Below are 72,089 nucleotides of genomic sequence, written 5' to 3' on the forward strand. Positions count from 1 at the left end.
TCGCAAAGAACTTAATAACGCAAACACTTAGCAAAACGTAAATCCGTACACTTCATCCCAGTGAAACTGTCGACCGGCGGTAGAGAACACGGACCAATATCTGCCATACTTAGCGAGAAACCCGCTATGGGCCCATGACCCGCAGTGGGCTCGCTGCCCCATGTTACCCTACGATATGATGTTTACAGGAAATACGGAATGGTGTTAGTTTTTTTAATTCCATACGCATTTGAGAAAAATTACTCAATATTTGATTCTTAATAAACTTTTTATCTTTTTAAGCTAACCATTTTTGGTGGTGTAATCAACTCAAAACATTAATCCTATTTGTAATCTAATTCAAAAGCCATCTGCAGTTGAAATGTTTAAAGTCATAACAAATCTATAGAAAGTGTCTCTATTACAGTACGAAGCGAACATAATAATGCTTAAAGTCATGACAAATTTATAGAAAATACTTTTATTACAGTACGAAGCGAACATAATAAGAAGATATGTAAACATAGTTGCATGATAATGATAATCAGAATGACACGTCGAATGATAACATTCACGTGGCGGGGACACGTGGCTCACAAGAGCTACGGGACTCCCGCTCACGATAAGCACGTGACACGTTCACACGCTACAATCAGCGTGCATTCACCCGCCATTCACATGCCATTTACGCCATATTGACACTGTGTGCCATTCACGCCATATTGACACTGCGTGCCATTTACGCCATATTGACACTGTGTGCCATTCACGCCATATTGACACCGCGTGCCATTTACGCCGCACTGACACCGCGTGCCATTTACGCCATATTGACACTGTGTGCCATTTACGCCATATTGACACCCCGTGCCATTTACGCCATATTGACACTGCATGCCATTCACGCCATATTGACACCGCGTGCCATTCACGCCAGATTTACACGTTACAAATAGCGTGAATTCACGTCACATTCAGACGTTACAATTAGCGTGAATTCACGTCACATTCACACACACATTCACAAACAGTGGGCATTCACACGTAACAATCAACCTGCCTCTACGTCGTCATCTACGATGCCATTCACAGCGCTATTCACACGCCTTTCTCTCAAATTTTTTCATGTTAATAATAATATTTTCGCCTCCCTTGCAATATACTTCGCATGACTACAACACACTCAGCAAATTATTCATAATCACCGAAATCATTCATTGCAAACATATATTTGCCCAAATATGGCTAACTGTTTTGAATGGTTTATACAGAAATTACACAATTTAGTAGTTCATATATGCATTATATCTAATGCTGCGTAAATTAATTAAATTATCTAAAGGTTTATGCATGAACTAAATTATTTAATGGTTCACATAGCAATTACATAATAAAATGGCGTTACGCAACATAGTTACGCAACATAGGCTGGGGAGTGCAGCGCTGGGATTCTGGTAGCGCAGGTTCGTTATCAGCGGTAGTGGGAATACCGACTACTGCGTATTGAGTAATTATGTTGTTCTGTGAAGTTTTGTGCAATTCTGTTTAATTTTATGTAATGCTGTGTTATTCAGGGTAATTCTGTGCAATTCTGTGTATTTAAGTGTTATTGTGTGTAATTTTTTGTAATTCTGTGTTATTGTGTGTAATTCTGTGCAATTCTGCGTAAATCTGTGCAATTTTGAGTATTTTTTCAATTCATGGTAATTTTGGGTAATTGTGAGTAATTCTGTGTAATCCTCTGTGTAATTCTCCGTAATTCCGTGTAGTTCTGTATAATAAAGTAATTCCGCGTAATTCTGTGTGATTATTTTCAATTCTGTGTAATTATGCGTAATTCCGTGTAGAATAAAATAATTCTGCGTAATTCTGTGTAATTTTTTGTGATTATTTGTAATTCTGTGTAATATTGTGTAATTTTGTGTGATTATTTGTAATTATGCGTAATTTTGTGTAGATTTGTGTAATTTTGTGTAATTATGTATAAATTTGTGTAATTTTGTGTAATTTTATGTAATTTGTGAAATTTTGTGTAATTGCGCGTAACTGTGTGTAATTGCGTGCAATTTTGTGTAATTTTGTGTAATTTTGAGTAATTTTGTGTACATGTGTGTAATTTTGTATAATTTTGAGTGATTCCGTGTAATTCTGTGTACATTTGTGTAATTCTGATTAATTCTGTTTAATTCTGTGTAATTCTACGTACTGCATACAACCAGACTGCAGTAATTCTGCGTGCTTCATTGCACTAATATACTTCGAATTATTCAATATTTAATACATTTAATTCTTGTCTCCATGTGTTATATGGACTCCCTCATGAATTTTAGGTGTAGAAGTTCTCGCTCACACTAATGATGTCTCATCTTCTTTAATACATTAAATAATTATAATTTTTGTGTACTGTTCATGCAAATTATTTATCATTATTCATCATTTTAAATAGTTACACGTCAAAATAATTCATATTCTTGAAATGCATTGCTAGAAGATATTTGAAAAAATAAAATTTTCCACTTTAAAGTTATATATAACCTTGAAAATTGTGTCAAACAAGCTTGAACTTCTCCATTGTTTATCTCGCTTTCAGTTATTTATCATTAAATCATTATAGTTATCCTTGTAAAGTAATTAAGCTTATCTTTCTAGAACTTCTAACATTATCGCTCTTATCTTAAGTTGTTATTCTCCGAATGTCGCACTTTCCGCTAGTCACGCATTGAAAATTTCCGACTTTTGCGCCTTAAATACTGCACTCAAACAAATCAATGAGTGTTTTTGTCAAAAAAAGTGCATGTGTCAATAGTAGGACAATACGACACGTTAAATTTTTTGAGTGTGTGTTTCCCACCACACAATATACAGACTATACAAAACTCTGAATTGTATTTTTTATTGTATTGTAACTTAATAGATGGTATCATGTATGGTTTCATGTAAGTTATCATGTATAGGTATTGACGTATTGTGTATGGCATTATGAAGATTATTATGTATGGGATCATGTATGTTGTTATGTAGGACATTATGAATATTATTATGAATGGCATTATGTATGGTATTATAAATATTATTATTTATGTAATTATGCATGTTATTGTGGATGGTGCGGAATCATGAATGATATTAAGAATGGCATTTCCCGCGTAGATAACAAGCCTCAACCTTCAGCTCAGTTACAGATACCAGCGTTTCGTTTATACCAGCGATACCATTACCCTACGCTGCTACTTGTGCTACCAGCGATACCATTACCATACGCTGCTACTTGTGATACCAGCGATACCATGCGCTGCTACTTGTGTAAATGAATTTGTTTAATTGTTACTTAATAAATTTCTAGAGTGAATTCCGCATCTCCGCTGCACATTCTTTCGATTATTTTTAATTCTGGTGTGAATTTTTGCTAAAGTTAAAATTCAATTTCATTCATATATGTTAATTTCTAATTAACGTATGTTAATTAGAAATTATTAAACACGAATAAAATTATATACTCGGGTTTTATTGAGAATTTCTATTGAAGTTGTTACTGCTAGAGTTACAATAATTGTTTAATTGAACGATGAATTATATGGGAAATTTGAGTCAAGCTTACATTGTAGCGAAGTTCTGCCTTGAGTGGCGCAAAATTGAGTCGTAAAACTTTTACCATAAAATTAGCGGTTACATACAACACACACAGAAATAATACACGGTCACACAAGTCAATATTACACAAGAGTCAATCAAACAGAGCGAGACAATACAGCTATAGGGCCATACAGCGGTCAATGGTCTAGCACAGAGAATATTCTGGGTGCGAAGGTGTGTAGTTTGTTTTACTGTAATAGTTTGTGTAGTTTGGGATGTATGTAGTTTGTATTATTGTAATTGTGTGCCTAGTTTTGCGTAGTTTGAATATTCCTGGAATCACCCTGCACCGGCGGCGCAGATAACACGGCGGTGATAAGATATTGCAATGCAACCGCGTCATGGCTATTTTGGGTGCCTTCAGGTCTACATGTAAAGGGTGTGCATGTGTAGAGTGTATATGTGTAGATTCATGTGTAGATTCATGTGTAGAGTGTATATGTATAGAGTGTATATGTGTAGAGTGTACATGTGTATAGTGTACATGTTTAGAGTGTACATGTGTAGATTCATGTGTAGATTAATGTGTAGAGTGTATATGTATAGAGTGTACATATGTAGATTAATGTGTAGAGTGTATATGTGTAGAGTGTACATGTGTAGAGTGTACATGTGTAGAGTGTACTGCAGGTGCACAGCGAGTGTGATTATATAGCCATTTTAATTATTATATAGTCATTACAATGATTATATAGCCATTATAATGATCATATAGTAATTATAATGATTATATATCCATCATAATGAGTATATACCAATTATAATGATTATATAGCCATTTTAATTATTATATAGTCATTACAATGATTATATAGCCATTATAATGATCATATAGTAATTATAATGATTAGATATCCATCATAATGAGTATATACCAATTATAATGATTATGAAGCCTAATAATGATTGTCATCTTAGTGAGTGCAAACTTTCATAAGCCTTGTATTGTAAACTGAGAATATGAATGCATACTCACTTCAATGAGTAGATCAAATAAAAAATCAATTTGTCCAAATAAAGACACACTCTTTACTACACAGGCATGACCACAAAACGGAGGATGGACGCAGCAATACAATATACAATATAAAAATATAATATAATATAAAAACAAATAATACAATAATACAATATAATACAATAATAATGCAATAATACAATATAAAAATAATACAATACCATATAAAAATAAATCCTGACCCATTTTTTCGCCGGGAAAAATGGTTCAGAATGACCCGCTTAGAGCAAAAAAAGCATCACTTTTCGATGCCTGTCTCACTGATTTCTCTGAGTGTATTTCATGTTCCTTACCTTCACGCTATACAATGTCTCATTCATTCATACCCTCCACAGGCCTACCCTCCCCAGGCCGAACCTCGACTGAAAGTGCAACACACCGCGCCTGTAACACTTTCCAGCGCACGCTCTGATCAAGGCAAAATTATTTCAGTTCGATAGCATATTAATAAAACGATTGTGTTTACGTATATTGTAATTTAAAGATACTTTTTATCTCATTTAACTGACATGCGCTCTGCAGATGCCAGCATCTACTCGCCCTAAAGTTAAATGTTCCTACTTAAAATGGCTTGAGTTTATTAAGAAGGCAGAGAAAAATCCTCTCTACAGCACCTGGTGCAGCAAATGGTTTTAGGAAGAGAGAAAGATAATTTACGTAGCTCCAAGTACGAATTCAGCGTAAGTCCTGCAAGACTCCTGCTCATTGATTATCCATTGAGATTCCCAGACAAAAATCCTGCACCGGAAACTGTCGCCCATAGCATACAATCCAGAAGTTTTGGCGGGAGTGAGTGCGTGCATGTGTACGTTAGGATGCTTCTCCCACTCTTTTCCCCTCTCGTAGTAAGAGGGTGTGCTGGGGGAGTGCACCAGACACACACACTCCAGGCCTCCCATTGGCTCAGGGCTCAACCTAAACAGCCAATGTCTGAGCTGATTGCCGTCCTCAAAGTTGCCACTCATTCAGCATGGAATTCCATATGTTTTGTTGCTTAAACAACCGTTATTAAAATTATACTGAAGTTTACTCAATTTTCCTGAAATTATTAATTATTTGAATCAGCATTGACAAAAAGTTGAATCTTGCACTTTCACCGTTCGCTGGTCAAATTCAAAACAATGTGGATGTTGGCAGCCCTAGTTGAATGTATTGAATTCTTGTCGCAGGCGACATATATACAGACCGACGTCATGGACCGCACCGCAGCTCAGAAAGGCCAGACTAAATATTGCGCGCATGAATCTAGATACATGTCGCTCACAGTTTTTCTCTCTTCTGTAGTGGGAATTCGTCTAAAATAATCCAGAAAATCTTTCTATAATGAAAATGGATTAAACGATTCGAATTAGACGTAATGCAAAACAAATAATGTCGTAAGAGAGTGTATGTGTTTGGATTCGTAGTGCGCATGAATCCAACGAGTGCGTTCGTAGATGTGGGCGCTCTACAGATCACGGGAAGTTCAGTTACGTCTTGCACTCGTGGTTGCATGGTACCGTGCTGCTCTGATCTGCAGGTCTATGGATTACAGTGCTGTTGACTTCATGTTCTGTGACTGAATACCAGAGTTGCTTCTTAAACTGAATTCAACAATTATTTAAAAGTGGCTGTGTGTGTGGAAAACTTCTCGATGGTGCAGAATATGGCTCCACAATCGAGCACTTTGCCTCCTGCACCAGAAGAAATGTTTCAAGCTCCTTCGCTTCAGAAAAGACCTCCTACCAAGGGGGCTACCTCAGCGCAAAAGCCTCCTTTTCCCAACAGGTCTCGAGGTTAGTGTTTTTCTTCTCATCCGAATGCATGCAAATTTTATCCACATTACTAGCTGTATGATTTTTGTTTTTATTTTTTCAAATAAGACAATTTTCACGGAAAACAAAAAAGTACAAATTTAACGTTTTCAGATATCTCTTTGAATATTTTCCACTTTGAGCAATTTATGTACTATAAAATTATAGCGTGACTAATGTGAGCTCGAATTAACTCACGCATTTTTCATGTGTATAACAATTTGAATTTGATCAATTTACTATATCACAACTTTCGCAGGTGAGTATTGAGTACTTACGTAACCGCGTGTCGCTCCGTTCATCAACATAATAATTTTTTTACTCTCCGTTCTATATTCGAATACAAAATGAACTTCCGTATAAATTTTCCACTGACGAACATTATTTATTCAATTTCGACGAACTCTTGGCTGGGGGATTTTCTTGACCTAGTTATGAGGTGATAACGTTTGCTAGCGCGCACGATATTATCGTTACGCCTGACGCTTTACACCATTCATACGCTACTACGATTACGAGCGCACTACATGAATGACTTCGTACATACAGAGGCAAACATTTTCTTCCAATAATGTGTTGGCATCAATTGAATAGTAAATTTTAGCAACAGCGATGTTGTAAACTATCAATAATGGTAAAATTATCATTATGTTGAAGCTGTACAATTAGAAATTATCTGCAAATTTTCTGAAAGCAATGCTGTTTTGTGGCGGAAATTAATATGCTATAGGTACAGTTGTAGAAATAATGATGCATACATTTTTGAAAATCGCAATGCTTCGAATTTGTGAAAATGTTGATGCTGTTAATTTGTGAAAATGACGATGCTATGAATTTGTGAAAATGATGCTGTTCATTTGTGATGATAACGCTGTGCAGTTGATGCCACTGCTTGTTGAGCGCAGCTTGGCGCGCTCACGACAAGGATGGACGTCTATCGATCTGTGTACATGGCGCCTCTCACTCGCCAGCTCTCCCTCCCTCTTGCTCACGTTAGGCTGCTCACATGCTCGTCTCAGCGATGCAATCACATAATTTGTACCCACAATACCTACGATAAAGGTAGACTACCCTCTGATGGTAAAATATCCTCCGAGGGTAAAGTAACCTCTTAGGTAAAATACCCTCTTAGGGTAATATGACCTTTTAGGGTAAAACACCCTCTAAGGGTAAAAGAGCCCTTAAAGTGAAGATCTTTCTAAAATTAGAGTACACTATGCAGACTATTTATCACATTTTCGGTAGTGAAAGTGTAAGTTTTTCAACTATGTCAATACGAGTACGTATCAATGATACTTTGCACTTGTGAAAAAGGCGACGTGAGAAATTGGATATTAAGTTGAAGAAATTTCTGAACCTGTTTAAGGCATAAGGATTATGTTTCATTATAAAATTTTAGAAATTCTAGAAGTAAAAGTCAAAGATAGAGAATAAATTAGTCGGTAACATGGTCAATATTCTGGATAAGAGCGTCATTTTACTTTTCTGAACTTCTGTTCAATACTTTAATTTCACGATTATTTTAATTTTATCAGTAATTGATTTATATTGTATAGGTGTACTTGAGCCATTTTTTCGCTGACGCTCGTACAATCTCAGCATTTGTTTGTGCATTTCTATAGATGATTTATTTCAAAAACTAATCGTAAAACGTGCCTTCTTATTAATATCGTTTCATAGTAAGATGTTATGAGTAGCATCTTAGATTACTTTTAAAAATGAAAGGCCTTATAAAATCCTTTTCAAATGACGTGTCAAAAGATCTGGCATTCGTCTGAGCCCAGGTGTGGTTATCTTCAGCCTAATTTCAACGACACTTGTGTCAAGCTCGTCCTTGTAAACTGGATAAGCTTTTCTACCTCGAGCTCTATTTATTTAGTCTTTAGTTCAGCAAGGAAATTTCACTTTTATGTTCAATTTTTTCACTATTTGGTCTCGAGTTCTCCCTCTTTCTCTCTTTTCTGGTTCTGAGGTAAGTCGTTAATTACTTATAGTTTTTTATTTTGTTTTGCGTCCCAGGATATCTACTGATCCTGAATTAAGATACGAGATCTTTTTTCTTTCCTATCCTTAATTTGGTCACGAGATTTCTCTCTTTTAGATCCCTCACGAAATCCTTTTTACTTTATATAGTTTAATTTGTTCCCTATTCTCTCTTCATTCCCGCTCTTGCTTCTTTCTCTCGCTTGTTTTGACTGAGATCATTTAAATTTTCAAACTAGTTCTCAATTACAATGCCCGCGCATACCTTGCATTCTGCACTAGTTAGGCTTGTGCTTGTCGTCTCGCTGGCGGTCTATGGCAACGTTCCCTTTAATACGGCAGCGGCGGCGAGACAGGGCGGAGGTGGGCCGTATATTCTCCTCCTGTGCGCTCTCTAACTCTCCCTAGCGCGCGCTCTTTTCACCCCCACTCGCTCTATCCCTCCCTCTCTCTTGCGCGCGAGTTCGCGCTCTTTTATCCCCGCTCCTCTCTCATAGCAGGATAATATTGGCGGGACTTGCTTGCAACGACCTGCAGCTCAGGTGAAAGATCAGCGGACGATGACTCCATGCTCTATGAGTGCATTGCTACACGTGGATAAATTCAAAATTTTATGATGATGTCTGTATTACAATTTCGACCTCTGACATCTCTTGACTTCTGGCATTTTTGTATTCTAACTTGTGTTTATGAGACAGGTTTAGTTACTTCACCGAATTTTTACTTGACTCATGACTCAAACTGTTGATGAGATCGAGCGTTGAACTCGTGTTCGAATAAATTATTTATTAGTTATTTGTTAGCAGCGAATTCATTTGTAAAATATCCTAGCATTTATTATGATCATGCTGATCGATTTATAAAATGTGCGATATCTTCTTTAAGAATGACGACATAAAACTAACACAATCAAACCTCATGCCGGAACCGACATTCAAATTTCTCTCGCGTGATGCCTTCAGGCGAGATTAGTAATTTTTCTCGTTTATTCAAGCATGGTGGGAGTGGGAGAAGTTTACTGCCATGAATAATGGTGGCAATTGATGAGGTTGTGGTTGAGAGGGTGCGGTGGGCGTCTCAGGCTGGGCGTTCTCGCGTCATCAATTTACGTTAGGTCGCTGGACGGAGGACGTGGGCGTTGCGATCTCTGACGTCGCCGTGCACTCAGAAAAATTAGTGCGTCATAGCGTCGAAATAAGCGTCACACTTTCTACACGTAGCTGTGATACGCCCTTCTGCCGAGCTAAACTCGGTCAGGGTAAGGGCAATACGTGTATCGTTATTAATACAATGTCTCACTCATTACTCTGAGTGCGCTGCAGCAGGCTAACTAATATTATTGTTGTTTTCAGTCGCTCGCTCAACCCTTAAATTGTTTAAATAATTATATCTATGAATGGAAGTATTAGCTTGACCCTAAGATTCCTTCCCGTCAATTAGTCGTTCCTGTAGAAGTAAAAGTGTTATTTAGTGAAATTCTTGCATCTCTGACCTGGTAATGAATATGATTTTAAAGTACGCACAACATTATTCCTTTCGTTGACCTTCGTTGAATATCATCACTCAAATCTCATCGTGTATAATCATGTGCGCATATGTGTGAGATGAAGAGTTGTTAATGAATGCCTTCTCTCATGGCTCTGAGCACTAGATGCATGAGAATGAAACGTATGCATGCTCGCGCACATGATACTAGAATTTCTATTCATTTTAGTATTCATATTATCATCGAGATTATTTATGTAGATCTCGTGCCTTGCGACCTTTGGGTTTATGGGTACGAACACGTGCACAGCATGCGTAAGCCTGCTGTGGCCGTGAGAAGTACGTTATATACACACGTGCTCTCGTCACAAGTGTATCAAGGCTGTCATCTGCATCAAAACGCTTCAAACTTTGTTGTGGGAGCTCGTACAGTCAATTACAACACGTCTGTGCTTCAGAGTCAAGCCTTTGTCATAACACAGCACTGAAAACTTCCGCATTCTATTTATATTCTCCATGTGTAATATACATTCCCTCATACAATTTATTGTTAACGAATAAAAATTAGTGTTTAGTTTTACCTTGTTAAGTTGAGATTGAAAGTCCTCATGCTGTGCGACTGTGCGACCTCGACGTGTATTGTTGACATGAATAAATAAATATTATGCTGCTCCTCGAAGTAGCTTCTGAGTACAAACTGGTGTCCCGAGATGGCCTTATTTGTCAACATTTCCGAGGGCGTTTTCTGTACCCAAAACACTCCATGAAAGGCGAGCTCCGTTTTGGGTGTAGCCGAGCACGTCTTAGCAAGTGGGCGTGGATGTCTCTTTTTATGGTAGCTTTTGCTTCAGCCTTCAAGGGAGCTGCCTATTTCTAAGACAGACTTCGGAAACGTCATAGTAGAAAAGATTATTCACTCTGAACTGATCTAGAATGAATAATTTTTGCTTCTTAACTGGAGGTTGAGCTGGATGCTGAAATCGACCTGAAGTTGTCTTGTCAAAGCAATGCAGTAATCAGTGCAGTTAAACCGCTAGGAACCTGTCACCCTTATCAGCTCTCACTGTTACATAGTCTTTTCAGAATTTCATCACATATGTATGTCGGTCAAATAGGATTTTCGTGCCGTTTCAATTTGATACACTAAAGAAGGATCGAGCTCTGTTTTGTGAACTACGGACCTTTTTAGGAAGTTTGTTAGCGCGCAGGCGAACCAATTGGGCGAGAGGAAACCACACCACCGAAGAGAAAAAAATGTAGCGGCATTCTTAGGCGTTGATTTCAAGACATGGGTTTGTCGCTTTAGGTGCGACGGTGGTGGTTGTGGCTGTGGTGGTTCTAGAGCCTCGCCCTCAGCAGTCGTGATCTTGTCTGGGTAGCCAGACAAAGATTGTGCGGAAATGCACTTCATTCCGCGACCGAGGCGCATGAATTTCCTGGCACGTCGCACGGCGGTGCCCACGCGGCTTGTTTGGCCTCGGTTCATTGGGTGTGTTCGGGCGAGCACGATTGTCTGGTGATTTGGGGCCACGAAATGTGGAATATAGAATAAAAACTCATTTTAAATGATATTGATATCTGCTTTTTGAGCTTGTGACTATTTGTTTACAATGTAGAATGGCAACTTACGATAATCTTCAACGAATTGAAATAAAAAATAAATGTGACGTAATATTATTGGCAACTTACTCGCCTCATACATTACCCAATTACAAATTAAAATAGTAATGTCTGCAGTAAGACATATTTCAACAGTTCCATCCACGTACTCTGTCTCGAGTTCATGAGAGCTCGATGACCAAAAGCGACCTCGCATCCTCGCCAGATCGGAAAGTGCGTTACGCTCGTCTCTTGTCCATATAAAGTACCGCCGCGTTACCATTTAAGGTTCTACCAACTACCATTTATGGGCATAACCTGCGCAGCCAAGCCGCGCTCCACTCATGGTGCCCACGTACCCCGGGATGTGGTGAGTGGGAGGACTGAGGGGGCACAACGCGGTGAGTGGGAGGACTGAGGGGGCACAACGCGGTGAGTGGGAGGATTGAGAGACACCACCACTCCCACTCACAGCACTGCCACGCGCGCGCGCGCGCTCGCTCGCTCCGTTTACGGCGCGTCGTCATCGCTAATTGGGTCCTCGAAGCATAGGCTTTGGCAAAAATTTTGCACAATTCCTGCAATAACAAGTTTATTCAGCTATTTTTTCAAAAATGTGTACAACTCATCGAAATGATGTTGGACACGTTTACGTATATTTTAATGCTTATGCAATATTAGCGCTGAAAATCTTCTAAAATTATCTTCTTCAACATAATCACAATATTTTTGATTTGAGTAACGAGATCCACAAATGAAGTGCAGTGCGTTGGTGAAAATAGCGAAGAAATCTATCTATCGATTTCTTAGTGTTGACATTCACTTTGCCACCCACTCACTTTCATATGGCCCACTTCTCTCTTTGTCAACTCCACTCACGCTCTTTTTCTCCGACCACGCTAAATCGTAAAGTATTTATCGAATTCAAAGTTTTCTCCAAACCTCCGTTATTATCTCTATATTTAGCAATATCTTTCTGCTTTCTTGCTGCGCAATACATCGGCCTGCAAGTAGCACGCAAGCAATCTGCCTCTTTTATTGGGAAGGTTTGTGGTCGCGTGTGCATTGGTAGCTTGACTCTCTTTCTCTCTTTCCGTGAACCCATTCGCTCGATCGTCGCTGGAGAAATTTCGATGCCAAGTCGTAGTTATACTCTGTAGCACTCGCTCATTCGCTCTTTGCTCTGGCCCATTGACAAAAACCTGACTGAGTTGTTTACACAGATGAAAGAAACCGCTGCTAGTGGTTGAGACGTTTTACAGCGTTTGAAAAGTTTTGATGCAGTTTTTTTTATACCAAAACATCGATTTTTTTACATTTTTACAAAACAAGTAACACTGAAGACGCTCGTAAATTCAGGTGTCCCGCGGGCATGTGATATTTCTTCTATTTGTGTACTTGTAAACGATAAAGTGACGTTTTGTCAGCGTAATTGCACCTGGCTATTTGAGGCTGTGATGACATGATGCTCCAGTCATGCGGACATGCCATGTGGGAGGCTATGGTGACATGATGCCCCAGTCATGCGGACATGCCATGTGGGAGGCTATGATGACATGATACCCGTCATGCGGGCATTCCATGTGGGAGGCTATGATGACATGATGCCCCAGCCATGCGGGCATGCCATGTGGGAGGCTATGATGACATCATGCCCCAGTCGTGTCTACATGCCATTTACGCAGCGTGCCCTTGTGCTGCACGCTCGTCGCAAGCCTCGCATGGTAACATGCCTAGCATGAACGATGCGTCATCCTTCGTAATGCCCGCGCCACTAGCAAGTTTAGACGCTCTCTTCATATTCCTTATACGTATTCGTGTTATTCCTTGATGTAATTTCAGGAAAATTAAGATAGTATATATTAAATGAAAATATTTTCATCAAATTCTGCATACATAATCTGCTATTTATACATTTTTCAATACTTTTTTCGGGCTCATTTGTGTTGGTCATTAATCGGGATTCCCCTAACCTCGACCTCGCAGCCTTGTAATCAACGTTATGGCTCTCCATTAGGAAAATTATCTGGAGAGAAACGTGTCATTGAAGTGCTCTAAAATGCGCAACATTGCTCTAGAATGCGCTGCGCTGCCTTGCTCGAGAATACGCAACGTTGCTCTAGAATGCGCAGCGTATACTGCGCAGTTTGGGCATCAAAGCTCCGTTGTGCGCATTCGCGCCTTTTTTGCTTGCGCGCCTCGCCGAGGTGTGTCAATGCCACGGCGCACGCGCGCGTGAAAGTTTGCTTTGGTCCTCAGCGTATTTTTTATTTATTCAGGGACTTACTAAGTCAACGATTTCCAGTTCAGGGATTTCATTAAATCTTGGATCTTAAATGATTTTCAAAGGTTCTCGTCCTTTTGGGGAATTCGTTTTTCCTTTGAAAGCATAAGGTTAGAACACATTTGTCGTCACATTTGGGCATTTGTTATAAATTTATCGTGTTACTTTCTTTTTACTGTGTTACTATTAGCATTGCTGTTACAAGCGATCCGCGGTATTCCATAGGTCAGTTATTTCCTCCCGAGTCTTGTGTTTCACTCTAAAGTCTATTTATCATCGCATAATTGTGTATTTCTGCAGTTGTACGCTTGAGTGGCAGTACACGCGAGTAAGTGAGGGGGACGCCGTAGCGTGCTCTTGTAACGCCTTTACGCCTAACTTCCCTCGCTTGTGTTGGTAATGTGAGGGCGCTCTTGTGACCCTCACACACACGGTGAGAGTTTGCACCAGCTTAGGCCTACGGGTGTAGGTTAGACCGCCAGCTGCACCTCATGCCCTCACAAACGATTCTTTTGTTTGGGTTTCGCGGCTAAATGAGAACATCGAAGTGAGTACAAGCGGGCTTTGGTCAGGAAGAAACTTCGAGCATTTCTCGAAGATTTATTCAGAGAAAACGACAATCGGAATCGCAACTACGGGTTAACTGTGCAAAATTCAGATGCTGTAAAGTCATTGGTTCAATAAGTTAGCTAAATTTTGTTAGTTGACGTGGAATTTGAGCTGCTTAATACTACAAGTCTCTCATTAAACGCTCATTTCCAAAGTGTTGTCAATCTTATTAACGAGCTCACAATTACCTATGCTTACATTGACACTCCGATGTCCCATTGCTTCTATGAACTCATGCTAGTTTATATTTCCACATTAGCCTAAGCCCTAAAGCATTCATGCCGGGTGTTCACACTTCCTGCCTCATATAATTGTTGCTGACGTGGTTGTCACAGTAATTAATTTGTGCCTCTCACGTACAAAAAAAAATAATAGTCAGCTGTCGATGATAGACATATCTGCTGTAGATCAGAGCATGCAATGTTAAATCTACTAATGAATTAATCATCCTCGTTCAAATGACTGACTCAACTGGGTCGAGTCTATAAATTTAGCAGACACATGCCGGTTAGAATTAAATCTCGGTAATGCGCTTATATCAGTTATCCTGAAGTGAGAGTGCGTTCCGCTGACTAACTTATTCGTATAAACGCTGGCTCTTGCTGAAGATAATTCAAGTTTCGAATGATTCACATGCCTGTCTCGGCAGCTTGCTAGCTCAAAGTCGCTTGTCACTGCCACTAAGAACTCGTGATCAACTGTTCGCGCCATGAGTCATCAATGATCATGCAAGTCTGCTGCTCGCTATAGTTAGATCTCGGTTCTGCGGGTGCGGGCAGTTAAGTTCGTTGAGGTGTCGCAAGCCTTCCAACGACTTAACCTATTTATCGCACGCGCCTGCCCTGCCACCAGTTGCCCCAGTCTTGTGGTGAGACGTTCGTAAAAGCTGCAACTTAGCTGGCGATCTTTCTCAATATAGTGAGCTTGTTTTATTCCTTGCGACTGGTGTGACAGGTTTATTTAGAAAACGTTGTCAGGCTCATTATAGTCGTCACCATTGCACGCGTATGAGGAAGAAGAGATGGTATAGATTTCTACTTTGTAATAGTTACACTTGCTTTGACGATTTATTTGATAAACCTTTTCGGGAAATTCTGCTACCAGTTTGAAACTGATTTTTCCACGGCTTCCTTGCAAAGGTGGCTTGTAACCTTGGGGGCTAAAAATACGATGAAGCAATCATGCTAGCTGTGAACTGTGGACCACACCTTCTAGTCGGAAGAAGTTCCTTGCTGCAATATGTTTGCTCGCTGTAAAAAATGTCCTCGGTCCGAGCCAGCTTTGCTTGTGGCCTTAATTTCCATCTCTTCCGATGCAAGACTCCCGTTAGACGTCGATGTTGCCGTTATTATCTGCGAGTTTTATCCTCAAAAAAGATCAATGTTGTTTGATGCGCGGAAGTCGTAAATATTTTTTACGTATCGAATGTTATGGTCGTTTGAGATGTAGATGCTAGAGAATCATTTTGCATGTTTTTCTATTCAATTTTACTTCTGCACCTGTTTTATCAGAACAAGTGCAGCGTTTGACTGGGAATTTACATGATGGTGCAGTCAATTTAGTAGTGGTGATAGCATCTCTTGTGTTATCATTTACGACTTTTGCGACAACTACGGCTATCCTAATGGAGCAAGCCTGGATTTTTCTGTTAACTGTCGTGTTGCACATCGATATTTTGAGAACGACAACCTCTGGCCCTACCCGGAATGCCGAAGAATGCCCATATTCTGTGTTCGTACACTATACTTCGTATTTCCTCGTAGAAATTGATGGCTTCGTCAACAATTGGATGCAAATCTTTTATTTTATTACTATATAATAGTGTATATACAACACGCTGTAGCAAACGTATTTCTTGCGTTTCTGGCTGTAAAATCAGTAAGAATTTGTTATATCGTACTTATATGTCAACTCGCATCGCTCGCTATATATTAAGGTGGATTTTGCCCGCAAAGAAAAAAATTATAATCCTAAAAATTGTTGTATTTTGGTGTATGAACTCAGTTCCGCGTTAACATTAGAGCCTTACTTCTGAAGGAAGAGCATCATGCATCCATCATGTGATCGCTCCATTTGAATCAAGTTACTTTTGGACTTCCGTCTGGCCTCTTCGTCAAACGGCCTCCGCAGCACCTCACTTTCTCGAAGCGAGGCTGCTGCTGAATACAAACACACGTCTGGCTGCTTTTTTCGTGTCTAAACTCACTCTTATGCACCAGGGCCCTGAGATCGCTGCCATGTAGGCCTGATCTTGAGATAAATTCTACTCGCAACTGATCAAACTTACCCACAGACTTGAGCTAAAACCAAATGGCTTTCTCTTGACCGTCGTTCTAGCTAGCTAGTTTATAAGCTTGAGGAAATGTTTGTAGGTACTGAAGTAGTATCATGCTTCGCTTATTTTGAATCGCGTATAAAGCTGTTCAGACACTATCCATCGAATTGTACTTTTTAAGCAAATTATAGCGAATTGTTTACAGAGTTAAGTGTTTTTTGTGTGCCATGTAGGTATTACTTTTCATAGTTTTAATTCTTCACGTGCCCTTAGTAGAGCAGAATGAGAGAATGATGCTTGCGCTCGCAGCATCAAACGCAAATTGCGCATCTCAATCGTGTACTTGGACTTTGGCCCGGTGATAAGCAAGCCTGCGCTCTGCGTACTTTCTGTCTAGGACGTCGAAGTGCGCATTGCGTAAATGCCAGCCGCGTTAATTAGTGTCTACTGCGCTCAAGGGATGCCTCTGTTGAGGCTGCGTGCGACATCGTCGCTCTTAGTAGCTGTGGTTCGAGCAGCGATCTCCAACACATTGTTTGTGATGCTTGCGGTTCTGTTGCGGTCGAGCACGTCGGTTGCTGACAAGCTTTTCTCAACACAGTCCTGTATTATTCTCAGGATAAATGATCAAAAAGCTGGTTATGAACTAAATTTTATTTTTTATTTATCCGCACGCTTGACATTTATACTGGGGTTGACACGTTAATGCGTTTTAATTATTTCATGCGTGGCTGAGCAGACCAATATTGGTTGAGATTCCTGCATTTATCATTGTTCCGTATATTGGCTGTTGCATCAATCCTGGCATTTGCGACTAAATTTTATAGATTACCTCTCCTGTTTATATAATTTTTATCTACTATAACATTTTCATAACTGTAAATTTGATTAGCCTGTCTTGTGAATCAATTATAATGATATAAATCAATAATCTTGGGATGAGATTCTGCAGAAGGAAGAAATAACAAGCTCCAAGATCTCAGTTTACTTGCGCAATGCTTCTGCTTTGACCGTTTGTTTTGTCCCGATTTTTTTTTTCATGTAGCAAGATCGTACAATATGGTCAGCTACAGACAGCATGAACACGTGGAGTGGTTCTAGGGCAAAGCCCTTCCATTGAAGTGAAATAAAAATGAACCAGAGCAGTTGAGCAAAAAACGTTGTTTCCGAGAAGCTCATAGACGAAGAAGCGGCAGCAGGTAAAGAAACACAGCAGCTGAATGGGCACTTTTCTGCCCATGCCCATGGTCGGGCTGTCCATTGAAGGGAACAGTTGTGCCCAGCTGTCTTTGAGGTGTTCCATTTGCTGGTGCATGCAGCGGTGCTCGTCGGTATTTCCGTTACAAGAAACTGCCTTCAAAGTCTCCGCTTTCAAGAAACAACGCACATGGGACCTCGACGAGTCTTTGGTGCGCTGGGCTTCCCTTGAGCTTATCCGCGCTCTCTGCTCCTTATTAGGAGGCGCATCATTTTAGGCCTGTCTCATGTGTTAAACTGATAATTACGCAAGTAATATCTGGCTTATGAAAATGCATCTTGTAAAAATTGTATTTATATTTATGTAGGTTTAGCTCATGCTTATGCATTTGGTGGAACGGTAATATATAAGTTTTGCTGATCCACATGAATGTTAGGAAACTATACCTAGACGTCTTGCTGATTGAGCTTGATCAACTAATTTTTCTTGCGTTCATGCTAACATCTGAAAAAGATTTTTCTAGTGCCTCACCAGTGTTTATGCAAATTACGTTAATGTCAACATTACACTTAATCTAGCTTCGATTCATTTTCATTTAAAATTCAATTTTACTCGGGAAATTCTGCTGTTTTTCCGTTCAACGTAACAATGGCTAGAGCAATCACTGCAGATTGTTATTTATCTCGTGTCGGGATTCCCGTGTGCTGACGCTGGTAACCGCGCTCTGCCATGAACAACTCGCTTCATGCGAACTTGCTTACTTTCTGTTACGTTCTAATTGAAATGTGACAGCTAATGTTATTTCATTGTAAACATTTTGCGTAAAAAGGCACCGATTTTTATTTCCTAAATACTGTAGATATAATTCCGATTGATAATTTTATGATTTTTGATTTACATTTTAATGTTGATATGAATTTCGGACACCTTATGAAATTGGACACTGATTATATTTAATTATGTGTAATAGACATATATAATTACGAATAGAAATTCGCTCATTATTTCTGAATATAACGTTTAATTCACCTCAAAGTTTCACGTATTTTTATTCAATTGGTCTTATGCGCCTTGGAACGCGCTCGGCCTCTGAAGTAGATCAGGGTTCGTGGGAAAGGCCATCTTATTTCGCTCTCATCGTCAGCGTAAAGATTCGGTTTTCTTTTGGTTGTGCCGCGTCGGCGTCGTTTGTGTGGGTCTTTTGTGGCTCGAATTTTCGCTGTTTACCTCGGGCAAATGACTCAATGAGTGAGTGAGTGAATGGAAGAGTGAGTGTTTAATGATGCCTGCTCAATCTTAGGGCTGCTCATGACGTGCTCACCATGCGGGCGCTCTCTCACTCGATCTGCCCCACTTCAAAAGAATGAATTTGCTGCGCTTTGATTCAGTTTGAGAATATATATTATATAAGGATTTTTGTACCACTTGTAAAAATTTGAAGTTTGAGCTATTTTGATTTTAGTTATAATGCTGGTGCAGTTCACCACACGCTTTAGTTATGAAGACCTGAGGCCTTTTCCATTATGATTGAGTAAAGGAGTAAAGGCCGTATCTATTATTTCCACGTAAAGCTGAGAAAGCGCAACACGCGTAATATTTCCGCGTCATATAATTAATTACGTTCCAAAGTGATTTTCTTCTGGCCGTCCTCTTGAGAGGTAGCCAATATAGTTCTTGATTGCCTGTGATATGTGCTGCTGAATTAGCTATCGATGTGGTCACTGCTGGTCTCAATCCAATACTGGGTAATAGAAACCTTGTATTTTTCTATAAATATTTAGATTTGAGTATTGACAGATTTCCTATTAGTGTTTGGTTGTATTGACAAAAATATCACTCGTTGTACTTGAGTTTAATTAGATCATTTTCCTGTGATGACGGGCTCGGAGCTGTAAATTATGTTCAATGTTGTTGATATTTGCCTGGACTTTTTTCGATTTTTATTTTACTTTACCTAATTGATTTTCTACGTTAATTTAACTACTTAACTAATTTTTCTACTTTACTTGATTGTGACAATTAATTGACATATTGTGCTTTTGAAGTTGAGGATTGTATGTAACGACGCAGAAAACGGCTAGAAATCCCTACACTCGGACTGTATATGGAGTCATGGCTTGAATCAGATCTGGTTTTCACTCTTTCGCTCTCTCCACGATTCTCTCCTCTTGCGTTTATCTCTGTCCCTCACTTCCTCTGTCCCTCTCTCTTTCCCTCCCCCCTTCTGTCTCTCTCCCTCCTATCCATTATCTTTCTCTCTCCTATTCTCTCTCTCTCACACTCCTCTCCTCTGTCTCTCTCTCTCTCTCTCTCCCTTTCCTCCTCTAATTTTCTCTCCTTTTCCTCTTGCCTCTCTCTCTCTCTTCCCTCCCTTCCTTTATCTCCCCTCTCTCTCCCTCATCTCCTCCTCCCTCTCCCGCTATTCCCCTGCCATCCCCCCTCCCCCGCCAGGATGCGTTAGGCCTAAAGGCTTCCCGCGTGGCGGTAGAAGGCTCCTATTCCCGCCTATTTTGCGCCACGGCGCACGTGATGCAACGCTGCTGAGGCACAAACTCGGATCTTGCGCCTGGCTCCAAGCATTGCTAATGCCTAGATTATATTAAAAACTACTGTGTAAATGTAAATAACTAAGTTTGTGTAAATAATGCAGCGGAAATTGTAATGGTCTTGTGTACCCAACAGTAATTGTTGATTTTCTCATCAGAGGTTGGTAAATGTTTTATACCCAACATGCAAAGAAAATTAATTTTTGAATCAACACAAACATGGTAGAAAATAAATGTTCACTACCTTAATGACGACATTCTTAAGTGATATAGATAAAGCGACGGCATAAGGACAGTGAGAGTAATCTCGCGAAAAGAATGATCACGATTATTGTACGACGTCTATGGTAAAGAAATAAAGAATCCTACCAACATTGGTGAAAAACAATCTGGAAATTATCAATTGGCTGTGCATTAGATTCGCAATATTTTTTTTTTTTCATCGAAATTCTGTCTGGAAGCTTCATCAATTGTTCGATTTTTTTTTAGAAAAATCCCTTCCATGAATTTTCTGATTGATACCTACTTTGAGTTGACATGAATTGAATTATGATACTTTTGACACGTGGCGGATGAAAGAAATGTTTCTTTCTTTTGGCCGGATGAGTTTAAAATTCAAGACATGCGGCGGCTGTATTTAAGCCTCAGATAAAGTATCACGGACCATTAAGATCAAGTTAGATTCTTTATTGGTTTCCAGTCAATGTTACGAGCCCATAGCGAAGCTATTGCGTCATCATACATAAAGCTGGTCCTCAGTTGCGTCACCCCACATCCCATTCCGAGATCAACTAATCTCCAATTTAAAGCTCACAGTGAAATTCCACTGTCGGTTTAGGCCTATGGTCTCGGTTAGGCCGTGTGACTTGTTTGCCTAAGCATCGCTTCCTATGTAAGTCCACGAACGAACCGCCTGCATAGTGACAGCCATTCCGTGCTCTCTAATTACACAGCCTACTTACAGGCAGTTGGTCACAATGCTTAGGCCTAAGCTGTTACTAGGCCTCCTTACAATTCCGATACAAACTTGCTGATATAGCGCCTCCTTCTTGAGAGATTTTTTTCCTCTTTCGACCGCATTCACTGTAAAACTCGAAGATATTTGGCGTTCTTCTGTGAACGAAAGCACACGCGTAAAGTGTTTCCCTTTGCTGTTGGTGTTGTGGTTGTATAATTCATTTTCGTATAATTTATAAGCGCTTTATTTATCATCTTAGTGAATTATGTGTTTATATGCAGCAGTGTGAACTCAGATCTAAGAGTCACGTCTCCTCTCACAGTTCACATGAGCATAATAGGCTGTGAGTCGTGCAAGTTCATGCAAATGAGCGGCGCCTCTCAACCTCCAGACATAGTGTTGCTCCGGACCATGACTGCTTTGCTGTGAATTCGTGAAATAAGTATCTATTCACTAAGTCAAAAGTGAATGTTTGTTAGAATTTCGTGAACAACTTTATTAAGTTTTATCAAGTATTAGAACATTTTTCCTATAAGTCATTAGAAAGTGAGTTTATTATTATTAATATTGTTATTGTGTTAGTGCTTAAATTAATGCAATGATGAAGTATAACAATGATCATATAAGTATATTTAATATCATTCATAACAGATCATTTTACCCCCTGAAAATACGTCCCTCCGAGATTATTACTCTATAATAGATAGTTTGACTCATGTTCTTGCTATAACAAAATAGAAAAAAGTTGAGGTGGCAAGTATTATATGTTCGTCGCAAGCACAGCGTGGCCTTGACTTGGTTTAGTAAAATATTGGCAGAGAAAAATAATGAATGCATTTGTCCCATGTTTTTCATTCATGTAGTTTACCTTAGCCCTAACCGCCCTTGATCCATATACGATTCTACTCTCTTTCTGCCAGTGTTTAGTGACTACGCGTTAGAGAACGTGGTAGGACGTAGATTAGTAGTGCTCCTGGTTATCTAGTACGAATTGGAAATAAGTAATTATTTCCTGTTAGTTACTCCTTCAAAGAACATAATTCCGAAATGTATCGTGTATTATGCAGTCCAAAGAAGGCTCCTGAATTTGTCAGTCATTGTGCTGCTGCCATGGTAACCATTAATGATGGAACTACCAGTAAGCTTCCTGACTCCATGAACGTAACTGCGCAGAAGAAACCTTCCATTCGCAGTTGTTGTGATCTTACAAAAATCGTCCCATGCTTGAGCAGCTTTTCCGATTCTTTAGAAAGTCTGATACCACTCGACTCGATGTCTGAAACTTCTAATTATCTCGACCAACATCAAGATTCGTTGCGCTCTACATCTCCTAGTCAGCAGTCAGTTGATTCGTTTTCTTCATTCATGACCGCGGAAAGTGAATTTGAACATGTTTCATCATATTCGGAAGCGCATCCGAAGATTGTTGGTTCTATTGTTCTAGACGACCGAATTGAAAAACTGCATGATCTTCCCCCAATAGTGTACGAGGATATTGTTCCTTGCCTTCCTAAATCTTTCGTTGCAGATTGCCGCTGTAAACCTTGGCATCTTCTTACCTGTTTCGATTCTTACAAAGTTCACATTGATCGCGACGTTTCTTTGCCAAGGGAAGATATCGATGAGAGACACTCGGCAATTGACGACGATGACTTGTATGATTATTGTGTAGGTAACATGAAGAGAAAGTATTTATCTATTTGTGAATCTGAGCTTCCTATGACTCCAGTTCAGGGGCCAGTCCTACATTTAAGTAAAAATAAGATGAAACGTATACAAAAGAACTTGAAAAGCAATGGATTTGGCGTCCAAGTGATAGAAGCCATTCACCGTGTCTGTAGAGATAGTACCACGGCAACTTACTTGTATTTTGCCGACATCGTCCGGACCGAAGGTGAGCTTTATTGTGGTCACTTGTGCTGTGTCCTGCATTTTTACTGCATTTCTCCAAACGTGCTCCTAAGATATGGTAAGTAACATCAGTAAGTTGGCCATCGTTCTGTTTACGTCATTTTAACATTTATTTGGTATATTAATTTATCTTAAGCAGTCAATTTAGCTCGTGTACTTGTTGTCTAATTGGTGTTACATTTTCTTTTCAGTGCCAATCCCGGGTATTCCTCGCGAAGAACAGTCCTACAAGGTGGGCGACGTTCTTGGCAAGGGAGGTTTTGGGACGGTCTACCGAGGCTGGCGCTTAGGCGACAACACGCCAGTCGCCGTCAAACAAATCGCCAAGAACCGCATCCACAGTTTCGATATTGTAAGTACTAAACAATTTGTTTTTAAACATCCATTTTAGGAGAATTTATTTTCGTTTATTTCATCGTTAAATAACTGACTGATTTGTTTTGCGTACTAACGAGTGTCAAGATGTAGGCACTAGATGGCTTGCATATCGACTCAGTGTTGCTGATAATTCCTCAAGACCATAAGTTATCACGTGTACAATGGAAAGCTTCGTGTCCAACTTTCATTAATGCGATGCTACCTAATGATGTCACGAAGCTCTTCTTTATTGGACGACTAAGCCAAGGCTCAAGCATCCACTCATTGCCCGCCTCGGCGCATCTGCGTAAAAGCAAGGATAGTTGCGAAGGCCATCTAGTTGGCATGTGCTCGCCTAACTCGCATTTACCTTGAAATTCTTCTATGTCTATCGATGAGGCTGGGAAAAAGTCCACGCAGTTGCAGAATTTGCTAGACAACTCAACCTTACTTTTATAAGCGGACTGTTTTTAGTTATTGGTCTGTCCTTGGTTTCATCTTCACTGTATATAAAATTGTGGCGACTATTTCAATACTTGCAAGGTTATTGCTCAACGATTAACTTGAAATTATGTTCCCACGCACAAATAGCGTAATCACCAGGATCTTATCATAATATTTGTGTGACTGTGCTGTATGTATTTAGCTCATTATCGTTTTGGAAGTCGTTGAGCCTGCTTTATCTCGTTTGCTCTTCTGCATGTCGTTGTGCGATTCAGGAATGCTGCAGTATCTAAGCCGCCTATCAGACTTGGCTTGCTTAGTCGTCCTTGCTGGCAGACAGCATTACATGAGCCACGCAGTTTATTGCACAGTCACGCGTCAACGACTGACGATCGATCGCTACGTTGCATTTCCTCCTAATCCGCTGTGCCTGAGCATTACGTAACCTCAACTGGAGCTTTAGAGTTTCTCAAGACTTTAGACGAACTTATATTTTGTATGCGCGTCAACAGTCTATAAACTAACCGACGACAACCCGTTGCCGCGACACAAGTTTTAGGCGAGAGGAGTGGAGGGAGCGGAGCCCTAGACCGGGTCACCTACCTATAGGAACTGCGTCACTAGAGTCGCCAGCTCTCTCTCTCTTCCTCAGTGCGTTGTCGGTTGCTGGTTCATCCTTGGCGTAGCAACAGCGGAGGTGGCGGCCTTGCCGAGCTTCTCCTCGCTCATGTTGTCTCCGTGCGGCGTGATCTGCTGCTATATGCTCTTATCAAGTGCGCTTTGCCAACGTCATGTCCTCGTTGTTTTGCTATTTTTCTTGTTGATTTTAAAGAATCGACGAAACTAAGACATCCGTGATCAATTGGATTCCTGGCATTGACAGCATCGTCACGTTGACGGATGAGATTAAATTCTTATTTGAGTTTACTATTCAAGAGTGCGCACATGGATTGGTTCGTAGAAGGAAGGTGCGCATGATATCTTGTCACGTACGTGACTTTTCTTAAAAATAACTCAACCCGGATTCGAGTATAATATATATATATATATAAAATATTATAGACTAGTCCCGCCAGTTGGTATAACATACTGATATAGAGTTAACAGTGTTGCAACATGTGTTCTGAAACATTCTAATTTCCTTTTTGTACTATTCATCATTCGATTTCTCTTTAATCATCCTTGGACTCAATTCAGCTTCAGGGCCTTTTCTCGAACGATGTATCGTAATCAATTTCCTAAATTTTTTGAAAGAAAAATTATTTCTGTGTATTCTGTATCAATGATTTACGGTGAAGTTGAGCTCAGAAACTGATAACATGTGTAGCTCAGGAAGTTGCGTTTTGCCAACGCTTATCGTCCGTACGTATGTAGGAGGGAATTTGTAGTGGATTTTCCTCGTTTGTGTCCATGGCTCAGACTGCCACGTCAGTCCAACTCTTCCACCCACGAGACGTGAGACTCCCTAGTAATTGCGACACCATAGTCGCCAGGCATTGACGTTGAAATAACGTTGATTACGCGTTGTTTCAACTAGTAAACGTTATTTGCCTGTAGGGAATAGCGCTCGTGATTTCGAATCCCTGTTCCACGTCAACAGCTCTGAACTTGACTATATTGGCCCAAACAGCAATTATTATTGCAGTATACGAGAATTATTGTACGTCAGCCGGCATTATGACAATTAATTGTGCATTTTTATGATACGTTTGAAAAATTAAATGTTTGAACGAACAAAATGTTATGCCAATGTTTGCCGTCTACTAACACTTTGCGCATGAATTATAATCAAGCATGCATAAGCCTGAATAATGTATATGCTCATCAGCTATTGTTCGCCTATCAATTTACTAGCCTTTAAATGCTAAACGTACCGTGAAAGGCACGCGACATATTATATTCACAATTTTAAACCAAGCAATTATTTTTATTTATTTGATATTTCAAATCAGTTGCTCGAAAGTTGTTCTGCTTGTGTCGTTTTCGCTGCTTTTATCGCGGCCTTCTTGCGTACGTGCTCCATGCAACCTTGCAAGGCCGTTTGCCTTCACTCTGCCTTCACTTTCGCAAGCCGCTGCTCTCGGAACCTTCACTTCCGTCTTGCTCGTTTAGCCAGCCCCTAGCAGCGATTTAGTTTCTCTTAACGACTATTGTTTCCTTAATAGCTAAACTTTTCCTTAATTACTATAGCAGCAAGAGTATATCAATAATTTCTTAACTCATGGTTTCTGTTGTTCTTGAGTGCTTCGCTCTCGCATTCGAGAGATTTTTTGCTTTAAAAAAATATTTTTTTTTTTGCTTTCCGCTGTAGGAATGGGCGAATTTTTAATAGCCGAGGAACGTATCACATCGGCTTTTTTTCAATCATCATGAAGTTATCTCTAAATTTAAATGAATTTAACTTGCCTCTCGCTAAATATTCGCCATTACGAGATCGTTTTTCATCGCTTAAAATTTTACCGACGATGATCAGCGTCAAAAATATCGGCAAGCGCTTCAAATGATCATTCAAGCCATTATAATCAATCAATTTATACTACTTCTAGTGACTTTCAAATCAAGTTTCTGTTAATCTCCCCGGCAGTATTATTTGCGAACTTAATCAACGACTTGATCGTATTATCCACTACAAAGAAACTATAGCAATATGTAATATGTATATATACACTACAGAGAAACTACAGCAATATGTAATATGTATATATCAATACAGAGAAGCCACAGTTATAGATAATATTGTATATATCCACTGAAGAAACTACAGAAATATAAGTTTATGCGCGACCTAAAATCAATTCACCTCGGAGACAGCAGCTGCGGCAGCTACAGGTCGCGTGGCTAAGGCTGCCGCAGCCACGTCATCACAACACGACGCCTGGATTGCGTCAGGCTAGCCAGCCTCCCTTCGTCTATTGCGTCGTTAGCGAGCGCTGCGCAATTGCGCCTTTCGCGGACGGCCTTGCCAACGTACCTAAATATATCCAGCGAGTTTGCGGCGCACATGACCAGTCTTGTTATAGTCTCAATGTAGCATTGATTCTTTTTTCGTAGTCTTGTTTCTTATTTTATTCCGCCAACCTGAAAGCATTTGACTCTAGCGTTAGTTTTGAATATCAGGTGAGCTTTACCATGATTATTTAGACTTCTAATATGAATGCCTGCTAGTGAACTGGATTATTCGAAGAAGGTCATGAAAAAAATAACAATTGTATTCATCTATCGGCCAGATTTAGGCCAGCTCTGCCAAAGAGAAGAACCAATAGGTAGGTCTCGTATTCATGCGGTTATTCCCACTTGAATTGTAAATGAACTCTACACGAAAGGGCCCGACTTGATCTAACTTGTGTTCTATGTACGGCTCATCGGTCTTCCTGCGTCTACCTCGGTCCACTCGTCTCTCCTCCCCGTATAAATAATGCGCTTTCGTTTGATACTAGCATGTCTAGTGGAGATAGTATTGCTTGTGCAGCTACGTTCATGACGCCTTTAGCAAACTCAATAGGAAGATAGATACCATTCATTTGTATTAAAGGAATAGTAAATTCTCTCTTAGTTATATTAGTGCTTCCCTGAAGTCGATTATTGAAATGCGCTGCGCTAATATTTTTTAAGAATGAAAATCTTCTTGATCTCTTCACTTATTCTTCATAATAAATACAATGATAAAACATTGATACGGACACGCGTGTTTCACTGTACTAATTTTCACTTCATTGTTGTGTTATTTTGCCTTCTGTTTTGCTCCCTTCCATTCACAACAGGCATAAATTTTGTATAATAATTATGTATTCTCATCTTAGGACCGCGCTACCATTAAAGTCTGTATTGACAGAATATCGACTATTTTAAGCAAGACTTGGCAAAATGACGCATAAGATTATAAGTGATCTATTTATAGGTGTCACACTTGCGGCAAAGTTCTATTTTAGACTCTGTCGTCCTGCCGACATCGTTCATTAATGAGGAGACTCGCAGCTTGCTTATGTCCTACAGCTGTTGTTGCAGCTGTTGGTGGACTGTCTATAGTGACATGATTCTTTCTATTCTATTCATCATTCTAGTTTATTTTTGTTTGGAGCTCTCAGGCTCTATCTATTTCGCCATTCTCTTTATCGGTTACAAAGACATTTATCGGTTACAAAGACATTTATCGGTTACAAAGAATATAAAATGCAAGTACATTTTGTATTCGAGTTAGTAGTCAATTTCTTTAAATCAAAGCAACGTAAGTCTTGACTTGCTCGTCCAAAAAAAGTTCTAATTTTAGCGCACGAATAGCTATTTACACAACACCTGAATAAATCTGTTATGAGAATAAAATTATCGCTAAAGAAGCTAAGAAAATACCATCGCTCATACTCACCAGATGACGAATGTGTTATTCTACTATATGGTTCGCACGCGTGTGAATGCCTGCCTGAACTTGATAGGGTGTGCACATGCATGTTCTGCATACCAGGATGTCAAACATGCTTCGTTGGGTCCATGGTCTCTCCTCATCTCCGCCGCATTGTTGTCGTTTCCGTCTGATCAGCGACCGTGCACCGCCGCTCAGTGTCGTGTTTATACCGTGCTGGCGTGCCAGACTTTTTCCTTCACCTTCCTATTTAAACGAATGAAAAGATTTTTACCTGTGATTTTTCATTATTTTTACCCTGGTTGTTAATTCGAAGCCTTAAATTAGTCAATTGTTAGTATCGAATTGGCCAATGTTCTGCTATTGTTATCTTACAAAAATACTAAAGATATATTTGGCATACTTACCGGTATACTTGTAACCAGGATTAACAGATAAATTTCTCTGGTATTCTCACCGATGCTGCACGCGTCATAGAAACCTAGGCCTGCTGTTGCGAGTCGTGGCTGATGCAGCTCGCTCATTGTGTGGCCGCATTCCTGTAGCTGCAGCTGCTGCTCATGCGGATTGAAGCGATCTTGGTGCTGGTGCAGCTCCTTCTGTTACTGGCCCCGTCTTTGATGTTCGTTAGGTTAAAGACTTAACATAAAAATGCAGCGTTGTTCACTTTTATCCTAGTCGAGGCTGAAGTCAATGCATTTAGCTTCTCACGTTGTAATAATCTAGCAGGGAGTTACTCGTGAGAGGCCGCGGTTCACCTGAACGCGCGATTCCTGCCATCTGGCAGACGTAACTGTTAGCCTCGTAACTCAGCTGTCATCTGATGATGGGTATGATGCGTCCTCTCAAAATACGGCTTCATTTCCCTTCTTGTCACGGATTCGGCAGTTTGCATTTACATTTAAAAGATGCTTGGGGAATTTTTGTCGACCAAGTTCTCATTGGCAGGATGTATTTGGTTTTGTGGTGGTAGCTATTAGTCCAATCATTACTTTCATTCGGCTCGTATTTTACTTCGAAAAATGTCCAGTTGTACGCCATTGCCATAAATTCGTTCTGTATTCGATGCACCTTATCGTCCTTCTTGTGTTACCTGAAGGAATGCACCGCAAGGACGCCCTTGACACTTGATTGTGGTCACGTGCACCTATAGATTACGTTCTCGAGTGATCTCGTGGTCTCCTTCACGTATGCAATAGTACATCACGTAGGCAATATTACATCACGTAAGCAATATAACACTATTAAGACCTGAGTACAGCTTGAGTGTTTTGTTCGTGTAAGAGAGGTCAGGAGAGATCACAGAACAGAGATCGAGTTCGATGATCAATTGTAAGTTTTTGCTGTGGCTTTGTTGTGCATAGAAAGCTGAGACGGTCGAACGTGATCACCCATCTCAGTGGCAGAATCGTGGTGCAATTCTACCCTTTGTGTCGTCGCGCTTGCCAGCAAACTTTCCTCCCCTTCTTTCCAGTCGCCTTCGTCTTCTTTTCCTTTTTCTTGCTTCTGGATACGCCGAGAGAACAGAACTGGTGGCTTTCTAACCAGCCATCTTTGAAGCACGTTTTCAATTACCTTCGGATTGCAATCGTGCAGTCCGATGACGTCGCAAACCATTGTCTCGTTGCTTTTACCATCTTCCTTGTGTTTTTTATTGTTTCTGCAATGATAAGCTATTGGCTACAAGGCTATCTAAGACTTTTCATATTCATTATGATAACAAGTTGAATCAATTTATTTTTCAAAGCTTACAATCCTGTTGCCTGCTCAATCGTTTTCAAGCAGGAAACCGAGACAACCCTTTCAATTCCCTGATGCCAAATTCTCACTCATCTTTGCTTTGCCCTTATTATTGCTGATGAAGTTTCACTTTTTATGTCAGCGAATATAACACTAAATTGCGATGCTGCGTCTGAAGTTTCTACGATTTTTCCGGGCGTGACGGGGGAAGTTCAGCTTTTAAATAAACGCACATACTTCGACGTAGTCGCTTCCTCCGTGCTTCATGACGACGTAGATTCTATGTCCGCGACGTGACGACTCATTTTTTGCAAGCTCAATTCGAGCTATATTCTCCATGAATTTATTGAAGTATTTTTTATGAAGGACAAAATTTCTGCCAGAATGTCCACAGTTTGCAGCGTCTCATGCGTTTTTCAACACTGAATTGGAATTTTTGTAACGAAATTCAGTGCCATATTATCCCGTAAATGTTAGCTATGGTCTCTCAGATCTAAATGACGGAAAATTCATTTATGATGGCTAGCCTACCGTGGAGATATGTAACACTAATGCATTAAATACTCCGTATTGTTGAGAGGCAATACCGCGTAAATCTGTAATGTACTATATTCATACGTTTTCAATGCGGCGTATGTCTATAATGCGCTGTATTCTTACGATGGCGGTGCAGTATAACTAGAATGTACTGTATTCTTACGATGACAGTGCAGTATAGCTGGAACGTACTGTATTCATACAGGAGCAGTGCAGCGTATCGGTAATGGGCGTAGCCCGTGTGTCGAGTGTATGGTTTCACCGCCACGCACGTTACTCGCAAACATTCTTGTGTTGTATGAGCATCTCGCCGCGCTCTACTATACCAAGCAAACGCATCCTGTCAACGACCGCATAGCAACTCTTCTTCTTTCTCTCTTCCCACTCGCTCATTCTCTCTTCCCCACTCTCTCCCTCTCGCCGCTCTCACCCTCTCTCTCTCATTTTCTCTCACGCGCTCCTTCTCTCGCGCGCCCGCGCACTTTAACCCCCCTCATCCCCCGCCGCAATATTTTGACCACGTCTGTGTTGAGACTCGTGATGCCGACGAAAAAAAAACGGAGGCCCTCATTCTGTCGAGTACACGCGCAAAAACCCGACGAAGCCCCGGCCTGAAATTGCATTCCTGCGTCTGGCTGCCGCCTCTCCTCTTGCCGCCCGCCGTCTGTTGCGAGGCCGTTTTCTGTTGATGATCCTCCTTGGTAACTGCACTCTATTTGATTTATGCTGAACTAAACATTTTATTAAGGTTTGAATCGGCGATGCTGTGCAAGTTGTCTGTCTGTCGTCCTAATCTGCATGCATTATATTCATAAAATGAATGTCAACGCTATCCCAAGATATTAGTTTTATTTTAATAATAACTGGTTGTGCGGCTTTTATTTGCGGTAGAATTCTTACAAATCTCATGCAGTTTGACAATTATTTGCCTTAATTGGCTCAAGCTTGAGGCTTTCTATCGCTGAGCGTGACTGATTGGTGTGCGTGTGATAATTCAACGGGAATGCAGTGTATGCATGCACTCTTGAGAGCTTCGTCACTGACATGAATCTAAATTACCCTGCCTAGTGCATACAATGCGACAAAACGCGACAATTTGCCTGTACCAGAGACGATTATTATCTACTCGGTATTTGAGTGCCCTCCTCTTAATTTGTCTTCTCACTTTGGTAAGCTTTGTACGTACAAAAAAAAGTGTTGCTTCAACCCTTGTTTCGATATTCAAAGAACGTCTATTCCTGGTGAACACTACTCCTCTAATAGCCATACACGGAACCTTCTCCAATGCTGTGAGATATAAGTATTCTTTAGAAGTGGAATGCGCGGCGCACAATACAGCGAGGTCATTGCTCTTCCCATGAGATCGCTGGCGCGAACGCGCGGCAGACGGTGCGTTCCTAACGAACGCTCGACGCGGTTCAAGATGAAAACTATTTTCTTGAGCGCCACCACCGTTTGGTTCGCATTTCTGTGAATGAATGAGCGTAGGTTAGTGACACGACTCTGTGCATATAAACAGCCCTTGCGTTGAGCTGTTGCTAGGCGACTCAAGAAGCCTCGACTCACTTCTCAGAATAGTGTGCGTTCAAAGTTTAGTTCATGTTGTTAATTCACTATGCTTCATCGGTGGCAGTTCACTAGCTACGTCAATATTTAAGGCACTATCTGTAAAGTTTCTTCCTGCCTTCAATAAGTTATCCTTTTAGTCTCTACATGGTGTGTTACTTTCCTGCAAAAAGTTGTTTTTTCAGGAACTTAACTTAACCATCTGATATGCATATGCTGCGCAATACGTTATCGGCAGCTAACTCTGCGAAGTTCCCCGTTAGTGTATAGGTACATCTATGTGGCCAACGTGTTGCTGACGATCTTGCTATCTTTAGTATCTTAATAGGTTTTGCCGGAAGTGACAGCGTGTGTAATGTGTATGTGTGGCGACAGTGCCGACGTGTATGTGTGGCGGCAGCACTATCGTGTGAGTGCCGGAAGTGACGACATGTGTGTGTGAGACGGTCGTGAGTTTGCATATGTGACGGTAGTTTGTTTTCATGTGTGCGGGCAGTGGCTGCGTGTGGTGGAGGCAGCGACAGCGTCAAGTGGCTTTGGAATGTGGCTCAGAGTCGCATGACGACTAATCATTGCCGTTGTGCCTCAACGGCACGCCAGTCCACTATTCTTGTGATATTAGATAGGCGACTTTGATTAACGAAGCCAAGAAAATGTGGCACCGAAACTAAAACCCCGCCGTTGTATTAAGGCAATCAATATGGCCAATTACTCTAGCTTTACAGTTTACAATACGAATATTCTTCGGGTACCCGATTATATTCGTAGACATAGTATTTATGCAGATGTTGTTCCTCATACCCAATGCACCTCGCTTCTTTCTGTGCTATAAAAGCCCGCACTTATGAGAAGAGAGAGTGCGAGCGTGCGTTCTCTCAGCTCTTTCAGCGCCAGCGATCAACCTGTTCAACATATGGCGTTTCAGTTACGTAAAATACGCGACATCAGTTATATCTGACCATAATATACGAAGTAAAACGTTACCAAATCATCGTGTTTGTGACTGAATTTGGTCCAACATCAAATATATGCCAATAATTTGAATTGAAGCGCACAGATGGGAAGGATTGTTCTGTAGCTGCGCATATCGCATCGACCTTGCGCAGGTGTGGCGGCGTGATATTTTCTCAGAAATAAAAGCCGTTTAAAAAAGTGTTCAAAGACAGTTTGATGTTAACAGGCTTCTTGTCTCTGGAAATTACTTTCAAAAATGATGGTTCCTTACTTTGTTTGAAATCGTGCTCGAGAAATAATTTTCAGAAATGAGTAAAAAAATAATCTTGCTGCTCTTAAACGAGTGGGCGCTTCTCTCGATGTTGAAGACATTTATACTTCAACATTCAAGTCGTTTTGACGAGATTCTCGGAGATTATCTCAAGCTAGATCACTAGAATAACAGCGTGTGGAATTGGTGATGAATAAAGATTCATTAAGACGGTTTTTTTATCCGACGCGAACATTTCTGTATGCTTTTCGAGAATGGTTTAAAATGATTCCAGTATGAGGAAATATTCCGCGCACTGCAAATAATTAGGAATCGGCACGTGCGGCCGATCAGTGCCACGTCTGCTAATTGCCGTCGGGAAAAGTTTCATCGCCGGCGACAACGGGAGGAGACTGGTGGGGAAGCGGAGGGTGGCGGTGTTAGGGAGAAAGCGGGTGTAAAGAGAGGAGGTGACGGTGAGTGATAGTAAAACGGTTGGGAGGTTCCGTGAGGGGGCGAGAGCCGCATTCCAACGCTGCGCACTCGGTAAGGCCATTGCTGGCGAACGCTGCTGCTGCTGCTGCTGCTGCTGCTGCTGCTGCTGCTGCTGCTGCTGCCACTACCATCACTGTTATGGCATCTGTTGCAGACTTGCAGCTGCTGCTTTATCTTCCTATGTTCCTGGCAGTGCTGCTGTTTCTGCTGCAATTATTTTCGAACAAGTTATTTTTTTGTTGCTATTTAACACGTTGACTACGATTGCTTCATCTTGTACTTTTGTTTCATTTTTCTAGTACTATTATAGACAAGGGTTGCCAGACTTTCATTTTTTACCGGACAAATTCCGCCATTTAGTTTTTTCAATTTCGTTGGTTAGCTAAAATTTATGATAGTAGTTTTAAGGGGCACTTCCTAATTAAATAAAAAAGTCGAATTTTTACACCGGAACCTACAAATATACTAGTACATATTGAGTTATAGGCCTTTTTGGCCTTTTTGTTCACGGACTTAATTGGCCTTTTTTAGGCCATCTGGCAACCCTGAATTATGTACCAGGAGAAATACATTTCGTGGTACGCATATGTACCACTTCGTAGTCAACGTGTTAAGCTTATGGTTGTGCTTTAACTTCCCTGCCGTACCTATCGCAATTATGTTTGGTCCATTTACACTTTGATCTCCTCTTCAATTCTCCGTACTTTAACATCCAATCCTCTTGATTAAGTCATTTGCTGCGAAACTCGCTTGAAACTTTTCCTCCTCATCGCTTATCATTGCTCCCGCCATCAATGTTGTGGTTGCTGCTCGAGAGACTCGACGCCTGCGCTGGTATTTGTCACTCGGCGACCACGAGTGATGGCAGTGTCTCAGGCCTCAAGGATGTGCTGCTGCCGTGGCTGCTGCTCGCTCGCGGCGGTGTCAACAGCCTCACGCAAGAATGTCGGAATGCAAACTATTCTTAGAAGCCCGAGTGGTCGGTTGAGTGACTAGCTGCTAGAGACTGTCTGTCGGTCGTTGCATGGGATCCTACGTGGCGCAGGCGGCAACGCAGTCCAGAGAAAGCACCGTAACGAACGATCGTTCAGCGCGCTCTCGTTCATGAGCCAATACTTGGTAACGGGGTCCATTGTTTAGTGGTCATAATGTTTCCAGCACTGGACCACTAACTGCCCGACACTTACTCTTAATGGTATCGTACATGATTGTTTTGATGCTTCTGCCGCTGCGTCGCATTCTTTCGTCCCTGTTGGAAATCGCGAGTATTTTTTACAGACAGACTTTTTGTCATTAATTCGAATTTGGTACAGGACAATGGAATTTGGTACATGTTTAATATTTGATTGTGAAGTACTGTTGAGTTTTCAATTAGCAAAATATAGAACTGGGATGAGCCTAGAACTTAGTTGTAGGTATTGGAATTATTCATATATTTACTAAAATTTAAAAGCTAACATTGTATGTTCTTCTTCCTCAGGTGAATGGTGTGACGGTGCCTCGAGAAATATCACTGCTTCTGCGTCTCACAAACGTCCCAAATGTGGTGCAACTGCTCGATTGGATTGATCGAGACGACTCGTACCTCCTCATCTTCGAGAGACCTGAGCCCTGCCAGGATTTTTTCGATTACATTTCAAAGAATATTTTCATACCCGAGAACCAAGCCAGGGTACTGTTTGCGCAGATTGTGCAGACCGTTAAGGAGTGTTTCGAAGCAGGAGTTGTTCACAGGGACATCAAGGATGAGAATATCCTCATAACCTACGACTCGGCTTCTGACAAATACGTCTTGAAATTGATAGATTTTGGATCAGGTGCAGTTGTGAATCCCGACAACAGACCGTACATCGATTTCGATGGCACGAGAGTGTATGCTCCGCCTGAATGGATCACCTCCGGTTCTTATTCCGCGATACCCGCGGCTGTATGGTCCTTGGGGGTACTGCTTTACGACATGGTCGTCGGATATATTCCCTTCGAGAATGACGAATCGATTCTTCAGAATAAACTCCAGTTCCGAAATGACTGTCCTCTATCGGCACCTGTCGTGAACCTCATCAAGGCTTGCCTTCATCCCGACCCCAACTCACGACCAGACCTCGACGCCATCCTCTCTCACCCGTGGATTAAGCATGACAGTATCGCTGATGCATTCACTTCGGTGCAAAGGAAGCACCAGAGTATGCGTCTGAATCACGCTCATGCTCAGAAAGCCTTGCAGCAGCAACAACATCAACTTTTAATACAACCCCAACTCCAGCAACAACAACAACAACTTCAGCAGCAACAAGCTCAACAACAACAGCCACCTCAAGAGTTTTCACCCCCGCAGCAGCAGCAGCAGTTACAGAACGTCAATCCTAACCGATGCACTCACTACCACAGGACAACTGCCATCAATATCCCGCAACTGAATTCCACTCGGCACCAATTCCCTGGCAGTGGAACCCCCGGCAGTGCTTCGAAGGCGTCGTCGGACCCCACAACCCCTTCCACGAGCAGCCCAAGCTCCTGCGTCAGTAACCTAGTGCGATCAGCATCCTCATCGCCACTAACCCTGCATACGCAGCCATCGTCTCTCTCTTCGTCGCAATCCTCTGATGAATCATCGTCTACACCAGCCAAATCTTTACCAGGAAATTTAAACCAGATTTCAGCCAGTGATGCCAACGTCTCGCACTCCTCATCTTCAACAGCTCTACAAACTCCTCCTCAATCTCCACCACATCTTCACGATCACTCTAATCTTCACCAGCATCATCAGTCAAGCATGTTATACGAGGAATATTCTCCACCTTCGCCTCAATCTTCTACATCCACTTCGGACTCCCAGACCTACAATAGCAGCAACAGCGTTAGACTCGCGCTTCCACACTATGACAGTGGCAACAATAACACAGCTCCTACTCATAATAATACATTCAATAACACAACCTCGCCGCATGCATCGCCAGTTAATGCTGATTCATCCAATTCTTCACCTTGCACCGCAATCCAGCGATGCAGCTCACGATCACTCAATACCAGAGCTCGTGATGCGCTATGATGCAAGAATATAGGATGAACTGTACATATAGCTACCTAAATATAGGGCGTATCGTCAATACCGTACAGAGGTAGACATTATTTAGCGCTGCTAGGCTTAATTACGTGCCGGGGTATTTCATGTTTAAGGTACTGTAGTGATTGGCAGCTGAATATTGCTTGTACAGCTAAACTTCTTCTAGGTAGATGGCTTTCCACTAAATACTGACCTGTAAAGGCCCTTCGTGTCTTACGGATGCAGTTTGCGGTTACAGGCTTAAGAATTTAATGTTACTGAGAAGTTCTGTCAACGTTTAACCTGCAGTCACAGTGATGATCTGACTAAATGGCGTTCTTTGCTACAGATTAATTTAAAAGAAATAAATTGCTATGTTATCCTCAACGTGGTAAGCTGCTGTATGCGCTCTCAGGCTGGTTTAATTTCTCTTTCATCGTGATGCATTTTTGCAGGATTTCTTTTTTACTGAGAAATTGATTTATACTTTGAACGGTCATAACACTTCCCAGAGGCTCCTGTGTCAACATTTTTTTCTGAAATTTAAAATTGAAATTAAAACGAATCCTTTATTGCTGATTCCGCAGGGCTGCGATTCCTTCTATCTTTCATTCGAGATTCATTATTTGGCCAAATCTGTGTAAAGCCAAGATTTAACAGTTGAAATAATGGCGCCATTTTTGTTTCAACCAATGCTCAAGTAGATTTAGGGAATGCGTGGAAAAGGTTTCTGGGAACTGATATAGTTGTTGGTATGGAAAATTTTTCATGTACATGATTACGTGCTACTGTGCAAATTTTCCAGAACATTTTTTGTTTATCGGAAACTTTGCAAGATTGTTTCCGACACAACAAATTAATTTGTATGGTTATAAAACCACCTATATCAAGATTTTGCACAGGAAACCGTTACTGTACAATATATACCGAATTAACAATGAACTTGGATCTTAGAATGGATGGGTTTATTTATGATGCCAAAGATTGCAATCAAGAATGCGAATTTGCTTTTCGTTTTAGGTAGGTATCGTTTTCGTTAAGATGCTGACAACCAAAAAATCCCCTACATTTATTCGGGTTCTTGGAATTTTTTTCACTGGAATCTAAGTTCTCTTTATTCGAACCATTTTAAGTCATAAATTCGAAATTGCACCCTTTTTTCGTCTTCTAACTGTTATTAGCCTGAAATTAGGCTAGATTTTTTCCTAATGGAGTACTGCTACATATGAAAACCATTTTTTAATCATTTTTGGGAACTTGAATGGGGGATGTAAGATGTAAATATACTGTATAAACTTGTACGTGCGTGGCTGAGTGTACATAACGGCGTAGATGTTTCTGATACGACAGGCTATTTGGTATTAAGTTGGCGCTGTAGATAATAAACTTGTTGTACGTATTACGTACTTTGTACAGAGTCTTCGTTGCTAGATTATTTATGGCTCGCATGGGCTTGAGTTAGAGTCGGAGCTTACTTTTGATGGTTGCATTCATCTGTTTCGAACTGAACACCTCGCCTTAGATGTAGTACTATTATTGTAATAATAATTATTATTTTAATGTGCTTGAACCATTGTAAGCTTTCTTAGGCTTTATTGTAGATTGCTACGCGCCTTCCAGTTTGAAAAATCAGCGGCTACATGATAGCATGGGGACGAATGCTTCAATTGACACTAAAAACATCGATTTCACGTCCTCCAAAATTATTTGTTCGAGCTGTCATTCTTTTTCGCTGAACAACCAACCTATCGTACAGTAAATCCTACAAATTTGCTCTCTTGGGCGCATGCAGCTCAAATATGTTCCCAAACGAATGTCCACAATTTTGTTCACTTCAAAGTTATGTTCCAAAATGACTTTCATTATTTCTTAGTTACGCTTTCATTATTTTATCCGCGTTTTTTTGGCAGTCGACTAGCATAGTTTGGCTGCGTTTAGACAGGGTATATGACTTGGCTCGGGAATAATACCTTATCTATTATTTTTGGTCCATTGACATACATTATTTACATGTTCTTCTCTACTAAGTTTATTTTATTTATAGCGGAAGTCTTTTTAGATCATGGTGAAGTTCCTGGCTTTTTTTGATGTAGAATAAATCTTTTTTAAGGTTTAGCAGTCTTCGGTAGGTACTGATTATTCTGTTATCAGGTACTCATTGTGTATGTTTTTAGAGCGTAACTTTCTGTCGAGTTCGATTAAATTAGATTAGCCTTGTCATTGTTTACACGAATACGTTAATGTTACCTTCACCTGACCTGCTGCGTTTTGTTCGTTCCATCAGTAACGCAGTGCGATTCCGGTTCCGCATTCTTCGTATTTTAAAATTATTAGTGAATGGCCTTTCATTTTTAGTTTACCGCTGATTAAGAAAAATATAGTTCAGGGATTCAAACAACTTCAATTTTTGAATGTACTCAGACCCCCCTTATTACATATTTGTTCTTGCTGTAGTTCGTTTTAAATCCGTTTTTATTGGCAATTTTTGACCCGCTACTGACTATAGTTTCTATTTTTGAGAGGAAGCGCGCCTTTATAGAAATTGTGTTTTCATTAGAAATATAAAATTTTTGAGATCGTTACATGTTAATTTTTTCTGTTTCGCGGTGCTCGAAATTGATGCTTCATTTCGCCACTCAATCTCAAAGTGTGTTAATGTTTGTTCACTGCAGTCACTGGTTGGTTGCGCTCACGGTTCCTATTTAAGGTGGCTAATTATTTTGCTTGTCATATCACCGGTGATGATTGCTTTGCACGTAGCATTCCTTGCGGTTTAAAGGGCATAACATACCTGGCTGCTAGTCTTGACATGTTTTGAGTGTATGTTGAAATCGCTGGCGATGTGCGTTACGATTAATGATCATGTTTTGATTACGATTACGATCATGTTTTGGTGGAGTAGAATGTTTCGTTTGAGTTACTCATGATAGCGCGACAAATCGACTATCACGTCAACTGTTAACTGTGCATTGCACTATATGAATGCACAGGAAATTCCTACCAGAAGCCTGTGAGAATTAAGTAAAGGCCAATGGTCACTTCAGAGATAAAATATTCTATGGAAAATCAGGCATTGTTTAGCTTATGGAAGGAACTGAGAAAATTAACCCTGCCTGCATTACTGTAACCTGTAAGCCTTGATGTTCGAATGTACTGGGTGTGTGCGCGTGAATTGAGATCAGTTTGTGTAATTTGTGTTGAAGCTAAAGTATTATTGATGTCACCGTTTACAAGTCACTGTTTTGCGTTTCGAAGATATGATCTACGTGTCTTTTATGTGTAATGCACGGACAAGAACGTGATACGTTTCGCTACATTCTTCGAACCCTTGATGGTGCGTGCAGTTGAAATAAATAATGAAATCCCTGTTGCATAGCTTACTGAAGAGTCATCTTGATTATGATTTGCTTAATTATAGTCCTGGCTTAGTCATAAACCCTATTGACCCGCACTGAAGTAGAAGAGCTTAGGCTCCTCTAAATTAGAATGTGTGCAGTAGTTGAGGGTTTGAATGTATATTTTAATGCGCTTTAAATCCAAATGTTGACGGGTTTAAATCCCCAGTTTTCAAGCCTTATAAAACGATAAATGAAAAAGCTAGTCTGATTATTTTACTTTGAATTGTTTCGGATTCTGATGCGTGTTTACGTAGCCTCATCAGCAGTTTCCAATAGGAAATCAGTGCTTGAATGTATTTTTATTTTCAGGAACAGCTGCTTGTATAATTTGTGCAGTAATCCACGTGTAATAAATAGAAAATGAAGACTGAAAACCGAAATCTTTGTTTTGCCAAATGATGTCGAAACTTACATTGGAAGCTTATTGGCTTGTAACTAAGTAATTGTTTTAAAGTGATGAATTGTAAACTGTAGTAATGTTACGCGTGTTTTATTCATTTTGGAGGCAATTAAGTGAGATTTTTACGGAAATGACAAAGACATTCACAACGCAAAATTATTTGCTTAGATGAAAATGTTCTGATATATGAAATAAAAATTTTATTCCGACTGCTTAAAGTTTGCAAGTGTGAGATGAGTAAATGTTTCAAATTACATTTTGTATTCACTAGGAAGTTCGTAGTTATCTTGAGTGAATCTATCGTGTGCTTGTCGACCTAAAATAAATTTTGTGTACACTTTTCGAAAACGTAACTGTGTGCTAAATTTGTACGTAGCTTGTCGCGTTGAGCCTGTGTACCATATTGTAATGGCTGCAGTATTTTTATAGGGAAATAAAGTCGAACCACTGCTAAGTTTTTATTGTTTCCCCTCCAAATTGGCAGTTATTTGATCATCTTGAGTAATCACGATGAAAATATAGAAAATAACAAGAAAGTTGAACGACGAAGCTGGAAGGAGCGCGGCATTTACTTGCACCGTGACCTGACCTCAGTTATAGTTAACATCCAAAGGAATTTAAACGGGATTAATTTCCTCATTCAAACTAATAAACTCTTGATACATCAGCCAATGAATTTTTGTCACGATCAAAAGCCAGTATGAACTGCAGTAAAAATTGAGAGGGCACACTTAGCTAGGAAGTAGGTTTTCTCGGGAATGTGTGAATAGTTCGCTTTCCGCTCGTGTGAAAAAGTATCTCATATAGAAACGTTCATATTCCTTGAATTTTCCTAGGAATCAAGCAGAAAATAATATGCAGGAGTTCGCATTGAACAAATTAAACAAAGAAAATATTTGGAGATGCTATCAATTACTGAATGAATAGGTACTAAACTTAATTGAAAGGTAAATGAACAAGCCCCATATTAAAAAGAAGGATAATTTGCCTAGTGTTGAACACATCATCATGAAGTTACTGTGTAGTCGTCATCCCTGCATGCACAATTCCATAGAAGAGGCTGCATGACAGCTGTTAGCTCCGTGTTGAATTTGACAAGAATAAGAACCTATGCAACTACCTTTGATGTGTAGCTATGGTCCAAAAAGTCAACAAGAAACTAAAATTAAAACTTAGCAATTTAGCGACCAGCTACCTTGCGAGTGCAAAATACCGCATTGCATTCATATTGCATTGCTGAAATTAATTTATTGAAAAAAAAACCTGACAGGTGACAGAAACCTCCACCTGGTCATAGCGCAGCCTGAAATTAAGTCCAATATATTTGTCTAATTGGGCCAATTAATGAGCTTCAAATGTAAAGAAAAATCGCCCTTATGAAAGGCGACAGATATGTACAGGCTACACGCTAACGGGTTAAGCTACATGATTAATATTAAACATAAATATGATGCAAGTTCTTGCAGTATGGCTTGCCTTAAAAGACACGTCTGATTACAGGACGATGTGAAACAATTGAAGGGAGAAGCTAAAAAATGCAACCTTATTTAATTGTTGAATATACAACCAAACGAATACTACTGAAAACTCTATTTATTCATTTTGGAGGCAATTAAGTGAGATTTTTACGGAAATGACAAAGACATTCACAACGCAAAATTATTTGCTTAGATGAAAATGTTCTGATATATGAAATAAAAATTTTATTCCGACTGCTTAAAGTTTGCAAGTGTGAGATGAGTAAATGTTTCAAATTACATTTTGTATTCACTAGGAAGTTCGTAGTTATCTTGAGTGAATCTATCGTGTGCTTGTCGACCTAAAATAAATTTTGTGTACACTTTTCGAAAACGTAACTGTGTGCTAAATTTGTACGTAGCTTGTCGCGTTGAGCCTGTGTACCATATTGTAATGGCTGCAGTATTTTTATAGGGAAATAAAGTCGAACCACTGCTAAGTTTTTATTGTTTCCCCTCCAAATTGTCAGTTATTTGATCATCTTAAGTTATCACGATGAAAATATAGAAAATAACAAGAAAGTTGAACGACGAAGGTGGAAGGAGCGCGGCATTTACTTGCACCATCACCTGACCTCAGTAATAGTTAACAACCAAAGGAATTTAAACGGGATTAATTTCCTCATTCAAACTGTAATAAACTCTTGACGCATCAGCCAATGAATTTTTGTCACGATCAAAAGCCAGTATGAACTGCAGTAAAAATTGAGAGGGCACACTTAGCTAGGAAGTAGGTTTTCTCGGGAATGTGTGAATAGTTCGCTTTCCGCTCGTGTGAAAAAGTATCTCATATAGAAACGTTCATATTCCTTAAATTTTCCTAGGAATCAAGCAGAAAATAATATGCAGGAGTTCGCATTGAACAAATTAAACAAAGAAAATATTTGGAAATGCTATCAATTACTGAATGAATAGGTACTAAACTTAATTGAAAGGTAAATGAACAAGCCCCATATTAAAAAGAAGGATAATTTGCCTAGTGTTGAACACATCATCATGAAGTTACTGTGTAGTCGTCATCCCTGCATGCAAAATTCCATAGAAGAGGCTGCATGACAGCTGTTAGCTCCGTGTTGAATTTGACAAGAATAAGAACCTATGCAACTACCTTTGATGTGTAGCTATGGTCCAAAAAGTCAACAAGAAACTAAAATTAAAACTTAGCAATTTAGCGACCAGCTACCTTGCGAGTGCAAAATACCGCATTGCATTCATATTGCATTGCTGAAATTAATTTATTGAAAAAAAAACCTGACAGGTGACAGAAACCTCCACCTGGTCATAGCGCAGCCTGAAATTAAGTCCAATATATTTGTCTAATTGGGCCAATTAATGAGCTTCAAATGTAAAGAAAAATCGCCCTTATGAAAGGCGACAGATATGTACAGGCTACACGCTAACGGGTTAAGCTACATGATTAATATTAAACATAAATATGATGCAAGTTCTTGCAGTATGGCTTGCCTTAAAAGACACGTCTGATTACAGGACGATGTGAAACAATTGAAGGGAGAAGCTAAAAAATGCAACCTTATTTAATTGTTGAATATACAACCAAACGAATACTACTGAAAACTCTTTGTCTACTGAACCAATGTATTAAAACTCTGCAGTGATAGATTAACTTCTGTCTTTAAGAAGCTTTTGTCCTCAGCGCCTGATCAGGAATTTCCGACGTTCAGCTTATGGATCTTGAGAGAAAGAACCTTCTTGAGTTTAGGAATCTGAGTCAATGAATGAGTCGTCACACTTCGCAGGCGAGTAAATAGACATAAATAACCTTCACTTGAATTTTGAGAGTTCTGCTCAGTAAATGGCAGACAGTGTAGAGAAAATATCTTCAATTTGTATTTTTCATTCTTATGTTTCATAACAAGAAAAAAATTTCTGACCCTGTAACCCCAAACAAAAAAAAAAAATTTGGAATATTGTTGATGAAAAATAGAACAACAGCCGCCAGTTGCGGCGAAAAAATGCCCCTTTTACATGACCTGTTCAGTTATGATTACACAAAAAAAAAATATTGTAGAAAATGTAAACTTGCCTTATTTTAATTAAGAAAAAGGCCCCTGGCCTAATTTTTAAAATGCTTATTTTAAATGACGACACTGTCCAAAAATGCCACAAAATTTTGTAGCGGGCTGGCGATCGATGCAGTCGAACGACGGAAAGCTCGCAGTTTTCGCAGACCAGCAATAATCTGATGCAGACGACACGATTTCAACGCACCAGTTCTTCTTTTTGATGTCTATAGTTGATATGTCAACAGAGATATCAACAGGGGTGGATTATACTGAGCAAGTAAATAGTGTCTGAGTCACTGGTTCAACAATTGGTTTTCAACAGTCGGTGCTCAGAATGAACGTTCAACGCACATTGATACTAAGTTATCAACACTCATTACATTATTAATTAGTGTCCGCCAAACATTGGTAAATAGTTATTAGGACACATTGTTGTTAGATGTTCAACACATATTGATTAAATAACATAACTGCAATTTAATATTATTATATTGAGTGGTTTTAAATCCTAAAGTAGAATTTCAATTTAGGTGCTTAGACACAACCAGTTTAATCAAGTACAACCACAAAACTTTAAAATATTCAAATAGAAATGTAATTTAAACACGATCGAGATAGGAGATAATTTTCCTTTATTGCTGCTGTCAATACATCAATTTTAAACAATTTCTTCAAACAATAGCCGCAATAATACATTTATAAAGAAAGAATAGGATACAGTGAAGGAACATTATTTTCTATTTGTCAAAATAAAGTGGTTAAGAAAATATATCTAAAAATTCTGTTGTGGATTCACACATTAGCAAATAATATGGATTCAAGCATTAGATGTTTATATTAGCTGAATTACGCTATTCTTCAATTATGAACGAAAAAAAATTCCATAAATATATAAACTAAATAATCAGAATTGCAGAACTTTCGTGTATTTTTCAGCCTCAATTATGGAATTGGAAACATGCAGGTGCAGGCGGTGGTCGCCTTACCTGCGCCGCTTGCAGACGTCGGGTCAGCGGTGCTGAACGCAAGCATCGCTCGAGCGGGACGCACGCAGTGGTGGGTGGTGGGGTGCGTGGTGGCGTGGGCGGTGGGGTGGGTGGTGAGGTGAGTGGTGACGTGCGTGGTGATGGATTGTAGAGAGGGGTTGAGGTATGGTGGTGAACGGTGTTTTCAGTATTTGATATTAATATATTTCCCTCTTAAAATGAAGCCGTTCAGATCTTTTCATACATTGATCCTATTTTTATTGTAATTCTATATGTACAAGTACGAGTATTAATGTCACTGGTTTGCTTGAAAATTCCAGAAAAGATCATCATAGCTTAGGAAATAATATTTCGGGGTCCAGCTCCATCGTCAGTTCGAAAATTCCTCTTATGTGAAATTTACTTTGCTTCTAAATTTCTTCATATCTCGTGTCATGACTGCTGATTTTATTATATATTAGAACACATCGCGGTAATTATTTCATGGTATTGTGATCATGTCCGAAAATCGCTCTCTAAAACAAAGAAACATGGCATCGGATTTTACAGACTCGAACATATTACAGACCTCCGCAGCCCGCCGGAATATCGAATTTAATGATCCCTGCGAAGCCGTCGTAACTCGGAAGGAAATAAACGCGAATTCGTAACCTGACATTCCATCAGGACAAAGATCGTGGATGTAAAATGTTTTTTCTTGCATAACACATCAAATAAATTTTATTCATCTATAATGCTGACTTACTTTAAAATTAGGTTTCATTTGAATCTGTAATATTAATGCCAGGTTCAACGGCGGCGCTCCAGAGTGGCCTGGGGCGGCTACGTCCGAACACTTACCAGCAATACCAACAATACCAAGATAATGCGTACACGAAGATTTAAACTTAGGTACCATAGTATTGGTAAATAACAAAGATCGTGGATGTAAAATGTTTTTTCTTGCATAATACATGAAATAAATTTTATTCATAAAATCTGCAGACTTACTTTGAAATTAGGTTTCATTGGAAATTGTAATATTAATGTCAGGTTCCACGTAGGCGCTCCAGAATGACCTGGGGCGGCTACGTCCGAAACACTTACCAGCAATACCAAGATAATGCGCACATGAAGATTTAAACTTAGGTACCATAGTATTGGTAAATGTAAATAAATCAAAGGTAAATAAATATCATAGGTAAATTCGTGCCAATTAATTGTGATAAATGTGGCAGTGTTTGAATTGTGATTATGAGTCACTAACAATCTTTAACAACGTATCAAAAACAATATTTAATAACTGTCCTTATCTGACTAATTATTGTGCCCGCACTTTGTTGTAGGATTACAAGGTTTTGAATTTAATTGAGTCACACCTTGCTGTTTCAAATATTGCTGATTTTTTTATTGTAGTGTCTTCTGCATTGTCAATGTTTCCACCCGGTCCGAGTTTCCACCTTGTCCGTGTTTCCACCTGGTCCGTGTTTCCACCTGGCCCGTGTTTCCACCTGGTCCGTGTTTCCACCTGGCCCGTGTTTCCACCTGGTCCGTGTTTCCTCCTGGCCCGTGTTTCCACCTGGCCCTTGTTTCCACCTGGCCCGTGTTTCCCCTCTGTATAATGGACAGATGGCGCGGTATGACTCATGCTATTGATTCATACTTGCAACGGCAGGTATACGTTGCAGAATGAGCATCCTCGCTGCTAGTGCGTGATTCTTTGACCGAACAGATGGTGAGAAATTTGGCAATCCCAGTAAAATGAACGAGTTATATTGCCCAAATAATGATACCCATAAAGTATCAGTAATCTAGAACGCTCATTTCAGGATTTAAAATATATTTTATTACGATGCACATTGAGTGATATTTATGTTAGTGAGCGTCTAATTGTGACACAAATGGTGCGAGTTAAGATAAATCCCAGCTGATATACGTACTGCACTGTTATGATGCAGATGGTGCGAGATTTGGTGCTTCACAGCACGTTGATTGTGATGCAGATGGTGAGAGTATCGATATTATTCAGCTACTATGAGGAGTGTTTAATAACATATAACTTCTTCCATCTCACTTTGTATTTGATGTTGGTGCATTTGGCACTCATCATTTAACCAACGTTCACCTCGTAAAAGTATTTAAAAATAAAAATAAAAAATTCAGCCGTCTCACCGAAGATTGTCATGCATGTGTTTTGTCTAAAGCCTGAAAAGCGAATAATCGCGTTCTTTTCAGTACATTTTTTGGGTAGATTGAAAATTCTCTTGACCATATGAAAATTATATAAAATTTTTAAATTTTTCTAATACAATTTTTTCTACTGAATCCTCATTTCGGTTATCATAATGTGAAAAGTTCATCATAAATAGCACTTTCTTCAATAATTCAACTTTCCCAGGGATACACGCATCTTCTTTCCATGCCATAAAATCACAGATTTATGCTTCATTAATGAAGCAGATCTTCACTCGATCTTGATCTCCGTTTGATCTTGATCTTTCTGAATCCCGAGAGAGGATCTACTTCATCTGTCAATCATCCTTAGTACGAGTTGATCGATGGCGTTCAGTTGCAGCCTTACCGTGGCACAGGCTATACACTCAGAAAGATGAATGGATCATACAGTCAAAATAGTGATGCGCTATCCGCACGTAGCAAGGATACGCCTTTTTTTTCTGGCTGAACTGTGCCAGGATAATTCAATCTAGCGCTAAAATGCGTCGCTTTTTGGACAATATCACACAATTATTTTTCTTGAGTGTAGAGATTGTTTTACCAACTTCGAGCGTTCTCTTCTTTGTTGTATTTAATGCAAGAAAATATTTGGAATTTTGAATTTATTTTAAAGTAAATTCAAATTGACAATTTTCCCATCTTTTGCTTCTGTTATTATTATTTTCTAGTAATGTTTAAAGTGCAATCGTTTTTCTGCTGTGCTAAAAACATTTCAGTGTTAAGTCCTTTTATTTTGCACTGTTCACCCAAATATACGCGACAGATTCTCAATGAATTAAGATCAATTATTAAATTTCTCTCGAAATTAATGCACAAACTCGAACATGAAGAATTACTTTACACTTTCCATAACAATGTATTGTTATCTTTACTTACACCTACAGATTGAATTATTTTTGTATTTACTATTTTCAGCTACAAGTTGGAAACGATGCTTATCACCATCCACATGTTAACCACGAGATTTTATTATTCAAAGCAAATAAATACCGAAGCGCTATTAAATATAAAAACGCTGATAAGCGAAATTATGATATTTGTTTAAAAAAATATATTTGAACAATTCTTTTGTTGATTGCTAGTTGCCTTCTCTAAAGCCACGCATTGACCTAAATACCATTTTATGAAGTTTGGAAACTCACACATTTACAGCTGGCACATGTTGAACACTTTTACAGCTGGCACATGTTGAACACATTTACAGCTGTCACATGTTGAACACTTTTACAGCTGTCACATGTTGAACACTTGTATAGCTGGCACATTTTGAACACATTTACAGCTGGCACATGTTGAACACTTATTCAGCTGTCACATGTTGAACACTTTTACAGCTGTCACACGTTGAACACTTTTACAGCTGTCACATGTTGAACACTTGTATAGCTGGCACATTTTGAACACATTACAGCTGGCACATGTTGAACACTTATTCAGCTGTCACATGTTGAACACTTTTACAGCTGTCACACGTTGAGCACTTTTACAGCTGGGACATGTTGAACACTTTTACAGCTGGCACATGTTGAACACTTTTACAGCTGTCACATGTTGAACACTTTTACAGCTGGCACATGTTGAACACATTTAAACACGTTTACAGCTGTCACATGTTGAACACTTTTACAGCTGGCACATGTTGAACACGTTTACAGCTGTCACATGTTGAACACTTTTACAGCTGGTGCTTGACGCGTAGACTGCGAGAGGTCAGATGGTTCGCACATAGCATCAACAGATGGTAAGTTCTGCCGGTCCAGTATTGAACGCTCGTAAGCTTAGCACCATCTGTAAATACTGTAATAGACCATCTGGTGAAGGTTACAGATCTTTGAACGCTCGATAATCATTATTTTGAAATTTCGATTATGAACTCTGCAGTTTTGTTTGTTAGTATTTTTAGTTCCTTTAAAACTCGCGTTAATTTTTAACTATAATTAATGCTATCTGCTACACTAATGCAAGACTGAGATTTTTCTTTGCTCACCACCTGCTCCGTTGAAAGAGTTTCTGGCTTGCTATTTTGCAGCCAAATTTTACAATTTTTAAATTGTTCACTTAAGCATCTGCTAACATAGCTTGTACACATCCCGGCAAGTGATGTTCCCTGGTTGATGAGTAAATTCAAAAAGTGGTCGGCGATAACTAATTTTGATAAAAATTTTGAAATTCCTCCTCCGAATAATTTCGAAATATTTCTCATCCAGGATATTGGTCAATTATGGACAGTGAGTCCACTCATACAAATGAGCGAGGCCTTGTCCAAATATCAGTGCACTTTTTGGCTTCGTGTAGGTCAACTTGACCCATTTTTTCCTGCAAATGAGCGCATCAATGATACATCTGCACACTTATCGCTCAGTACGTAGGTAAAAAAACTCTGACAACACACTCAGAATTATTAACGGGTCATTTATGCAAAACAGTGATATACTTTCTGTAGTGATAAGCCATTGTGCCGGCCCAAACTGGGTCAGGATGACCCACATAAGGGCAAAATTTCACTGATTTTCAATCAAAGACACATTCATTTATCTGAGTGTATTTGCACATATGAACTATGAAATTCATGACTGTAACATTTTATTTTCTGGTAATGCTCTACAAGTGCAGCATCCTGTATATTTACACTGCGTAGAAGTTCTGCGAATCCTTCGCTGTGAAGGACTTACCGCGTATCGTGATGCAATGTCAAGCTATCGCTTACGGAAACGAGTACATACTCTTGTGGTGCGCAGGAAACGTTAGCATATGTTTACATTTAAGGATCATTTAACGATTTTTTTCAATTTAATGTTTTTTCTCTGCGAATTTTGCTCTAGTGCCGTGCGGTTTGAGCTTTCGAATACTTTAAAAAATGAAGCCTGCGTATTACAGTTATGTTAATTTACATAAAAACTTTGAGCATATTCATGATCATAAACATGTGTTCATGGTTTCCTCTTGTATATGTACTCATCTTCATCAAAAACATAAACAATGTTGTCCGATAGCTCCTAATCGTTCAACCCTTAATGTTTATACGAGCATTCAAAATATAAAAATTAATTTGTCAGTAAGCAAGTAACTGGCAATAACTGCGCAGCGCTTAAACGAATCGTGCCGTGCGTAGTAAGCACAGCAACCATGGGTGAAAAAGTATTTAATGCGTTGGGTAGGAACAGTGAAATTTTCCAAACTTGATTCTTTTCCATCTTCTCCCGTCGTTCACTCTCTCCTTTCTCATAATCCTTGTCGAAAAAAAATCACGGTGTCGTTCTGACACTAAGCCAATTTTTTCAATAGATTTTTGTACTCTTACTATTCATCAGTCATTTTCTTCTTCATTGTTTCTTTTCCCTTCAGCTCTCTATTTTTATCAAACAGTTTCTCTATTTCGTTATTCATGGATCACACTGTCGTTCTTCAACAATTATTAAGCCTCTCATTTCTTAGGCCTTTATTCTTACCTTGTATCTCTGTACCATGCATACAGTGTGTGATTTTAAATGAAATTATTCTCACGCTTGAATGGCTGTCTAACATCTTATTAAAAGTTAAATGTCATAGATAACAGTTTAAAATATGTTATTGAAAGGTTTTACTCTCCCACGTTAAAACGATAGAGATTTGGAATTATTGATAACATGTCCGTGTATAAAAATATATTTTGATTCAATCTTTCATTATCGAGATTATTGTATTTTTCGATTATTTGTCTTCGATAAGAAATTTAAAAGCAAAGAAAATTCCACAAAAATTCATCATATCTATATAGAAAATTTCTTTCTTTACTTTAAAATTTCTAGTTAATTTGCGAGTCAAGGAAACATGTGATATCATTTTTTTATCTTCGATTATTAAGCAAAGCTGGGGTTGAAATGATTACTATGATAAATTTTTTTGGGGCGCAGCCGTTAAAAATGTTGAATTCATCAATGAACCGTGTTGAACTAGCACGTGAAAGTCATACCTGCAACGTCGCTCTACATTTATGGCTAAATAAGCAATTAATTAATTAAATTCTCCATCAGAAACATCACAAACCATTGACGTAGAATCAGTCTAGATTTCTAAGAACTTTTCAAATCCTTTTATGGGGTTCATTTGTAATTATGTGTTACTATGAAGTTAAAATACTAGAATAAAAACCTACTGTACAAAATAATTCCGACGTCTATAGAAAGTAGATATTACATTTCGACGTATATAGAAGTAAATATTACATTTCGACGTATATAGAAGTATATATTATATTTCGACGTCTAAAGAAGTGTATATTACTTATCGACGTTTTTAGAAGTATATTTTACATTCCGACGTATTTAAAAGTATATATCAAATTTCGACGTCTACTGTATAGAAGTATATATATATTACATTTCGACGTATATATTACAAAGAATCAAGAAGCAGTATTAATTAGTTTATCTTTCGAAATACTTATTCCATCGGTTTTCAGTATTCCGCTTTGAGTCACCGATGACGTCTAATGCAACAATACTCAGGTAGACGGACAAGTCTTTTGACGGTAAGCCGTTCTAGTCAACTTTTGAACACCTGTTGATTTGACACTTGCAGCGACAATGTGTCATTTATAATTGTATGCTCTAAAAATCTGTCGAACATATGCCAGTTATGCCGCTTCATTTTTCCGGCTCTACGTATGCGAAAATCACAGTAAAAATTGAACAGCCATGTTTGGATGACCCAGGTCAGCAAAATGGGTGACAGTTAAATAATTTAAGTAAGGGCCTTTCATTTGATACATTTTATAAGATGTGTCCTGCGGAAGTTACTAGTGAGAACATGTAAGTAATTTGCAAATTTCATCTAAAATTTCATTTTTAGATAATAAATGTAGTTTCCGCTGGGAAAAATGTAGTTTCCGCTGGGAAACAAGAAACATCAATTCGCGTTAAAAATTATTTTACATAATTTGTATTGAGAGCAATTGTGACTTTTGGACATAAATCAAGTTCGAAATTCAATTTAAGATGTTAAATTCAATTCAAGTGTGAAATCGTGTCACAAAAAGTTATTTATTCGTCTCAGAACTCATCTAGTGCAAGTGTCGCCTCTTCATTCCAAATAGTTTCATTTACACGATGTAGATTCTATGAGTGTTCCCAGCTAATAAAATGAAGAAAACTCTATTAGTTTTCACAGTTAATTATAAGGGTAAGGCTTTTATGAGTTTTGACAGACGCTGTCCAGTGTTGACGTAGTGTGGATGGGTTGAGATGGCTGGCGCCAGCGTAGGTGGTTGAGGTATCTCCCCACACACCTGTGCTCGGAAACTGCTCATTTGTGTCAATAGCAGCTTAACAATTCAGGTTTTGCTCCCCTGCATTCCGTAGATTTATCAAGATATGTCGTACGTCATTGTAAAAGTATGAGTGTTGATAAAGCATCATATATTTTTCGTTAAGATACAACGATATCGATCAAGTCGTACGTTATCGAAGACGTGAGAGTGTTGATAGAGCGTCATATATTTTTCGGTAAGATACAACGATATCGATCAATATTATAGTATAGTATACAGTATCTTCTCAATATGAGAATGGGCCTGGATAGGCTTTTGGCTGATTTATGTACGTTTCGTGACTTGCTCACAGATCTAAAAAAAAGAGTTCTTTTGATTAAATTTTTTCAACAGACGGTTCGAAATCGTTTCTAGACTTCGTTGTTCCGTATCAATGAACTTTTTTCAGGTGTTTATGCTGAGACTTCGATTAAATTTTTTTTTCTAAACTTGTCTGAGTTAATCAATAGAATACCCGACGACTGCTACTGCATATTTTACCAAGTAATTTTAATGTCAATTCATGACTTGATAATTAATATAATTTTCAGCTACATTAATTTACTTTTTTGTTCATGACTAAGTTAACTAATTGTAACTAATTGTACATTTTACGATGTTTGAAAAAAAATTGCTTGGCAACCTGAAACACTTAGATCGTTACTAACATTGATATGAATTAAGGGAGTTGAGTCATCTTCGTGCGAAAAAATAACGCTTGAAAAATAAAATAAAAATTACAAAAAAAAATAAAATTACCCTAAAACCTCCTTTTCGCGAATAAATTATATTCTCAAACTAGACGCATATTGTTTCTATGTCAATAATTATTTCTATGTCATTCAGAACGCATGACACAATAACCCAATACAACCAGAAAAATTTATTTTATCAATTATGAAAATTTTATTGAAACAGACCGGACAGAATTCTCGTATACGTGCAATATATTTTTATATTCCCTTCACCAGGCCATTTTAGTTAGGATTCCAACAACGCCTGCTATGCCCCATGTTAAAAGCTCATTTACCGACACTACTACTAAATTTTTATTTGAAATTAGTGACTTTATTGAAGTTATTCTCTTCTCCATAGGCTTGTAACTTGACGTCTCGGACAAAATTACGGCCGGACTTGCGGCCGGTCTCGCCGCCGGACTCGAGGCCGGTGTCCAAATTCAGTGAGTGGAATATATCAAAAAGTGATGAACTTAGCTCGATGAAACTTGGTACAAGTATTCATTAGGAGCTAACGGTGATGTTTAGCTCGTGAAAAATTTTTAAATTTCACCTTCATTCGTGAGTTATATGACGATACGTGCCGAAATTTGTAGTGAGCATGACATCTCTTCTAAACTACCACAGTACAGATTTGAACGAAACTTTGAATATAGAAACTTAACCTCCCAAAGTGATGTTTGGCTCGTGACAATTTTTTAGATTTTGCCTCCGTTAGAATTTTGGCACGTATCGTCATATAACTCACGAATTAAGGTGAAATTCCAAAAATGTTCACGAGCTAAACATCACCGTTAGGTCCCAATGAATACGTGTACAAGTTTCATCGAGCTGCGTTCATTACTTTTGGAGATATTCCTTGCTCACTGAATTTTGGGGAGACCGGCTGCGAGTCGTTGGTAGCAAAACAACGTCAGACATCTCTTTCTATGTCTAGGGTTAAAATATTTTGCAAAAAAAAATTTTATAACGCACTTAACACTCTACAAGGCATCATAATTGTACATAATTTTTCTCCCAGTAAACTTTTTCACCGCATCCTCCTACAAATAAAATCTAACGATTTGCTTGAATTAAACAGGACAAATCCTTCAAAAACTAATTTCGCCTTGGATACTGGAATCTCTTCTATTGTCCATTGTCACGCCGTTAGCATTTGCTGACTTAGACACAATGAAAGTGTAGTGTACACAATGCACCATAACAGGATGTGCTAGGCACGGTATTATATATGACTTTGAGCATGAATGCTGATACCCACAACACGGTTCCAACAACGACGGAACTTTTTAAGAAGACTTTGGTTGACACAGCAAAGCCAACATCAGAAGAGTTCGAGGAACATAGCTTCTATTGGTCAACACAAGCTACGTGTTTGAACAATCCAAGGTTTCTACGAATACCAAACAGGTTTTTTCTTCTTCCATGTACGTTTGAAGCTCTCCCACTTCCTAGAAACAGTTTTGAAATTTATTCTGCGTCCTTGTTTAGATCCTAGTAAGCATTTTCTGATAATCTCGTACAGAAGAACTATTTTTAAGTGACGTGGGTGGTCGCTATTTCCGCAATGGACTGCAATCAATTGCGCCGATCATGAAATCAATATAATTATGATTTCATGAGTAGTTAAGATGTATTCAATGTGTAAGAATATAATATATATTTAGCACGTGTGATATTTAAATAATTTCTCTACCCTATTGATGGTATTGGTTATGTATCGTTTGTACTCATATCGTATGCGTATCATACGTTAGGGATATATCTTATATACTTCTATGTAGTACTGAAGTACCTTAAGTACTTAAAGAGGGACTTATGAGTACTTGACTGCCCTCTAAATCTCAGCATCCATTCAGAAAATAATTGAATCAAATTGTACCAATAACGACACACTTTCTACACATAATACTAACACATCTTTCTACATATGGCACTGGGTCATGATGAATCTCACAAGGGCGAGAATTGCATCGTAATTTGGACAATTTCCATTCATTTTTCTGCGTGGCATCCCTCTCAAGCGCGTCTAGGAAGCGTCTCGAGAGTTCGATGCAATTCAGAACTAAAGAGGATCTTTCAAGCGCGATGACTTCAAGGAAATTCCTGGTTAAGCTCATTAAGAACTATCACATATATAAGGGTTCTCAGGTGCGCAATCACATGCAACTTATGACGAAAACTAAAAGCTCATTAACTAATGTTTCAATTTCCTATTTCCTAATTTTCAACTCCGAGGACAAAATTTGACAATTTGTGTTAAAATTGAGGACCATTATGTTATTTTAAAATTTATAATATTAAGATATATTATAAGAATTTAATTGCTATATATATTGTAATACTTCGAATATTATATGAATATATTGCAATGCCTTAAAATTCTTTATAATATAGCTTTCACATGAGATATATGCGAATTCGAGGCAAATTTATGGGAACCGATAGCCTGATTTATGGGAACTGATAATGAATTTGGAAAGAATATAACGTCCAAAATCGTTGATTATATTATTCGACATTGCATTTGCTACGTTCTGTCAAAGTTTTCTTTAATCATGAAAAGTTGCTTTTATTTCGATTTTTTTGTAGAATTGTCCAATGTTTGACCAACATAATAGAGAAGACCGGCTACATGTTGTAGGGGATGCTATGCCAAGTTCATGCAATACGAAATTTCAGTTATAGTTCGTTTACGCTAATCACTGATTTTTGAAATATTTCATCTCATAGATTTTGAATTTGAAAAGATATTGGATAAAAAACTTTTGAATAATTGCGAGATCGTCATTAATTTAGTTCACTTGTANTTGAAAAGATATTGGATAAAAAACTTTTGAATAATTGCGAGATCGTCATTAATTTAGTTCACTTGTAGAGGAAATTTATTCAGCATTAGCCGTGAATCAGTAAATGAGTTCAATGAATTATTATATACGAAAAGTATAGTCATTGAATGAAGAATATATATAGAAATAAATATAGCGTTTTGAATAATTGAAAATATGGCTGAGAGTTTAACTGCGATAAACGCAATATCTTTTAAGAAATTATGTTCACTTTATCAAACAAGTAATATTTTTCATCAGTAGTGATAGGCACTTTAATATCAACAAGAACAATATTTGGATAAATAATCATTCCTTCATATTTCTAGTTATATTCCTCATCATTAATGTAGAGCTGGAGATTCCGGAAAAATGCATCATTAAAGAAAAGGTTAGGATCTACTGTTGACCTACTATTATAATATTTACTAGTGTAGCACGCCTATATTTGCTGTATAGATACGAATCAACATATATTTGCTAAGTTATACGAAACGTTATTATGTGTCATGCACGTAAATGTCTTCTTTTAATGAAATTGATATAGATTTACCACTTAAAATAAACGAAAATCGATCATGAAAATTCTAATTCCATTCTAAGATGCAAAGGTTTCACAATTCCGACTACTGTTTAAAAGACTGGAATTATTTTTACGGTGATGAGCACGTTCTTGCAGGGCAGAAGTTCCTGGAAAACTCAAGCTCACAAACAACAAGAACAACCGTCTACGCTTCTCAAGGTCTAAATAACATCTTATATAAATGAATGGTTCTTATTGTGCGAAGAGTAACTAATTTTCTGGACCTAGTTCTAATACACCCTTTTACCGGGCCAAACTAGGTCAGGATGACCCATAAAAGAACAAAAGTTCATCAATATCTGGACAATGACTGACTCATTTCGTTGAGTGTAGGTAAACCCCTCTGAAGGCTGGGGAAATCCTGCTAGTAAAACTCAAGCACAAAGCAGGAACTACAATAAAGCTTCGACTATTGATTACCGTAAAAATTGTCCAGCATAAAGCTTTTAAGCTGTCGCATAAATTTATGGGACACCATGTTTTTGAGTAATCCATTTTTATGCTGAAAAGCTTCACAAATTGCTCCAACTTAATTCATAGAATTATATATTTGTTTCAATCTCAACTCACGGACGGCATCGTTACATGAAACTACTCAACCCGAAGTCCGTACTTAATATTTACATGTACCCATACTTTTGTGTAATTTTTAGAGGTTAATGAAACCTATTTCTCCGTTTTTATTTATTTATTTATTTATATGTATCTAATTATTATAACGTGAATGCACATGAATTTTCCCACAATGTAACAGTGATGGCATCCGGTGGGATGAAGATGACGGGTAATTATTAATGACGGAAATTCTTTTTTTTTTACTCGCTTCTTTTTCCTTTTTCTTTAATTCTGCAAGTCCAGCATAGAGACCGAGCGTGCATGCTCCCTCTATCCTATCAATTTGCGTAAGTGTTTCAATATTTATTGGGAGTTTTGCACCACAGTCGTGTACGCTATCGATCCCGCACATTTTTTCGAGTACTTTGATGTTGACGGAATCCAATTCATTAGCGTGCTTGACTGTTGCTGTTTTTTAGAAATGTTCTGCATCGAGGGAACGTCAAAGGGTTCAAACCGTATACCTTTTGCGCACGTGCCAGCAAATGAAGAGTAAACGAAGTTTTCCGTTACGAAATTCTTGTATAAAATATTTTTGATTAATTCCAGTATGTGATAGGTATATACCAAGGTTAAAATGAGCTGTTCATAGCAAAATTAGACTCTATTTTCAAGGTTATTGAGTGTCAAACATTTATTCCTTCACACCTCATGATACTGCGCAGTTATGAAGCTATTTTCTGAGCCAAAAACTGTCAATTCATCAAGCTTGGCTTACAGCTTGTGAACGCTGCTGCCTCCCATGTTTGTTTGACTGACTTTTGCTTCACTCCGCGTACATGTAGTGGTTGTCAAGACTTGACTGAGACTCTGCTGAGTACTTGCGACCTGTTGTGAGTTACTTAAAACGACATTATAAGGTATACTTAAAGGATCATGATATATGTAATATATCATGGGGGAATTTTATCGCAGTTTAGGTAAACAAACAAGATGAGACGGCATTCCGAACACAAATACGCACGTCTTCCTGATATTTTCGTGATATTTGTTCACTTATTCTCTAAGGCTATTACCCAGTTGTTACTGAATACCCTTATACGGAAATTATGTGTTTTTTTCCCATATACACTTGAAAAAANCTCATTCATTATCCTTTTAATGAAAAATCTTCTTCTCAATCCAATGTAAAAGCTTGATTAGTAAATTGTCTTTGAATTTTCGAAAATTTTCGGCGATTTGAACATTTTAATTTGTAGAAAACATTTCATCTTATAAAATTTAATCGTAGCTTTGGACTGTTTGCTGTGTCTTACCATCTGGTCCAATGTCGGCACGATCAAGATTTGTTACGATATCCTTCTTTTCATTTCACGAAGGCTTTTAAACTTTGCTGCATTCTGAAAATTTCCCGTTCTTTCAGCTGGCATATTTGATTCCAACTATTTCTTTGTTAAGCAAAACTACAGAGGCGCTCGCACTCCAACTTCTTCAAGAAGTCGATAAAAAAACCGGAAGCTCGATCGGTCCGCATTTTAAGGTCTAGACGATTTGAGGTGAGCCCGAGTTCCGGACTACAACAATGTTAATTACCAAGACTTAAGTTTGGAGTAACGCACCGCGCTGAACTTCTTTCATCCATTGGAAGTCTTATTTAGTTCGCCTAACTTGCTTAAATTTGTTATCCTTAAATACTCATTCAACCATTATAAAAATTCCCTACAGTATCCCTTAGCTAGCAACCATATATCTGATTAATTTTGATGCCTTTATAAATCAAAGCGCTCTAGCAATTACTATTGACAAAGATTTCCTTTTTGTTCAAGCCTCTCCTCCGTTAAATGACGAAAGAAGCATCCCCTGCCCAGAGACCTAATGTATACAATACGCAGATTTACAGATATCTCGGCAGCACAGAGACGTCTCTATGGCGCCGCAATGTAGATACAATAATAAATTAGGTAACAAGCTACGAGTGTTAGTATTGTAGATCAGTCTTGACTCATCAGGGCGGCGTCTGGTCTCTGGCTTATCATTAAACTCAGCGATGCTTAGAGCCCTTGTATATGTGGCCAGTATATTGTACAAGTGGCCAATATATTGTCCAAGAGGCCAGTATATTGTATAAGTGGCCAGTATATTGTATAAGTGGCCAGTATATTGTACAAGTGGCCAGTATATTGACAGTATATAGTACAAGAGGTCAGTATATTATACAAAAGGCCAGTATATTATGCAAGAGGTCAGTATATTGTACAAGAGGCCAGTATATTTTACAATAGGCCACTATATTGTGCAAGTGGCCAGTAGTGGCTGCCACCAAAACTGGCCATTACCATTAGACACTGCTACTTACTTTGAGTACAGATGCTACTACCTAATCTAACTTAACCTTACACAACCTAACCTAACCTAACCTATAACCTAACCTAACCTAACCTAACCTAACCTAACCTAACCTAACCTAACCTAACCTAACCTAACCTAACCTAACCTAACCTAACATAACATAACATAACCAAACCTAAACTAACATAAATTAACCTAATCTAACCTTTACACGTGACTGTAAGACAGTAATTACAGTGGCAGTTAATTGGCACTTGAATGTTGAAGAGGCTGTCATTGCTTTCCCGTATACATGTGTCAGTAAGCAGAACTTCCGTATTACAAGAAATAAATTTAATCTCTTTGTGTTGTTCCGTATTACCTGGCATTAATCTCAGTCCCTTGTGATATTGAGTATAGCCATTAGTTTGCTTCTTAAAATAGAGCTTTGAATAAATTAAGTCTTTTCTGGCTCAATTTTCTAATATAGAGGCCATGGAACTAATGAGAAATGGAAAGCCATATTGATATCAATAATCGATATGGAGCTTAATTGTTTACCGCAGAAGCCGGCGTAGTCGGTGCTTCAATTTCAGAGCTATAATTGAATTAATAACTACTTTATCGTTATAATTGACGAATTATAAAATCGCTTATAAATTCATTATTATGAATTATTTACTGTAATTGCGGTAACAATCTATAGTAAGCGATATTTTCATTAGATTTTCATCTCATTTTATTAAAATTAGAGTTGCAAGTTGCCATTAACGTCATTAATGAGCAAATCAGTGATTGGAACGGCACGTGTTCCGCAGCATTCTTATTGATTGGCTTTAGGAGACACGAGTGCTAGCTAATATTGGCCTGCCGCCGTAATGAGACTACTACGTGCCGATGATTGCTTGATCGTCGATATACAATCTCTCATAATGGATAGAAGATCACTCGATCTTTAACATCTTATTGCTCAAAAAGTACAGACGGTCGCTCGATCATGGACAGGCGATCGCTCAATCAGGGACAGACGATCGCTCAATCATATAGGCGTAGCAATTTGGCTGTCTTCGCGTAAAGTGAGAATTGCGACACAGATTAATTGCGTTAATTTGGCGTAGTGCGTATACGCTGCAGGATAAAATGGAATAACGTCGAAGACGCCCGGGCGGTGAGACGGGCATCTTGCTCTGGTATCTTCGTTTAATCTAGTGACACTAGCAGAAGGTGAAGTCATTCATCATGATGTTTGTTAATGTTTTAATTCTGAATAACTACGAGGGAGATAAATATAAGTAGTGATTTAAAAATATATATGTCGTGCCGAAATTGCGGAATTGCCGATTGCATGGAATCGGCAGTCAGTTTGCCATATCTGTAGAATGAGCATTTCTATACTATAGGAATCTGGGGTTAGGTCAGTCAGCCAAGTCTCTTTTTTTAAATATTTAAATATAAAGGAACTTGACCGAAAATAATAAAACATTTCCATACCCTAGCTGTTTGCACTTGAAAATATAGAACGATATTCCAAACAAGGCCAATTTTCATCTAATTCCTGCCATATTTGCGCGTGAAAATGATTTCATGTATAAACTGTTAACTCATTAATTATGGTGCATTTATATGATGACTCCTTTATATTACAACGCATTTTACGATGAACTCGTTCATTATCACATTTTTGTATACCCATGCAAACAAGGCCAATTTTCATTTAATTCCTGCCATATTTGCGCGTGAAAATGATTTCATGTATAAACTGTTAACTCATTAATTATGGTGCATTGACATGATTTCTCCTTTATATTACAACGCATTTTTACGATGAACTCGTTCATTATCACATTTTTGTATACCCATGTATACAATGGAATCATTTAATAAATAAATGTATAATAGTAAAACCGACAAAGACACATTCATAGGGGACATTCATTCATAAAATCAATCAGTCACATGTGAATTCACTCATTCATAAAATCAATCATCACAACAAATTACCTATAACAATCCCGCACATATGAATTCATTCATTCACAAAATAAATCATCACAACAAATTACTTATAACAATCCCGCACATATGAATTCATTCATTCATAAAATAAATCATCACAACAAATTACTCATAACAATCACGCACATATGAACTCATTCATTCATAAAATAAATCATCGCAACAAGTTACTTCTAAATTTGATTACCCATTGAATTACCAAGCAAGTGGAAATGTCTGATAATTTTTACTGATGAGGTTACACCCAAATGGTCTATTGCAAATTAACGATGGTTTTTGAGTTAGCTTTGTCTTGTTTAATCCTTTTATAGTTATGACGGATCACCAATTAACAATTTAACTTATTTCCGGTGCTTCCTGGTGTTCGGCGAACCACATCAAATTGGTGTTTATATCACCTCTGTTACCTCTGTAGCTTCGTAATAACGCACTGCAATTCCATCAAAATTCGCCATTAAAAACCCTCTTTTAAGACAATTAAGAAATCTAGGAATAGGTCAATATTATGTAGATTGCCCAAGACCCTTGCCCAGATATAACAACCAAATCGTGCGCACTGCACATTTTTGCCTAACATGATTGTACGAGGCGATTGTTTAACGGGCCACTCTGGACCACTTTGTCGTAGGTGTAAAACCATAATTTTAATTTAATTAATTAATAACGTTCAAAACGGGCCACTCCGGACCCCATTGTCGTAGGTATAAAACCATAATTTTATATGAAAAAAGGTTCACATAATATTTATGAAAAGGAAAACAGAAACATCATACACAAAATTGCATGGTTTCATCAAAGAATAATTCTATAAGCTGACTTTTTTAACACATTCCTCAGTGACACCGCGCAATCACCGATCTACGTCAAAGCTGTCATTTTCTCTCCTATGTCGGGTATATGTTGTTACGATATAATAAAATGAAGAAATTATTTTTATACAAGAAGGTAGAGAAATAAGCATTCATATATGATCATTAATGATTTTAGACGATCTTTTGATCATTTAATATAATCACTTATAGCATTTGAAACAATAATTTTCATCATCTGTTAAAATCATTATGATATTTAAGTATAATACTTTTAATCAGTTGATACAATGCTTATTAATAACGTCTTACACATGCCATGCACTGTGAAAACCTGTAAATTAAATTCAACCCGCAAGTTCTATGGCGTTGTAGACGACCGCAAAGTCTGACCGGAAGTGGTCTGATTATTGTGCTGCGTTGAAATCAGTTTTCTACAACTGAAAAACTCGACGAAAAGTTTTTTTCTGGTTACTGTGAATTCTCTTTAGATTCTTTCAATTGTACAGTGGAGTTTTTTAGCCACCTTCTGCATCAAGATCTGAAGGTAATGATGAAGGGGTTTGCGCTCAGATAATAAAATTACGTGAAGGAAAATTTAGTAGTTGAGGCTATGGAATCAGCTCGGAAAATATAAGGCTAATGTTTTTACGATTCTTTTATTCTTCTAAAATAAATCTCTCGATCGTGCAGCACGTATCACAGTAGTTTTCATGCACCTGAAATAATTCAGATTAATTACTGCTATCAAAGGCGATCCATTTGACGCCGTCTAAATTATATAAGATTTTCATGTAAACGTTTCTTGGAAGCTCGCTTTGTAATTTATGCCTCTAATAAACTTTTGATTAATAATTGATTACAAATTTACTGCCTGATTATATCACTTTTGAACACTCGAGTGATATCGGTACACGCTTTTCATCACATTTAATTTGTATCTTTAAAACAGTTTCCCCTGCCATTGCTAGCTTATGAATTCTTTATGATGTTCACAGCAATCCATCCTCAGATAAATTATTGGGTAATATTGATCTACTTTTTAGCTAAAGACTCAGCAGAGAAGTGACGTTGTAGTGGTACGCTCTTTTTCCTGGCCAAACTAGGTCAGAATGACCCACAAAAATGCATAACTTTGCCGTACTTACTTTATGTGCATATTGTGCATTTGTCTCCTATTTTAGAAGACGTTTCATCATCGGCATGCTCCCTGAAGTGTTTCTTTATCAATAAATTTTTTGGCATGTTACTTTGCTTTCGATGAAATGTTTGCGAAACTGTGAAGTTTTCGCCAGCGGCGCTCAATGAAAGCAAATCAAAAGTTTGAAGTTCAAACCAGGAACTCCTTCGTGCTTTTTTGGTTCCTTTTACTAAGCTTGCGGATTCCAAAAGAAATCAACCAACATTACGGCACAATAAAAATTTCATTATTGTTTACGCTTCAAAAGTTACGTAAACGAGATATCTAAATTAAATCATTATATCTTAAATGGTATGATACTATAAGTTATGTAAAATGGCTTAACAAATACATTTATTAAAAATGGCTCAGTAATATTACGCAATATCTCGCCCTTCCCATAGTATTATCGCGCAATGTCTCATTTTGTACCCAATAATATTGAGTAACATCTCACATGGTGCGCAATAATATTATGTAATATCTCGTTCTATGCTAAAAAAATACACAATATCTCATTTCGTCCACAATAAATGTGTAATGTTATTAAAGACCAAAAAAGATATTATAGCTCCTTTGGGCTCAATAATATTGCGCAATATCTCGTTTTGTGCTCAACTTCGTAAATACCCTTGAAGAGCTCACAGTTCAGTTCTTCGACAATAATTTCGATGATATTCGACAATATTCGATGTTTTTCATAATATTCTAAAATATGTGCTGAATGTGAGAAAACGGGATAAACTAATGGACTTAACATAAATAAATTTTCCGATACAAGGCGAATTTTAATTTGATTTTACTTAACAATATCCAAGAACCATTGGTCTTGCACATCCTGCTTAGACCTCGAAGCACCAACAGGTATTTTGGTAAAATAAAAACTGTATTGTAAAATTAGGATACTAAATGTACAAAAAATATTGTGGTTCAGTGCATAGTGACATGCTTTATTATCATTCTTATTTGAAATAAAGTCATGCATGAACTTTTTCGTTGTTCACATTCCAAATTCAGTATTTGAGATCGCTTGTTCGCTATCCACAATGTACTTCGCCATACCACTAAAGTTTTGTTATTAATTTATTAATGATGGATCTTAGTTTTCCCATAACATAATATCAGAGGGTGAATTATGCATAAAATTTTAATGTGTGAAATTAAAATATAAGTAATTAAATTTAGTTTCAATGAAAATTAGTGAAAACATTTTTCTTACGATTCTCTTCATTCGGGTCAAAACCTTTAGCAAATTTGTGGAGGCATTAATTAATTAGTGTCATAAAGCGAATTTTAATATTCTTCAATTTATCTCAGTTTTAATTTCTAACTTTTCAATATTGAGATACTGCAGTCATTAGGCTAGAAATTATTTTATAGTATCCTTATTTTCGTGGCATCAAGCAAGCAGGCATTGGAGAATGGAATGACACAATTTCCACTTTTTATGCAAATAAAAAACTTGAAGCAATGCTGCCAATCGTTCCACGAACAATTCGAATTTTTCATTTCCAAAACTAAATCTAAAATTAAGTTTAAAAAATGTGCTAATTTATTACATGGAGCGGATATCGCAGTAAAGCAAATTTTGAAGAGCTTGTACACTTCTAACTTTGACAAAACCTTACGAAATAAATACAAGAACGTAATCTTTACCATTTAAATTGAACCAAATTTAATCTAAAGCTTATAGAAAAATTTCCGTGCCAAAAGAATCTGTTCACATATTCAAGCCGCGATGGAAAGGACGGAAATCTATCAGCGCTGACTGCAGAGTGAAAAAAAAATAAGAAAAATTCGAGAAATTTTTCAGTATTTTTATTTTCATCAGCAGTCTTCTGAGAAATTTTGTGTTGTTCCCAAATTTATTCATTAATTTTCATTATTGGTAATCACAAAATTAATAATTACCAAAAAATAACAAATAATATCAGAAATAATGGATATACTTCATATACGAATATTTTAATTTTTGAAAATCTCATATATGATTAGTTACGAGTTCTTTGATTTTATATATTTTTCAGATATATCTACTAACTAAAAGAAAATTTCTGATGCTGATGGAAACTACCGGAAAACAATCGTAGGTGAATCATATTATGTATTTTATTAAAAATTTAATAGAGATCTGTATTAAAATTCAGCGCAGCACGAATATACTTTTATCCTATTGAAGATTTTTTAAGGATTAATAAAAGGATTTTTAATAGGGCTAGTTGGATTATTATCTCATTAAATGTTTTATCGTAATTTATTATGATCATATCTTTTCCTGCAGTTGACTCAACTGAAACCATAGCTTGCAAAAATATTAACAAACAAATGATCTCTCTAACCAACGCACTCAACATTTTATTTTTGCAGTTTTTTATCAGGGAATTCTATGAAGGTCGCGAAATCATTGAAATTTTTTACCAGCATTAAATTTTTTTTACATCATTAACATTTTTTTACCATAATTGAAATTTTTTTACCATAACTGAAATTGAGATGAGGTGATTCACGAACAATGAATCATCGATATAGCACTCAGCAATTATCGGTGATAAATAAAAGTGTCTACTTGCTACAAATGTTTATTGAAGACTTGAATATAATATAGTTAACTTCATATCAGAGGAACAAGTATCCAGCGACACACATGTATTCCGGACCATGTGGACACGAAATTCCACATACCCGTCCACACACACTGTCCACATACCAGTCCACATACCCGTCCACACACACTGTCCACATACCCGTCCACACACACTGTCCACATACCAGTCCACATACCCGTCCACACAAACACAGTCCCCACACCCGTCCACACAAACACAGTCCACACACCCGTCCACACACACACAGTCCACACACCCGTCCACATACCCGTCCACACAAACACAGTCCACTTACCCGTCCACGCACACACAGTCCACACACCCGTCCATCGCTCACGTAACTAAAGCATATGGAATTCTACTCCACAAAAGCCTCCATTGAACCTGCTTGATAGCATCGAACACTTCGCTATTGTGCGTTTTGAATTATACACGAAGTGGACTGTGAGAAAACCTTCATACGATCAAGTGAAACTCACAAATACTTGCTAGTCTCATTAAATCAGTGGCAAGTACTCTAGATGCCCCGAGGTTTAATACCCCATTCCGATGAATAGAGTTATAATATTATATTCATTCGAATAGAGTCTCAGACTTAGTGCATCATATTTTCAGCGTAACTGCTGCCCGGTGTATTAAATATAAGTTTCTCTATGAGCAGGTGACAAGTTTGCTTGTGCTCTAACTTATATTAATTGTGAGAGAGAAACGCATAGCCTACATCATGATGTTGAAGCTCATGTAGAGCGGATTTTTTTTCACTGAAAGAAATAATTGTAAAAATATTTTGAACAAACATTTAAATTTTCAATCGCCGAATCCATGGCTAAAGTTTTTCATGTGTAACGAGGCCACTGATACCACGGCTAAAGTTTTTCATGTGTAACGAGGCCACCGATACCGCGGCCAAAGTTTTCTGAGTGTAACGAGGCCACCGATACCGCGGCCAAAGTTTTCTGAGTGTAACGAGGCCACCGATACCGCGGCCAAAGTATTCTGAGTGTAACGAGGCCACCGATACCGCGGCCAAAGTATTCTTAGTGTAACTAGGCCACCGATACCGCGGCCAAGTTTTCTGAGTGTAACGAGGCCACCGATACCGCGGCCAAAGTATTCTGAGTGTAACGAGGCCACCGATCCCGCGGCCAAAGTATTCTGAGTGTAACGAGGCCACCGATACCGCGGCCAAAGTATTCTAAGTATTAATCTTCTCAGTCACGGCTGGCGAGAGAAAGCATCAGGAAGCTCAGGAATTTTTCTGTAGACCGAACAACCGTACCTGTTTCTTCAGCCTTCTTCTCACCCCCTTCCCTCTTTCCAACCCTTCAAACCCCCTCCCCCTTTCCACCCTGTGCTCATCCCGTGTCAAGCACGACGAGTTCACCCCCTTCCTCCCCACATACCCTCAACCCCACCCCCGCGTCTTTTCCCACGGGTCACAGCGTGGGAAAATGTCGGGTCGCTTAGCGGGCACCCCGCGGCAGCCCTGACACGGCTCGGCCTGAGATGCCGGGACGGATGTTCCTGTATTGCCAGCTCATCAGTCACTAAATTTCAGTTTTAAAGTACATTTATATTTTAAAGTACATTCTCAGAACAAACATTTCTAGTTTAAAACATCAGAAACATGATGTAACTTTTTTTAAATGAATTTTGAAATAAAAGTACATTGTCAGAACAAACATTTCTAGTTTGAAACATCAGAAACATGATGTAAAGTTTTTTTTAATATGAATTTCGAAATAAAAGTACATTCTAAGAACAAACATTTTTAGCTTAAAACATCAGAAACATGATGCATACTTTTTTTTAAAGGAATTTCGGAATAAAAGTACATTCTCAGAACAAACATTTCTAGTTTAAAATATCAGACACATGATGCAAAGGTTTGTTGTTTTATTCTAATTTGAATTTCGAAATATTTCTTGCTTGAAATACAAAGTTTTTAGATCTCGGGTTTTAAATAAAGTACCGGTACACATGATGAAATTTTTTTTTTCGATTGTTTAAATGCGCTTACAAGTGTCTGGAAAACTGAATTTAATAATTTCTTCAAGTTCTTCTCCTTGATTCAGAGACTGTTCTTGAAGTTCCGTCTTGGAATTGAAAGATTGAAAGTTACATTGAAAAGTCGTTACAATATTCCAATAAACTTCGTTTGTTAAATGACTATATATTACCGGCACACTCAAGGAGCAATTTGCATGTCAATTTGTGATAATATAAACCAATCAAACCAAGTTAAATGCTTTTTCAATACATGGTCATATTTTACCATAGATTCCTCCTACCTAGAGTAATTTTTCACCGATACTCTACGTGGTATATGCTGGTTTTACACTATCTTTCTAATACCATAGTATACTGCACGCCGAATGCTTCAAATTCTTGTGATTTATAATAAAAAATGATGCAAACATAGCAGTCTGTTTCTCAATTATTATTTTTCACTTCATATACGTTTTTGCTGTCTACCGCTGAAAATATATAAATGTGTTCATACGCTGCATGCAACTAAATCAACTTGTATTTAAAATTTTAATTCTAAAAGACGTCCACTTGAGGGTTTACTAACAAATTCCAAACAAATTTAAATGCATATCTAGCAGCACCAAATTATTAATAATGTGACCGATCTCAATTATTAACATAAACACAAAATATAAATGATATATTATAGCCAATGTCAATTATATATATGAACATAAAATATTAATGATATGACCGATCTCGATGAGAATAAAATAATAATGATTTGACAGATCTCAATAATTAACATGAAAACAAAATAATAATGATATGGCCGATCTCTATGATTTACATGAACATAAATCATTAATGATATGACCGATCTCGATGATTTACATGAACATAAAATAATAATGATATGACCGATCTCAATGATTTAAGTAATCACAAAATATTGGCCAAAAGTTCAAGGAAATGCCAAAGCGTCCGTTTAGACGCGAGCGGCGACATCTTCGTCTTATATTGTATTCAAATTTTTGATTGCACGTATAAGTTCAACTTGAGCTGAATTCCTTCTGTGATTGCAAAAGATATATTATTTATAAAGAAAATATGGTGATATTTCAAGAAAAGATGTAAAATAGTTAGTTGCTGGCACACATAGCATGGCATTTAAGAGAGAAAGAAGGATTTGGAGAGAGCAACGTGTGGAAAATTGAGACTAATCTCAATGATTTACCGTCTTTAGAGCGAGAAAAAGTACAGTGGCAAAATGCGAACATGAACATGAAACAAAGAAGCAAAATCACGAGTGCTCTTTATGAACATGGGGAATGAAATAATTATATATGTCATTGCGCAGATGATAGAAAAGGAATGCGGTAGAGAAAAAAGATAAAAAATACATTAGAGTTAAACTAAGAGATAAATTTCGGCAGAATGAGAATAATAATCTGAAAGAATATGATAATGTATTTGAAAAAGAGAGCAGAAAAAGCATGGAAAAGAAAAAATAAAGTAATAAAAGGAGGGAGAAAGCGAGAGAAATTTCCCTCAGAAAGAGTGGGGTGACCGAGAGAAAGAGAGGGGTGAAAGAGAGTGACCGTGACAGAGAGCGCGACAGGCGTCTGGCCAAGCAGCGCCAGCCAACACAATCTGACGGTGAAATGTTGAAACTTATTCAACTTTAATTAACAAATAATGAGTTTTGAAACATTTTTCCGTTGTTTTATTTTTTCGATGAGCCAAATTAGTTCTAGACCAATTCTTTTACAATTTATTGATTCAATTTGAAATATTTCTCATCTCATATTAGGAGTTCAAGCTCGAAGACAGCATTTTGCTGTTAGGCTAACATTTGCTTGCTAGTTTAAAGGAATTTGTGAAGAGAGAGACGCCTGAAGAGAGCAATGCGCCTGAAGAGAGCAATGCGCCTGAAGAGAGCGGCGCGCCTGAAGAGAGAGACGCGCCTGNCTCACAGCCCCTCACAGCCACTCACAGCCCCTCACAGCCCCTCACAGCCCCTCACAGCCCCTCACGGAACTCGCGGCTGTTCTCGCATGTAGCGAATTTTTCGACATTTTCTAGTTTTTTTATGCAAAAAATAAGAGTTTTAAAAAGAGCAAATTTTAGTTCATGAATTTTTAAACTGGGGTTTCAAACCTGGTCCTAATTCGATCCCAATTGAAAAAGTAATTTAACCATATGAATTTTAAATTTTATCGTGGTTGATATAATGAAAGTTTAGAAGACTAACTTTCTCTATATTTACGATGTATATGTATATTAATTTAATACTTTTGAGTTAAATAGCGTCGAATGGCTCAACTCGAATAAATTCCGATGAAATTTATTTCACGACATTTTATATTGTTTAAACAATTTTTGCTTAGTTGTTAATTTTTAAGAAGAGCAATAAAAACCTTAAGAGCAATAAAAAACTTTTTTACTCGACTACCCTTATGTTAATTCATCTATTCATCTGCAAACACTTTCATTTGAAACCTTGCATTTGCCTGACGTATTATTGAACCGCTTTTGAATTGGTTATAAAGATCAATAGAATGCAATAAAAATATCACAAATTATATGGAGCCTTTGATATACCATTGTTCCCTTCATTTGTTTCCCTTCCACTTAAAAGACAAAGCTCTAATATAGAAAAAAGTAGCTCTTCTCTAATAAGATTAATTTAGGCATTCAACAGAGATATTAATATTAATAGGCTAGAGTTGACTAAAAGAATCATCAATATTATAGGGACAAATCTTGATTTTCTTACTGTCTTAGTTGAACTGCCACAGGCTGACTTATTGATATGATTAAGTAATTAAAAATAATTAATCAACTAATTAGGTAATTCTATCATACGTTTTTACTAATTCATTATTTATATAGCTGGCGTAGGGAGATCAGATGATAATTACCCTAGAAAATATTTCTTGCATATTATTACCATATATTCTCATAACTGTGCATTAAAATAACATTCTTGCAGACATCCTCAATGTGTTGCACCTCTAATTATTGAAGAAATAATACACCTTTGAATAATACTACACGTGTAACTCGCATGTAGTATAACTCAGAAAAATGAATGAGCTTCGTTGTCCAAATAGAGACCCACTCGTACCAGAGACGTGTTGATCAGAAGGGAAGGAGAAAAAGAGCGGCATAAAAATTGTGGAAAAGCAAATCGGGAGGTTCAAAATATTTAAAATAAATATTTTAAATATTCATTAAAATATTTTAAATTGATTTAATGTATGACTGTAACAACAACAAGACAAGCAACAAGAAGTGAAGTTAAAGAGAAGTCTTGTAAAAGAGCATAAGAAAATGATGAAAGTGAGGGAAAATAGGGATGGACAAGAGGGAAGCGAGGAATGGATGAGAGGGAAGAGAGGGATGAAACAGGGAAGGAAAGAGCTGTATTGGAAATAAATGTCATGATAAAGATAGAATAGAGGAAAGAGAAGGATGGAAAAGAGGGAAGAGAGGGATGTAGGAGAGGGGAGCGTGAGGGGAGGGTGAGGGTAAGCGTAGAGTTACGAGGTAGACGACCTCAGGTTTGTTGTGTCTGGCGCGCTCGCTCGGTTGCTTCGCGCACAGAAAAAAAGGATCGTAGGAGGAGGAAGC

General features: G+C 38.2%; 1 protein-coding gene across 2 annotated transcripts; it reads left to right on the forward strand.

The window, feature by feature from the left end:
* The first annotated feature begins 6,080 nt into the window (after positions 1-6,080).
* LOC108670743 (testis-specific serine/threonine-protein kinase 1) lies at positions 6,081-39,240 on the forward strand. Of its 2 annotated transcripts, none has more exons than XM_018158236.2 (3): positions 6,081-6,405; positions 23,463-23,623; positions 35,452-39,240. In XM_018158236.2, exons 1-3 carry the CDS (start codon positions 6,264-6,266, stop codon positions 37,018-37,020), a joined length of 1,872 nt encoding a protein of 623 aa, XP_018013725.1. In that variant the 5' UTR covers positions 6,081-6,263; the 3' UTR covers positions 37,021-39,240. The 2 variants fall into 2 exon arrangements, with proteins under 2 accessions (XP_018013725.1, XP_018013724.2); XM_018158235.2 differs by lacking the exon at positions 6,081-6,405 and adding an exon at positions 22,308-23,254.
* The last annotated feature ends 32,849 nt before the right edge of the window (positions 39,241-72,089 follow it).

The sequence above is a fragment of the Hyalella azteca genome, unplaced genomic scaffold, assembly GCF_000764305.2.
Source record: "Hyalella azteca isolate HAZT.00-mixed unplaced genomic scaffold, Hazt_2.0.2 contig4450, whole genome shotgun sequence".
NCBI classification, from domain to species: domain Eukaryota; kingdom Metazoa; phylum Arthropoda; class Malacostraca; order Amphipoda; family Hyalellidae; genus Hyalella; species Hyalella azteca.

What these genes read in the sequence shown, in the direction of transcription:
- LOC108670743 (XM_018158235.2), top strand. Translation starts at nt 22,408, where the DNA reads ATGTATCGTGTATTATGCAGTCCAAAGAAGGCTCCTGAATTTGTCAGT. An exon ending in CGACATCGTCCGGACCGAAG is followed by an intron (nt 23,255 to 23,462) that starts GTGAGCTTTATT and finishes TTTTCTTTTCAG; the next exon opens with TGCCAATCCCGGGTATTCCT. An exon ending in GCATCCACAGTTTCGATATT is followed by an intron (nt 23,624 to 35,451) that starts GTAAGTACTAAA and finishes CTTCTTCCTCAG; the next exon opens with GTGAATGGTGTGACGGTGCC.